This window comes from Mustela nivalis, assembly GCF_964662115.1.
Source record: "Mustela nivalis genome assembly, chromosome: 9".
NCBI lineage: Eukaryota > Metazoa > Chordata > Mammalia > Carnivora > Mustelidae > Mustela > Mustela nivalis.
Window position 1 is genome coordinate 27,712,942 of NC_139028.1, and position 70,308 is coordinate 27,783,249.

Below are 70,308 nucleotides of genomic sequence, written 5' to 3' on the forward strand. Positions count from 1 at the left end.
AGGCTTAACCGACTGAGCCACCCAGGCGCCCCAACACAGTATCTTATTTCTATAGGTGGAAACACCCTGGAAATCTTCGGGCTGGAGGCTAGAATTCTGGGCTCCTTCCCTGCTACCTGGCTGCTGGCCCCCAGAAGGGACAGCAGGAACGGCTGCAAGATTGTCCCCAGTCTCGATGCGAGGAGGGAGTGGTGGGGTCCTGTCTGGCTCAAGGCACAGTCTGGATTGGGAGTGGGACAGGAAGGCCCTGTGGGGCCTGAGAGAGATGTTTGGGCCAACACCGTGACTCCCTGAAAAACTTCCTGTGCTCCGAGGGTGCCCCCGCGCTCAGATCAGTGTCATGGGGGACCACCAGGTATCGCGTCGGTATTGGTCCCCCACGCGCCTCAGTTTCCCGGTGGGTGTCAGGAGCCACTCCTCAGGACAGAAGGGCGCTGCAGGGCTGCAGGGACAGCGGCGCGCAGACGGAAGGTCGCGGAGAGCGGACTAGCCTGGCTCGCGGCTTTCGGTACCCAGGCGGGAAGTGAGCAGAAAGTGCAAAGCGGGAGGAGCCCCGAGAAGCTCCGAGGGCCGCCAGCTGGGAGGCCGAGCGCGAGAAAATGCAGGTGCCGGAGGTTGGCGGTCGGCTCGCGCCGGGCGGACCCCGAGGGCCTTCAGGTGCAAGGGGGCGGGGGCTCCGGGCGTCTGGCCGCCGAGCCGGGGCGGGCCGGGCCGCGGGGCATTTAAACCCGGCCGACTGCCAGCGAGGGCCACGCGCCTGGCCCCGCGCCCTCCTTCGGCCACATTCTCCGCCTCGGATCCCGGACCGGCACGATGCGGTCTTCCTTGGCTCCGGGTGTCTGGTTCCTGCGCACCTTCTCCAGGGACAGCTGGTGAGCCGGGCTCGGGGAGGGAGGCGCACCGGGTCCCGGAGCAGCTCCCCGCCGGCCCCGGAGCGCCGGAGGGCAGGAAGCGGCCCCGGCCGTGCGGGGACCGGCGGGGGACAGCCGGGGAACAGCTCGCCTCGCACACCCCACCGAACCTGGGCTTGCGTGCGGGGCCACAGAGGCCAGGGGCTGATGGAACTGCTGATCCAGGGGCCGAAGGAGTTGCTGAGTGGCCCTTTTGCTCTCTCCTACTCCTTGGATAATACAGAGGCCAGAACTCAGTGTCCTGAAACCTCACCCTGGGCGGGGTGGGGTGGCGAGGGACAGACCTCTGAGATCAGAGCCACAGCTGCTCCTCCGCTGAACCATCACCCCCGCCCAAGGAGTGCCCGGGCTTCTGCAGTAGCCTCCTTCCTGACCTCGCGGGGCTGTGCGGTGGGGTGGGGGGCTTCCAGCTCCCTCCCCATCAGAGCCCACACACTGGAGCAGTCTGCTTGGTCTGCACAGTGTTTTGGGGGCATTGTGTTAGCTGCCATCATTGACAAATTGTAAAATTTAACGTAAATAGCCAGACCCCTGGCTTCTCTTGAGAAACCGTGTAACAACACTAGGCCTATATTCCCAAATTATATGACTAGGGGTTGAGGATCTCTTTTGGATAGGGTGGGTGCTCTTAAGACGACCAACTTACTGGTTTTAAGACAGAAAATCCTACATACCCAACCCTCTCCCCTGAGGGAGGCTGGGATGGTTGATCACAGCGCTTGCCAAGTGGTGACAATCCTCACTGGTGACAGCCCTCAGTCACTTCCATCCGTCTTCGCTCGTTTCCATTACTTCTTTGATCCTTCTGGAGCTTAGGACTGTTAAAATATTTTTTCATAAAAAGTTGAAATCATGGCTCTGATAGGTTACAAAAATGAACATGTGCTAAAGATTTTATTTGACTTATAATGAGAGAGGCAGAACATGTCCAGGAAGGGGGGAAGAGGGAACTGTTGTTTAATGGGTACAGAGTTTCAGCTTGGGAAGACGGAAAGTTCTGGGGACGGATGGCGGGGATGGTTGCAGGGCAATGGAAAGGCACTTCAGGCCCCTGACCTGTACCCTTGACAATGGTAGAATTTATGTGATGTGTATCTTACCGCAATTTAAAAAGAGTCTGAAGAAGTTGGCCATTTGTAAATCAGGAATTTTGAGACCAAACTGACTTTTCCGCAGGTTGGGAGAAAAAACTATGAATTGGAGACTGTCCTTTCGTTCACACAGTTTGTACGACTTAACAGTCACCTGCTGCTTCAAAGCATTATAAAATAGCCCAAAGTCAAGGAAAGGCTAGAATCTGATAACTGGAGGGGTGTCCAGTTTTTTTTTCTTCCCAAAAGTCTCCCCTACTTTGATCAAAAATACTTACAAAGATGATTCTTGATCACAAAATAAGGCCGGTCTCATTAGATTTGATCTGATATTATATATATATATATGTATATATACATATATATATATGAACAGCAAGAGTGTTCATCTACAATATGAGCCTTGTTAAGTTGCTTTGCTGGAAGTTTTCATAAGAAATCTTAGACTGGACTTTTAAAAGCCTTTATTTATTTATTATTATTTATTATTTACTTAGCGTTTAGGAAGACATGACACTGCTTTTCACACTAGGTTTTACCTGCTGTACCTATAAATTGGGCAAATTCTTCTCTTCTTAAAGTCCCTCAAATACCCTGCATGTCCTGGGCCTGCCAGGGAATGACCTTCCTTATTTGCCTGTAAGGGAACACAGTAAGCCAGGTTTCTTGGGAGGGTTTTATTAGTATTGGCTCCACATAGTCAATATTAGTTCCTTAAAAGGGGCTGGCTATATCTGATTAAATGATCATCACTGTCAAATAGGACATTCCACGTAAGGCCTTGGTTATATAATCAATTTTTTGAATTACATCCGTGTTTAAAAAAAAAAAAAAAAAAAAGGGCAGGGCGCCCGGGTGGCTTAGTGGGGTTAGCATCTGACATTTGATCTCCGCTCAGGTCTTGGTCTCCCATCCTCTGAGTTGGAGCTCCACACTGGGCATGTAGCCTTCTTAAAAAACACCAACAAAAGGTCAATTTCTTATTGAATGCTTGCTAATAACCATATTGCTATGAAAAGCAGGAATCCTCAACAAAAGTTTCTGAATTTGGGGGTGGGGGGCGGTCTGGTAGGGAGAATAAGAAATGTGCAAGTGTTTTGTTGTAGTTTACAAAAACAGAGTCTATTGAATTGTTTTGGGTTATACACTGCTGAGGAAGAACTAGAAGTGCTTCCTCGTATTTCCAGAAAATCGAACATTGTAACATCAACAATATTCTAAACATAACGACAGCTGTCCCTCATCAGTTCACTTGGGCTTCTGTGATTCTTATTCCATTGAATCTTGGGTTAGCAATCACCTAAGCCTGTCTGCTTCTTCCCTGGAGTTCTGGAAGTCCTGCCTCAATCTGCCTATATGTTCTTTCCAGACATGTAAGCAATGCCGTGAGAGACCTATACCCCAAGACTGAGTGTCTGGGACAGTGCTTTTCTGAGATAGTTCTCGATTGGTAAAGATGCAACTTTTGGCCTACAGCGGATTGCAGAGCCTTTAGGAAGTATCAGAATGAAACAACGGCCTATAGGTGACAGAAACCTAAAGGGGTGTGAATTAACGTACTATGATAGTTTTCAGAAGTGAACAACCTGATGAGAATTTGTGACCAGAAAATGTGGCTAACCAGGAAATGTTCCTGAGATACGCAAAACAAAATCCAGCCAATTAAAAATCTAGTGTCTAAAAACACAGTAAGGTAAATTCAAAGAAGATGGTGAACATTACATTTTTACTTATAAAAATGAATGAATACAATTTGTATGGAGGAAAAAGATCTTGAGATATTTAAAAATCCTGAGATTGAATTTATATAATATCCCAAGGACATACCAAGAATATCAACTCAGGAGACTCTGTCAGTCTGGAGTAAGGCCTACACATCTGTATTTTATTTATATAAGTAAGCTCTACACCTGGTGTGGGGCTCAAACTCACAACCCCCAGATCAGAAGTCCCACTATCTTCCTACTGAGGCAGCCAAGTGCCCCTATGCCTCTATTTTCATAGAACTCCATAGGAAATTCTGATGTCCATCCCGAGTTGAAAACCACTGACCTAGAAGATGTTCAATTCAAATTAAAGAAGTAAGGTTGCAACCCAGGTAGCATTTTAAATCAGAACCAAAAATCGTGACTGGTCGCCTGTAATATTACTGTTAGACAGGGCTGCCAGGCCACGGATACATGGTGGTAGATCTTGGACCCGGAGGGCACTGAGAAATCTGGACAAACTGCTCATGTAGCCTACCATTTGTGAGCTGTTAATATAAATAATAACATTTTGCCCTTAGAAATGTAACCTAGTCGAGGCTGAGTGTCTCTTCTGATTTCACAGCTATTTCCATGCAGTTGGTTGATAGCAACATATCAAATAAAACTAATTATTTGCAGCCCTTCTCTTTTTATTTTTTTAAAGAGTATTTATTTGACAGACAGAGATCACAAGTAGGCAGAGACGAAGGCAGAGAGGGGCGGGGTGGGGGGGTTGGCAAGCAGGCCCCCTGCTGAGCAGAGAGCTCGAAACGGGGCTCAATCCCAGGACCTTGGGATCATGACCTGAGCGGAAGGCAGAGGCTTTAACCCACTGAGTCACCCAGGTGCCCCATCCCCTCTCTTTTTATAAAAAGTGAAAAAGTAAACTTTCCAGAGGCTCTCTTGGGGGTCTCATTCATAGTTTTAAGTATGAAAGGTGTCCAGAAAGTTTAATTTTATTTTGCATTTAGGACTTGATTTTGGAAAAGCAAAACATCAAAATTTGTTAGGACATTTGAGTGCTCATCGTGAGTGCCTAAGAAACTTCTTGTCTGCCCATTTCAAAGTGATGATAATACAATAAAAAATAAACTTAGAAGGTAACATTGTAAAGAAACTGAACTGTTTCCTAAAAATCTTTGTTTTACAAAGTATAGAAAATTATTCTGTAGGACACTGGATGTTTGCCATCTAGGCAGGTTCCCCAGGAGGTTAAAAAAATTTTTTTTTTTACATCCTCTCTTTAAAAGCAGACCAATAGCCAACATTCAAGGAAATTTTGGCACTTTAGCAGAGAAAATCAGATTCTACTTTTGTACTCTTTTTTAAAATAATACAAATAAAACAAAAACTGAGCCAGATTTGGACAAAACTTTACCATAATTATTTATTTTCAGACTCCTTATTTGCATGTACTATCATCCGAAGGAAATCCAATCCTCTTTTCACAAACTTCTACAAATGTATCCCTTCAGGTTTTGTCCTTTATTGTCCTCTTTCTTATTTTGGAATGACCGGTCATTTTACTTTAGGATAAAACTTTTCTTTTTCTCTTCTTAAAAAACAAAACAAAAACAGAAAACCCCACCATATCTTATCACCGTGTGTGCCAGTTGTACATGTCTGCCGCTATTATTCCTAATGGAGTTTCATCCATATGTATTAATTATACCATTTAGCCAGAGTAACTTCTGTTTTAGAGGAAATAGGGTTGGGGAGGGTAGATAATTATCAACAGCCTGTCCCACACCAGCGTTTTAGAAGAACTCATGAATACACCTAACACAGCTTTCTACAACCACACGTCATTCAAAGTATGATTCCAGCTATGTACTGTGTTGGCCAACATCTCCCAGAGTTAAGCCAGATCTGGACTGAAATCCTTTCACCACGGTATGCTTCGTGCAATTGCCTTCTCTAAGCCTCAGTTTCTACAGGATAAACCTGATACGAGAACATTCTTAACTTCCCGTGGCCGGTGAAGGGCCCTGAGTAAGTGTCCTTGTCCTTTCCTGCTGGGTGTAGGGCTGGACTCCTATCACACACTAAGCATTAACGTGGTGCCTACTGTAGGCACATTATTATTTTTATTACTTTATTATTTTTATTATCTTGAGCTCTGGGGCTTGTAGTAATGATTAAGACCTGGGCCTACCTTCCTGAAACTAAGGATCAAAGTCTTCTCAGACTTACTGCCTCCCCATGTCCCCAAAGAGGGCGTTGAAGCAGAAGCGAAGAAAGCAGGTCTAGCTAGACCTTCCTCTACTAGGACACCGGAGGCTGGAGTCACTGTGAGCTTTGGATCCCCCGCGTGTCGAGCGGGCAGGAGCAAAGCCCGCCTCACAGGACTGTGTGAGCGTTACGTGAGGCCCCGTGTGTGAAGAACTTAGACCAGGCCGAGGCTCGTGCGAACCACTGACGGACCCTTAATTACTGACTCTCCTTTTCCTCGCCTTTTCGACTACTCTGTGCCAGACAGTGTTGATTTGTAGCTCACTGCAAGGCAATGAGTTGTTTCCCCACCTCACCTATGGGTGTCACAAGGCCCAGAGAAGCTCTGCAGCTTGTCCGACCCCTGTAGTTAGTACGTGACCCAGCCGGAATTTGCACCCAGGTTAGTCCTTCTCCCTGGCCCGGGGTCCTTCTGATCTCCTCCTGCTGAGATTGTGTCAGGGGACATGTCCCAGGGCCGGCTGGCCTCACACAGATCACTCCATCCCTTTGAGGTTGTAGGGCCTCGTCTATAACGTGGAAATGACCATGTAACTACACCACAGGGTTCGGGTGAAAGTGAAAAGATGAGGAAATCACACGGCCCAGGGCCTGGGGCGTGGGGGCCCGGGTCCTGGCTCACGGTCCGTCCTTGGTCAGCGCTAAGTGCTCGTGCATGTCTGTGTTTGGAGGGAAGGATCCAGCTTCAGCAGGAGGAGAAGGTGGCCTTGACCCAGGGGATCTGGAGGTGTCCTGAGCAGAGGCCACGGAGCCGGCAACGGCATGGAAGGGAAGACTGACCCATGTAGCTACTACTGGATGGGAGCAGAGGAGCACGGAGGGAGTGGCCCCCAGAGGGAGACAGGCAGCTCGAACTGTGGGAGCAAAAGTCGGAGCCACAGAGGTTTCCTTCCAGGGAGATGTTACTCCTGCCCCTCCTCCTCTGTGTCAGGCTGGGGCCGGTAGAGTCCTCCCAGCCCTGGGCCTGGCCGGTGCCCCGCCTTCAGGCCCCGCGTCTGCGTGGGCATGTCTGGGGGCAGCTGGGAACATGGGCCTCTGGCCAGAGATGACTGCAGCCGGCGCTCATGGGGCTGGGCCCATTTCCTGGGGCCCCATGAGGGAGAAGCACTCAGGACAAGGAGAAGAGGAGCCCGTGGGAGGCGGGACTGGCTGGATGAGCAGGAATTGGGGGGAGGAAGGCTTTGGGCAGGCAGGAAGGCAGGAGCTGTGAACTCCCACATCACTGTTTGTTCCCCACACCCTGATCTTCCCCGGTGAGCTGGAAAGGCCAAGGCTGCCAGCTGGCCTCCGCTGGAACAGACGGCTCCCCTTCTAGAGTTTACGGAGGGCTCTCGTGGCCAGATCCTAGCGCCCACCCCCAGGGGACACAGAAGCCCTTCGAATACATCCCCAGACCCTGCTGTATGCCGGAGGCTTCCTCACCCCCCACATCTCAATCCTCTGACACTCTTGCGTGCGGGACTTGATCACCTTACGTTAGTTCAACTCACTCAAGGCCACAGTCAGCAGCGGGACACAGTCTCTTTTGGTCTAAGTCTGGTGATCTTTTCCCTGTTCTGCTGGGACCCCGATCAGGGCCCCCATTGCTGCCTGAGTAGCATTGTCTTGTCTCACTTTTCTGGTAGCTGCGAAGAAGGCCTTGGTAAGGGCCACAGAAAGGGGGCCTCAAAATGAGCTGTGGCCGTGAGGGGCTGCTCTGGAAAGGACTGGAGATCCAGATGGAGAAACTGGGGGACACACTATTATCCCTGCCCCCACCGCGCGGTCAGAGCTGGTCACACAGCATGGCCCTGTGGTCTCCCCTGCCCTGTCACTCGTCCCTGTGGTCTCCCCTCCCCTGTCACTCGTGATGGCTGCCCTCTCCCCAGCTGCCTTCTGCTTCCTCTTCCCCTCTGCCGTTTCCTCTTTCCCGTCTTGCAGAGCAGACTCCTACCTCCCTTGGCTTTGGGAAGAGGATCTGACTTAGGGCCTGTGGACGGGTCTGGCATGATGGACGTGGGTGGTCAAGGCCTTATTTCTTCCATTCAAATTGTGCCAACTGAGTGCTGAGGTCGGACTGGAGCCATCCAAACGTAACGACAAGATGAAGGACAGACATCGGGGCAGAGTCTCGGAGGGTTCCTGAGTCGGTGTGTATGTAGGGGGCCAAGCAGCTGCTCTCCTCTTGGCCCCGGGCTCACGCCTCGGACCCCTGACACTTCACGCTCTAGGCGGCCAGAGACTCTCCAGGGGAAGTCCATCATCTTGCCTTGCTAGGCGGGACCCTGACTCTGCCATCCCCAGGACATTTCCATCTGTGCTATTTGCATAATGTCAACCACCTCTTCCAAACCCTTCCAACTCTCACGCCCTTCCAGACGTTTCCAGCTGCCTAGACAACACATCATGCTGGAGCTGAAGCCATGGCTGTCTGTTGACGGTCTCGGGCTTCCCTCACCGAGTCTCCTTGTGCAAGCTTTCTGCTTTCCTAAAAGTGATCATGAACTTATCTGCTCATTTATCCTGCGAAGTCCTGGGCTTCTTATGGCCACCTGCCAGTCTTTCCCTTTGCTGGAAAGGATCTCGGGACCAAGCTCTGAATCAAGCTGATGTCTCCGAGCAAGCTCTTGAGTCCCAGCTGGAGGAAGGGTGACAAGGAGTGGATTCCTTTGGCTGACTTTCTGCCCCCAGAGGGCTTTGGGCCCGTCTAGCCATGACCTGCCCCTGTCCCACCCTGTATGCTGAAGGCCTGGCTCTGGGCTCAGCCTCTATCCTTTTCAGATCTGTGGAGTCCCAGAACAGGGACCTCCAAAGACAGGCCACCAAGTCCCATTTCCTCAGGGCAAGTGCCAAGCTCACCAGCAACCACAAGCAGCCTGTCACCTGGCTACCTGAGCAGCCCTAGCCGTCCACTAGCAGCCCCTGGTTGAGGCACGGGGGCGTAGAGGGTGGCTGTTGAGGGAGCTGAAGTCCTCACTGGCCTTACGGGGTAGGGGGTTGTGATTGGAATGTGATTGGAAAGCAAGGAAGCAGGTACTAGGGTTGACCGGGTGGCTACTGGGGAAAGGGTGCTTTTTTCCATCACCTCCTAAGACCAACGTCCCTCTCTTCTGCTGTTTCTTGTTGTTCCGGGTTGTTGTACTAGTGGTGGTAACAGGTCCTGTGGGGGTTTTATTTGTTTTTAATCCATTGCTGCTTTGGGACACATCGATCCTTGTCCTCACCTCAGAAGTCCCCGTGCCGAGTCTGGACTGTCCACTAACAGTTAAGAGATAGCTAGTTCGTCTCACTATCTAATTTGGTTACTGAGTAACCAGTGCTGGGTTGGGGGAGGCTAGGACTCTAAGAAGTGCCACTTCCTGCTAACAAAGATTTAGGGGGTCGGTCACGGAGCAGGTGGCCTCATTTGGAACCGTCTGGGGGCCTCGCTGTGCCTGGCCTGTCAGCCCAGCCTGGCCCAGGACCTGGGCTGCCATCCCTCCCCTCACTGCCCCCCAGGGCCCACTGCTCCCTTCCGGGGGCCTCTTGGTTCCGAAGAAAGGGCTGGTAAGAAGGGAAGTGAAACCTGTGGTTCTGCACACCCCGGAGCCTCTCAGCTATCTTTCCTGTGAGAGGCTCTGAATCTGGCAGCTTTTGGTTGGCTTAGCTCAGCCCTCCACCTGATCAGTGACCCCAGTCCCCTTTGAACGGTGGCACCTTGGCCTTTTTCTCGGAATAGCAGCCAAAGTGGAATGGAATGGAAAAAGGACTGTGGAATGGGAAGTGGACTGATCGGACAGGAGGCCTGGCTCCAAGGGCGCTCTGCCCAGCTAGCCGCGGGCCTCTGCGCTCCTCCCCGCACCTCTCTGCAGTCCAGGGAGGAAGTCCCAGAGGGCACTGATGCCAGGCCTGACATCACGGCACGCCTGAGGGCCTCCTGCCCCACCCCCCACAACCCCCTAGATTCATGACTCTTCTGCTTTCTTGGGTGTCAGCTTTTCTCCTGGAGGTTGAGGTCAGAGCAGAGGGAAAGGGCAGGCCGGGCTCCTGGAGGAGGGCAGGGCTGGAATCTCCCAGGTCTGGATACTCGTGTGGGCCCCTCCCGACCCTCCTTATCTGCTCTCCAGGGAGCATCTGGGCAGGCCGCAGCAGGCCAGAGTCTCCACGCCATCCCACTGCGGGCTCAGAGGTGAAGCCGGGTGGGGGAGGGGAGTGTGTGTGGGAAGAGCAGGGGGAGCTGGGAACTGTGCTAGGCCTCCGGGCGGCTCTGACCAGCTCCCGGGAGGGCTTCCCAGGCAACACCAGGGTCTGTGGCTGACAAGGGTCTTCCTCACTGCTGGGCCTGTCATGGGAGAACAGTCAGAGCTGGGAGCTTCAGTGGGGCCTCAGGGATCTGTCAGACGCAGAGGAAATCTGATTTGTCTCCACAGTCAGTATAGCTAGCAGCCATGCTAGGCTCAGCTGAGCCCTGGGAGGGGTGGGAGTGGGGGCTTAAAGATGGTCCAACAGGGACCTGGGAACTCGGGGGAGGGTCCCATTGTGTTCACTTGTCTTTGAGATAGACAGGCTTGGTGCTCTCATCCACATGCCACTGCTGAGGAAACCAGAGGGGAAAAGATGGAGGGACTTGTGTTCGGCTCCCCAGTACACCAGAGGCAGCCCAAAAGTGCTTAGTTTCTCCCGCCCCAGTGCTTCCCAGACAGGGCACTGGACCGGCTGTCTGCGGGGCCATTGCTTCCTCCCAGCCATTCCTCTTTGAGGAAGGCCAGCTGGACACCTTCCCTCTTCAAATCCCCTCAGAGAATGTCCCCAAATTCTACAAGCCTCTGAACTAGGAGGCATAGGCCATATGCCTGTGGCTGGGACCTAGAAAACATGGCTGCCGCAAAGCTTTCTGATGTTGGTCACTGTGACAGTCCCTCAGAGTGACCCCACATTCCCTGGAGAACTCAAGGGAGTTCTCCTCTGTGACCCACCCATGTGTCCCTGGGAACTGGTGGCCAGGGGGCCCTGTTTGTTGTAGAGGAGCATACAATCCAGACCAAATAGTTGGAACTTCGTTCTCAACAGCATGGAGGGTGGCTGGAAAATGTTAAGCCTGGTAATGGGTGGGTGTGTGAGTGTGTGTGACTTAGTTCTCTTGAGAAAATGCACCATGAGGTTGTGGAGAGAGGGGAGTCAGAGAACCCGGGTAGGAAGCTCAAGTCCAGGGTAAAGGAAGAAGGGGCCTGAGAGCCCAACCTAAATCCAGGCTCTTCTGAAATTGGGGGGAAGTGAGTTCGGGGTTTGAAGGCAGTTCCCTAAAGAGGGCAAAGTATCCTACCCCTTAGGTTCATAAGAGGGCAAAGTATCCTACTCCTTAGGTTCATGGAGCTGAGGATGGAAAGTTCTCCAGGGCCTCTCCTCCCCTTGTCCATTCTTCTCCATGAGATCTTGAAAAACCCAAGGCTCTGGATCTTTCCTAACGCCTGCCCCTTCCTCCTGGCTTGTGGGCCCTTCTCAAGGTCTGTTTTCCATGTACGTTTTGGCTGCTGGCTGCTGACTCGGCTCAGCTGATGCTCTCCTGGGGAAGCAAACATTGACTCAGGAGGATGTTGAGGCCCTTCCCCCAGCCCACCCAAAGAAGGGCAGGGCCTGGACATGGGGTGCACGCTTGAGAGGTGCCTGACTGAACTGTTCTTTCCATCCCAGACTGGTCCTTGGGATGAGAAGTGGGGGAAGGAGAGGGCGCATGTGATGTGTGAGCCACAGATGGAAAAAATGAGCCCAAGAATGAGCCTTCTGTCCCATGGGACTGACCAGACTGGGCCTGGGAAGAGGATGTGGATTCTGGCCCCGGCTTCTCCACTGTTGCTACATTTCCAGAGGTGTCTGGCTCTGCTCTTCCTGGGCTGCAGCCACTGCTAGGCCTGCTGTGTTCAAGGTTTAAGAGGAGTCGTGAGCTCACTTTAGAGACAAGCCATGGCGACCTCCCGCCTGCTCCCACCATTAAAACCATTGCTGGTATTTTTTAAAAACAATTCTACTTGGTTGCTCCCCTGTCTCAGCAGTGCACACACAGGGGCTTCCTGACCTTAGTGAGGTCACAGGACAAGAGAGGTGATGGGAGATGACAGAAGCGGTCTGGGGGAGAGGGGTGCATAATTTGTGTGGTCTAGGGGGCTGGGCCAGCTCTGCTGGAAGGCCACAGGAGTTGGGACCAGAGAGATTGGGCTCTCTGAGTGCGCCAGCCTCTGGGCATCTGTTCCCACCCTCCCCTTGGCCTCTGTCCCAAGGAACTTGTGTCCGGTTGGACCCTGAATTAGAGCGTTGGCCGTGTGGAGGCCCTGGGGTTGCCAGAGTGGGTCACGTGGGACACTGCTCCTGAGCCGAGACCGACCTCCCACTAACCCAGGCACCCGCCTCTCCCTGCAGGTTCCGAGGCTTCATCCTGGTGCTGACCTTCTTCATCTACACCTGTTATCACATGTCCAGGAAGCCCATCAGTGTTGTCAAGGTGAGGCTGGCCTGGCGGTGAGGAAGAATGCAGGAGATGCTGGGCTCCCGCAGAAATCAACTCTAGTAGAATGGTCTGAATCTTATTCCCTAACTGGAGCCACGGAGATGAACGGCCTTCACATGGCCAACCCTCACTTTTAGTAGTTGTTCTTCTTAGGGAACTTTCCCTAGGTGCTCCTTTGGACAGCAGTGTCAATGGGCTATGGCGGGAACGGGAGGGCAGGGACCGCAGGCTGTATGGGCTCTGCTCAGACTCACCTTGCCCTTCGTGGAGGGTCTGACGCACGGCCCCTTGCCCCTGTGGCGGGTTCCTGCAGGAGGAGCTGCCACAGGAAGGCTCACGGAGTCCACGGTGCCGGCCGCGGTGCTGGTGTGGTTGGGGAGGGAGATGGTTTGCTCGGCTCAGGGCCGAGTGGGCTCTGATGTCAGGAGGTGAGCCCCGACCTGTGCACCCTCTCGCCTCTTCAGAGCCGTCTGCACCAGAACTGCTCGGAGCTGATCAATCCCATCAACGACAGCCACAGTATCAATGACACAACGTGGTGTGACTGGGCTCCATTCGGTAGGAACGGGGCACATTGCTCTTGCCGCAGGAAGAGGTTGTCTGGGGCCAGAAAGGGTTTCCTGCAGGGGCCGCCAAGCACCAGCTCTCTGCCTCTCCCCTCTGTTTCCAGATAAGAACAACTACAAAGAGTTACTGGGGGCCGTGGACAATGCCTTCCTTGTGGCTTACGCCATCGGCATGTTCATCAGGTAGGAGATGGGCCAAGCCTGTGACTGTCTCACAGTGGGGGGCCCCAGAGCTGAGGGCTCCCCCAGGTCGACGAGAGGCAAAGACATGGGCCCACACCACCAGCGCCTGGCCATTCTCCTTTCCTTCCCACGGTCACCCGGCCGACTCCTTCACCTGGCAGGCTTCTGTAGCTGCTTCTTCCTAGAAAGTGTTTCCTCTGAGGTTACTCTCACAGATGACAGTGGTGGTGGGATGGTTGGAATATGGGTTTTTTTTTTTCCTGAACTGGGATCCTTTGTGGGTGGCCGTGGACATGGACATGGCTAGGAAAACCGTCAGCCTCTCCTAGGCCTAAATTAGCCCAGCAAGCATGGCTTTGACGTAGTGAGCCTGCTGTCTGTTGCCAAGAACCAAATGGGAAGAACGCCAGGTACTGCCTTCCAGTGGCTCACAGCCTAACAGAGGGGCCTGCTTCACAGCTGGTTCCAAACCAGTGTGGTGGTTTGGTGACCAAGGATGGGGGTGCCACACTCACTTGGAGGAGGGGCACAGGCCACGGGACTGAGAGGAGGAGGAGGAGGGAGAGTTCAGTCGTAGAGTGCAGAGCTGCATATGTTTGGGGGCAACCAAGTGAAGATGTCCGGAAGGCATCTGGGTGTGACCCCTCAGTGGGAGAGGTCAGGATGGAGGCTACCCAGTTGGAGCCATAAAGCTGATACAAGGGACTGCGCCCTGGGGCAAGTCTGTGAGAAGGAGTGGTCAGCAAAGGCAAAGGGGTGAGCAGGCCAAGGGGACAACAAACGTTTCAAGGAGCATGTTTAGCAATGGCAACTGAGGCAGCAAAGTCCAGTGAGTGGAGACTCAGGGGCCTCCCTGGCAGGTGGCAGGCTGCACAGAGGTGGTCGGTGGCCACCTGGGCCAGAGGCAGCTCAGGGGTGCCGGGAGGAGGCAGCTGGTGATTAACCACAGATCCAACTCTCTTCTCCAGCGGAATTTTTGGGGAGCGGCTCCCCCTCCGTTACTACCTTTCAGCTGGAATGTTGCTCAGCGGCCTTTTTACCTCGCTCTTTGGCCTTGGATATTTCTGGAACATCCATGTGCTCTGGTACTTTGTGCTTATCCAGGTACGAGCCCCTGTCTTGCACTCAGACCTCTGCTCCATCGTGGGGAGGGTTGTAGAGGCTGCTAGTGTGGTTGGTTGGGGTTGGTGAGGGCTGGGGAGGGCCCCGCAGCCCGGGAGGGGGCAGAAGGAGTCTGCACCATGGCCCAGGCCTGTCCCACTCATCTCCAGTCTCCCTGCAGATCTGCAACGGACTTGTCCAGACCACAGGCTGGCCCTCTGTGGTGACCTGCGTTGGCAACTGGTTCGGAAAAGGAAAGTGAGTGTGCGGAGGGAGGAGGAACGGGAGGTAGGCAGGGAGGGCTGTGGGGAGTGAGGAGGTCTCTCATGGCCCTTAGTATAATTTCAGGGTGAAAGGTTAGAAACTTGGGTCTGTCTTGCTGACTTTCACATTTAGTTCAATGTTTTAGTGGCTGAAAAGCATTACTGATTTTTCTCATGGATAAGGTTTTAGTCCACAGGACAGGCCACCCTTGTTACACTTTTTCCTCATAATTGACTAATTTCCATTTTGCATGAAGACAAAAATGAAACCTATAAAGCATTATTATTATTATTATTATTATTATTATGTACTTGAACTGGTTTCTGTGGGGGCGGGGGGGGGGGAGAAGTTGGTTTTGAGCAGGGTTTCTCCAGCTCAGCCCTACAAGACATTTGGGGCTGGTCGCTCTTTGCTGTGGGGCAACCTTACACATGGCAGGATGTTTAGCAGCATCTACCCACTAGATGCCAGAAGCATACGTGGAGCTGGGACAGTTAAAAACGCCCAGACACTGCCTGTGTCCCCTGGAGGTGGGGTGGCCTTGGTTGAGGACCCAGATTTGGAGTAACAGCCCCAGGACAAGAGGGAAGAGAGGAGTGGGGGCCAGAAGTGCTCGGGGTGGGGGGAGCTCCATCTGGAAGGCCTGTGTGAGCTGGCTCCAGTCGCTGGATGAGGGGAGCAGGACCCCCGGCCTTGGCTGTCCCTTGCTTGGCACCTGGCAAGCCCTCCCCACCTCCCCCCATGCTGTCTTTGGGCCTGGAGGCTGGAGGCTGGAGGCAGCCAGCTATTTGCACTTGGCCAGGGCGGGGGTGATGAACCCTGTGCTTCTGTTTTGACTTTCTTTTACTCTTCTCCCCTGTCTTTCCTGGTCCTGCCTCCCTCCCCTCCAGGCGGGGGCTCATCATGGGCATCTGGAACTCACACACATCCGTGGGCAACATCCTGGGCTCCCTGATCGCTGGCGTCTGGGTGAATGAGCACTGGGGCCTGTCCTTCGTGGTGCCGGGCATCATCACCGCTGCCATGGGTGTCCTCACCTTCCTCTTTCTCATCGAATGTGAGTGGCCCCCGCCCTCCCTACGGGGCTCAGAACTGAGCCTCCTCCTTCTCTTCCTGGGGCCCGGGGGAAGGCAGCTGGCCCTGGGGGAGGACTACTGGTGTGTGTGTGGCCAGGGACTAGCTGCCTCTCTGGGCTTCAGCCTTTTTTCCTTTTTCACTTGTAAAAGAAGACGAAGAGGGAGACGAACAGCCTTTACTTGCTATTGGTTCAGGGCTGGGGGACTAAGCAGTTGGCCTGTGGTTGCCTGGCAAGTGCTGGCTCTGACGTGTGAGCGGGGGGGAGTGGGAGGTGATGGGACCCTTGTCACTTGCTGTCCTCTTCCCCATTCTCTGACGGCCTTGGGAGATAGCTCAGCCCGCCCTTGTAGCCACTTGGTAGCCACAGAATGGGGGCCCACAAGGCCCTTAGTGACACCGGTGGCGTTAGGGGAGCCAGGCCTGGAGGTGCCTCCCGAGCCCGGGTTCCAGGCTCCCTCTTGCTGGGAAGTAGACTGGCCATTAACTTGGCGGCTGGGGGCAGGGCCTGCTGGGAAGCTTCTTAGAAGGTTGGGTTTTTCTTTCAGACCCAGAAGATGTGGACTGCGCAGCTCCCCAGCACCACACTAGTGTGAGCCTCTCCGCCCGTGACTCCATCCATGGGGGCAGGTCCCAGAGAGGACTGGGGGCAGTAGGGGCATTGTGCGCCCACAGTTAGCTCACAGGCTCAGTGGCAGGACCTTAGGGTGGCTCCATGACAGACTGATGGGGCCTGGTGGGACATTTGTTCAGTCGCAAAGGGGGGCGCGGACCTCCTCCAGCTTGGGAGACTCGGCCTGCCGCTTGGGTTGCCCCCCCAGCTGGCGGGCAGTGGCCTCTGGCTGTGCTCCCAGCCGGGGCTCTTCTCTGTTCAGGATGGGCTGGAAGAGAACCCAGACAGCCCTGAGGACCTGGGGAACGGTCCTCGCACCAACAAGGAGAGCAGCCTGGAGAGCGCGGGCAGGTGCTCCAAGGAGCCAAGGGCGCAGCCTTCGGCCATCAGCTTCCTAGGGGCGCTCCGCATCCCGGTGAGAAGTTCGTGGCCTGGAGCTCTCTGGATGTCCCCAGTGGCGGTCGGGAGATGGGGGCGGTTCAGGGGGCTCTAGGCTCTGTGTGAGGTGTGAGGGTGCGGAGCCAGCTTGGGGAGGGTAACACAGGAGGGTGGCCCTCACACAACAAGACTGGAGATGTGCTTTGTGCAGTAGTTCAGAAGGAGGGGGGCGGCTGCTGAGTTCCTCCTGGGGCTACCCCTGGCTCAGGGCGCCTGGCATGCCTTTCCGACAACCTCTGTCATGCTCCGCAGGGTGTGGTGGAGTTCTCCTTGTGTCTGCTCTTTGCCAAGCTGGTCAGCTACACCTTCCTCTACTGGCTGCCTCTCTACATCTTCAACGTGGGTGAGGACAAGGGGCAGAGGGGCGGAAGGGCTCTCTGAGGAGGCACACGTGATGCACGGGATTCCAGAACACCATTGGGATGTCCGTGCACCCTCTCCTAGGGCAAAGGGAGACTTTTAAAATTTATTTTTCCTTTGGAAGTTAGACCTCATGTACATTACCTCAGAGACCCTGATTCCAGACACCTTTCTTCCCTCAGACCAGAGTTGGGGGTTCGGAACTCAGAGATGTGTTCTGTCATCCTTCCTGACTTCCTCTCCAGCCTATGTATAGGAGAACCCACCTCCATCCAGCTGGCTTGGCTCACAGATGAGAGGGGCTGGATGGTTCAGGGACAGGTCTGCCTTTGAATGCCCCCCCCCCACACACACACATAGGAAGAGGGCCTGGTGAGCTACCCCTCTGCCTAAAGCCTGAAGTGAGCACCGCTCTCCTCTCCCCAAGGGCTGCCGGGAACCTCCCAGGACTGACATCTGGTGCCTGGGTCAGCGGCACTGCCCTCCTTCAGGGCCCACTCTAGCCTGTCCCTGCCCTCGGAGCTCTGCCATGGCCCAGGCCCTCTGCCCCTCAGCTATGCTGCTCCCTCCAAGCCCTGTGGGAGGACCCCAAAGGCTGCTTTGCAAGTGCTGTACTTGCTTTGAATAGGATGCCCTGGGGATTATGCAAGGCCAAATCCCAGCCCCTGAGTTATAGGGCCTTCTCTCAAAGATAAGAGGGAGCGGTGCGCCAGGGCAGCTCTTGGTTTTGTAGCCTTGATGCCAGCTTCAGAGTAGGAGTCAACCTTGAGGCTTAGGCTACAATTCCAGCTTCAGGATCTTGCTCTTTCTAATCCAAGGACAAGACCTGGGACCTGAGGTCGCCATTTGCCTGTGAGTCTCCTTCCTGGCTCTGTGTATTAGCAGAGACCTCCCATGGATAGGGAGCCTCCTGGTAGAGGCTGGCCAGGAGCTCAGGAGCAGAGCACAACTAGAGCTGGTGAGACCAGCGGTGTCCCCCTCCTCCCCCCGAGCCAAGGTGGCCTAGTCTGACAGGGCTCTCCTGGGCCAGACCCCAGTGCTTTCAAGGGAAGTCTTTTCTGAGAGGTCAGAGCCAGCCTGCAAGGGGAGAAAAAGTACAGGCTGAGGTGTAGGGGAGGCTGCTGCAAATTTACTTGTGACTCTGGCTAACCAGTTCCCATGGGTCCTCACTCCTTCCTCTGAAACCGTAGACAATGGGACTGGGTCAGGTGCTCTGTAGGGCTTTTTCTGGCCATGGCACTCCAGGACGCCTGTTCCGAGCCCGGCTCTGACCATATATTTGTGTTTTCCACAGCTCACTTTAGCGCCAAACAGGCTGGGGACCTGTCGACCCTCTTCGATGTTGGTGGCATCATGGGTGAGGCCCTGCCCTATTCTGCCCTGGGCAGTATTCCCCTATTCCCCCTTTGTCTTGTGGGGGTGCAGAAGGATGGGACAGGTCCAATGTGATGTGAACTAGGCAGGTGGCATCAGAGAAAAAAGGGCTCCTACCCAGCTGGGGAGACCTCAGAAAGTTGACCCTTGTGTTTGATCTTCCCATAAAAGCAGTGGGTGTGGGGAGGGCTTCAGAGGGAGAAGTTCTACTGGTTCTGGACGCCCACACCCAGGCTAGCATTGGGTGGAGCAATGGGACGAAACGATGGGGCAAGGCTTGGGGTGCCACGTTAGTGGGCGGCTGTGGTCCCACTGGGAGCAGCTGGGTGCCAGTTGGTCTGTATTCTAGGCGGCATCATGGCGGGGCTCATCTCCGACCACACCAACGGCAGAGCCACCACCTGCTGTGTCATGCTGATCTTGGCTGCCCCCATGGTGCGTATAACCTCAAGAGAAGAACGCACGTACTCACATGTACCTATGCGGGCTATTGCAATGTGTGTGCACCTGGGCGTGGATGCACACGCCTGTCTTTCTGCATGTATGCACGTCCGTGTGCACGCTGGGGGAGGAGAAGTTGGGGGCGGCACAGACTTCAAGATTCAGACTGAGGACTTTGGAAAGGGGTTAGCAAGGATTTGGCCTTGGTGGAGAAGAGGGAGGCCAGCAGCTGAACTTCCTAACTCAGGAAAGAATAGGAAATTCAGGTTGGGTGTGAAAGAAGCCTTTTTGAGAAACAGGAAACAACAGATTTCTACATCTTAGACCCTCCACCCCAGGAACCATTAAAGACCAAGAGTTCTGGAGTAAGGTGGACCTCTGGGGTTCCCTGGGAGGAGAGGGTGTGTCAGACTCCCAGTCTAACCTACACAGCCCATGGGGAGGCCTGGGTGTGACTCAGCCTCTCCCTTTTCCTCTCTCAGATGTTCCTGTATAACAACATTGGTCAGAACGGGATTACCAACTCTATAGGTGAGGGGGTGGCCGCAAGTCGAGCCAGCGCAGAGGAAGAGCATTGCCTTGGGGGCCCCAGGAAGCCACTTGGGGGCATTGGTGGGAGGCACAGGGAAGTGGAGGCTCTTGGCCGGACGCCTGGGGGTTTCACCTGCTTTAGGGCTGGGGCTGGAGGTGGCCGCTAATCCCTAATGAGCTGTCTCTGTTACTGCCTCAGTAATGCTGATCATTTGTGGGGCCCTGGTCAATGGTCCTTATGCACTCATCACCACCGCGGTTTCTGCTGACCTGGTAAGCAGGCTGCCTCCCTGGGGCGGGGGAGGACTCTGGGAGCTTGGTCAGGGCCTGGGCACATCTCCAGGTCCAATATCCCATATTCCCACTCCCTCCCTGGTGCACAGAGATCCTGGTGTAGGAGGGCCTTGAAGTCCTTCAGAGTCTGCCATCACTAGCCCCCTTCCTCTCAACTCCAAGCCCCAGTTGCTGCCTTGCCCCAAGTTAGCCCTATCCTGGTCCTGGTGCTGCCTGGTGCTGCGTCTCTGGTTGGCCTCTCCATGCTTTTCTCTCTCCCCAGGGAACTCACGAGAGCCTGAAGGGCAATGCAAAGGCACTCTCCACTGTCACGGCCATCATCGACGGCACTGGGTCCATAGGTCTGTGACTCTAGTTTTTGGCCCTTGGCAGCTGAGCCCTGAGGCTTGTGTTGAGCATACTTCTTGGAATGCCGCTCTCGGGTGGGCGGGCTGCTTAGGGCCCCTTGTTGGGTGCCCCTCTCTGATGTTGTGTTCTGCGCAGGTGCGGCTCTGGGGCCTCTGCTGGCAGGACTGATTTCCCCCACAGGCTGGAACAACGTCTTCTACATGCTCATCTCTGCTGATGTTCTGGCCTGCTTGGTACGAGATCTTGGGGGTACAAAGATAGGTATTGGTGGGGTTGACTCTCCTGTCTTGCCAGGCTGGAATCCTGGAGGTCCAAAGCGTTGACCATGAGGGGTTCTGAAAGCAGCTGCTCGACACTCAGAACCCCTTTGTGGTCAAGGCTAATGTCGCCCTCCCCCTCCCTCTGTGCCTCTGACCCCCCCTCCCACAGCTCCTCTGCCGGTTGGTGTACAAAGAAATCCTTGCCTGGAAGTCATCTTTGAACAGAGACAGAGGGTGAGTCCCCAGATAGCTGTAGACTTCTTAGGGGAGTGAAAGCCCGTGTTCACTTCTCCGCACCCAGCCTGAGCCTACCTGTGGCCCGGACTGGGGCTGGACCCTGGAGGTGCTCCATGCCCCGCCCCTCTATCGTGCTAATGTGTCCTCTGTTGTCCCCATGTGTCTCCGTAGCTCTAATTTGGCCCTAACCCACCCGCGGTAGTATTTTCCTCAAGTCCCATGACTTTTGTGAGTATTGTCTTCAAGTCGGTGGCTGACGTGCCCTTCGTGTGGGGCCTGCATGCAAATCCTTTCTCCTCCAGTGTGATTTTTTTCCCAGCTTTCTCTTGTTTCTTGGGGGCCAGCTCTGGAGACTCTCCACCCGAGCTGAGCATGGTGCTTGGAAGTGTTTCCTGAGCAGCCCAAACTGCCACAGGGGTTGGCAGACTCTTCTCCTCCGGGCGAGTGGTAGGGCTTTTTGCTGTACCCCTAGGACAGAGACGAGATCCAGGGCAATTGTTTTTGCTCTGAACTAAGACTCTGAGCCCTACATGCCTCTTAGAATTCAGAAGCCAGGATATCTGGCCCCTCGGCCTGGGGTGTACAGAAAAAAGCAATAACCAATCAAAGTCTCTGGGATAAAATTCCAATCAAGCCTCGGTGGCTGGCCTGGTGTGCTCTCTGTCCATTGCCCTGTGGTGGTGGGTGTGGAGGCCGCATGGACAGGGCAGTGCCAGGGCAGAGCCAGCAAAAGGCTAGGCCGTGTGCTGGTGCTGAGGGGAATGTTCCCTCTGGCCTTTCTGGCTCTGCGTCTGAGCAGGAGGTTCTGGCTAATGCGGAGCCGGCCAGAGTGTGGACCTAGTCCTGGATGGTAAACGTGTGTCAACAACCCCCGGGGGGTCAATGGTGACCAGCACAGTAGCCGGGGAAACTCTTCCCCTGGAGGATGGCATCTTTCAGGTTCAAGGGTAGAAGAACCGAGAGCAGGAGGCATAGCAGAGTATCTATCCCGCCTGCCCTAGAGGAGGGAACAGGGCAACTTGTCCCCTCCCCTCGCCTGCCTTCTTGGGCCTGGCCTGAGGGGAGACTCGAAGGTTAAGTAGCAGGAAGGCGGGGGGGGGGGGGGGGGGGGGGGGGGATATATTTAGTCAGCATCTGCTCCCTGCCTGGAGTTGAGTCTGCCTTCAGACGCAGCTGCTTACCTGTTAGGCACTGTGAGACATCGGTTCTGTCATTTAGAGAAGAGAGAACAGAGGCTCAGGACAGGGAATGTGACTGAGGCCTTCAACTGAGCCTCAATTTGAACCCAGGTGTGTGGGGGCTTGCTTTCCTCTGTCCTCTTGCCACCCGGAGCTGGGCGGGCTCTGAGGAAGGCTGGTGCAGGGGGAGTAGAGGAGCTTGCTAGGGCAGGGGGACCACTGGGCCTGGAACCGGGAATCCCTGGATGGTCCCGACTTCTCAGCTCACTCGCATTGATAAGACCATGGGCATGGCCTTTGTGCCCCCACATCCTTCTGTGTATAACTGGGTGTGCTCAAACCTAAGCCACAACCACTTGATCCGAGGCTGAGACAGGATGGATCTGGGATCCCGCTTTGTCAAACTGTCAGGTGTGGCACCAACATTGCAAGGCTTTCATTATCAAGCTTACTTGCTAATTTGCCACTGAAGGGGAGTAAGGGAGCCCTAATGACAGAACAGCGATGAGAGGCAATTATTAAGGGACCCTACAGACCTGCCTTCCCTGTACTCCTCACTGGGGCAGGAGCTTACAAACCTGTCTGTGTCTTACTTTCTCTTCCCTTGCCTCTCACCCCTCCTGTAGGTATAAAGAGATATGAAGCCCTGATTTGAAGAGAAGCACGGAGGGCCCCAGCTGATTCCCAAAGTGCTCTCCCCCAACTCCCACATGGGAGCAAGACAATGGAACCCACCACAGACGGGCTGACTGAGGGGCTGGGAGATTCTCCGAGGGAAGGGGCCTGCCAGTAGGAGGACTCACAGCCCTAAGCTCCAGAAGCTGCAAAGCAGAAGGGTTGGGGATCAGAGCTGAGTGGTGTCTCCAGCTTGGTAAGGGAAGGATCTGCTCTGACTCTTGCTTGTTCAGATTCCAAGGCAGGAGGCAGGGGGTGGACATGGGCCCAAGGCCTGGCAATGGTGTGTCTTTCCTTCCTGTGTGGAAAGTGAGCCTCGGTGCTCAGCCTATACCTGTCCGTGGATTTCTGACCCTATTTGAGAGCCACCGAGCCTCGCTTCCTTCCTTTGTCCATAAGCCAACTTTCTCGTGTATTCCCCATGTTGGAACCCCTTCTACCCTGCATTTGATCCTGACTCCTGACCCGAGTCGATTAAAGTGTTATCACTGTATTCTGTGGGACCAGGACCAGGACCAGGAGGTGCCGAGGGGACAGACGTTAGGGAGGCATCACTCTTGAGCCTGGGGCTGGGCTTCCCTGGCCCCAGTCTCATCCCAGCCCTCCGTGTCCCCAGGGGAAGAGCATGTCAGAACAGTGCGGGGGGGCGGGGGCAGGCCTGACTAAAGCCACAGGGGCCAGTGACCACCAAGTGCTCACTGCAGATGAGCCCTGCTCTGGGAACAGAGTAGATGGTGGGCACGGAAGACGGACTTCCGCCCGAGCACAGGCCCCAGGATGACGAGACTAGCAAGAAGTGCCTGGCTCATTCAGGCCACTGTCCCATGTTCAGTGGCCTGAACTCTTTGCGGCCTGCCTCCCCTTCCCCCGTGTTCCTGCCTTACTTCTCCTGCCCACCCCACCCCAGAGTGCTGCCTGCCAAGCTAGACCTTGGCATTGCTCCCTGACCTCCGAAGCCACCCATCAGCACAATACAGATCCCTTTTGCCAGCCGGGCCTGTGCTCATCCTTGTCAGGGCCTGGCACGGCCGTGTGGGCAGCCACGTTCCCAGACTGGGGCTGGCCACATCTCCCTGAGGAGATGCTCGTGACCACACGGTGGGGGGTGGGGGCCTGTGGGGCTCAGCAGGAGCTAGAACCCCACACAAGGTGCAGCTGTAGAGCCCTACACAAGGTGCAGCTGTGGCATTAACGGGGACGCTGGGGCCAGGGCAACACTGACACAGCTTGTACACATTGCCCTGGTGACAAACTGACACTCACTCGGGTTTGAAAGCAGGTGATGGTCTGGGATATCTGGGTCGGGTGCCCCCCGGGGCGGTATGGCCAGCTTTCTTGGAGGCTTCTTTCCGAGCAGAGGCATCTGAGCGGCTCGCTGAGGGAAGCCACTAGATGGTGCCATCCTCCGCCGGCAGAGCCCGGCGTGGGCCGCACACTCTTCCTGCTTCCAGGTGGGGAGCAGAGGGTGCTCTGTTCACCACCTGTCAGCCTTCTCTCCATTGCATCGGGTCAGGGTAGGAAGGCTGGGAGACTTCCTCCTGGGGTGGGAGGCTTCCTCTGCCCTTGCCTCGCCCCTGACTCCTGTGAAGCCTGTGTCCTCACCTAGAAGGCAGTCCCGGCACGACCTGCCTCAGAGGATGGGCATGAAGGGAGCCGACTGAGTCAGTGTTAAGCGCATGCTGCCCGGCCCCTGAGGAGCTTGACTGGGAAAGGGAGAAGATAGAAATAAGGAAACATTTCTGAACAAGACGGGGGGGATCGCTGGAGATGGTGCCCGGAGCTGAGAGGCTGCACCATCCCCCAGTCCAGCCTGAAGGGACAGGGGAAGGGGTGTGATCCGTGGAGGAAGGGATGTGAAAGGCATCAGAAGAAGAAGGAGTGGGACTTGGGCACGCGGCTAGTTTGATAAGGTAGGGAGGGGACCTGGAAGAGGGAGGACGTGGACAGGAACACTGAGCACACCGCTCAGAGCACAGCAGGGGGACCGGGAGAGCAGCAGAATGTGCCGCTTGTGCCTGGCCAGCCAAGGGATCAGCGGGGTGCTGGCAATGAGCAGAAGGCCCGTGGAGCTCAGCCCCTGGCCTCAGCGATGAGGACGGGGGATGTGGGTGGGAGTTAGGGGGAGACGGCAAAGGTGGAGGAACCCAGGCCCTGGTCTGTGTCCCTGTGCACAGGTCTCCCAGGCCCCGGGTTCCCTGCCCCACCTCCGCTCTGGGCGCCGACTGTTCCCAGGAAGCCTGCTACCTGCCTTCTCTCTGGGCCTCAGCACTCACTTGGGGCTAATGCAGGAGCATTACGTTAATTAGTTATTCATTTAATTTAACTTCACATTTGGTCTCAATTAAGCTTAAAGTGTTCTTCCTTATAGATGTTACAATAGCACTTGTAATTAAAAAGCAATAACTCTTTGCATTTCTCCTTTAGAGAGCCATTGGGAGGCTGGGGTGGTGTGCGGTTGCGGTGGAGGGGCGGAGAGGAGAGAAGTAATGAAAAGAGAGGGAACCCTTGGTACTCGGAGGCTTTTAGCAAGGCTGAAGTTGGGGCAAAGGAGACTCAGCACATCATAGGGACTGGAGATTGCTCTTGGGGATAAAGCCATGAGGTGGGGAGAGGATGGAAACTGGAGGGTGAAACGAAGCAAGACTTAGACTCGGAGGGTGGGGCCGTAGATCCTATGGTGGGCAGGATAACACCCTCTCCCCCAAAGATGTCTACATCCTAAACCTAGGGCCCGTGAATATGTTAACCACAGATGTGATTAAGCACCATGAGATGGGGAGACTATCCTGGGTGGTCAGTGTGGGCCCAGAGTAATCACAAGGCTCCTTACAAATCAAAGAGGGAGGCAAGACTGTCAGTGGTCAAATTAGAAGATGGGGCTCTGAAGACAGATGAAGGGTATACTAGCTCAGAATCCACAGGGACAGCCTCTAGAAACAAGAAAAAGAAAGGAAATGGGATTCTCCCCTAGAGCCTCCAGAACCTTTATATGAGCCTCGTGAAACCTAGTGCAGATTTCTGACCTCCCAAACTGTAAGATAAGAAATCTGTATCATTCCAAACCACTAATTCGGTCGTACTTCGTTACTACAACAATAGGAAGTTATTACCTGTTCCTCAGTGTAGACCTGGGGAAACATCATTTGGAAGACTGAAAAACCAAAGAGATCCCCAAAGATTAAAAGGAAACATGTAGGGAATGGCTATGTAACTCTGAGGTCCGGGGAAATGCTGCCTCTGTGACTTCCCCAAGTTCTCTGAGGGCAACACCTGACACATTCTTTACAATACCCAACATGGTGATGGAAGCCAGAAAAAAGTAACTTTCTCATTCTGTTCATGGTGTTGGGTCCTGATTTTGATCCCTACTGTCCTTTCTTAGGTCCCAGGAACCTGAGACAAGAAGATGTGTGCTGGGGTGGGGTGGAGGGCTGGAAGCATTTTTTCCTGGAGTAAACAGCGACTGCTGATAATGATCTGTTAGAAACAGAGACCAAGAAACAAATACATTCTTGGTTTGTGGCTTTGGTTCTCCCACTGGCACCTCTGAAAACCAACCCAAGTATCAAACATTCCAGGTGGACAGCGCTTAAGAGAGAGACAGCTGGGTATGTCCTGGAAAATAGCCTCTGGGCGGCCCCACTCTGTCTCTCAGCCAGGGAGGAGCCAAAGTCCACCAGGCAAAGACCCACCAAAAACACACGGTGGATGAGTGCCGGTGTCTCTGAGGTCCCACGTGGCTTTTAACTGCTTTGTCTTGGACTCTTGCCCAATCCCCATTCTGGGTTTTCCGTTCGACTTAGCTGCGGCTTTTTGCTATTTCTATCAACTGGATTTATATTGCTTGACCTTGGTCCCTTGTTTTTCATTCTTTTTTTTTTTTTTAATGGAGCAACACAGTAAAATACTAAATAATATAAATAATAATAAAAGTACATAGAAGCTTAGGCTGGAGCCAAACTACCTGACTTCAAACCCTGACTCCTGTTTAACCCTGAGCTGAATGACCGCAAGTAAATCACCCCTTCCTGATCGGTGAAACGGGGATATTAAGAGCACCGACTTCATATGGTTGCTTATGAGGATTATTTAATATTTACAAAGCATTTAGAAAAATGCTTAGAACATGTTTGGTAAATATAATAAGAACTGATTTCAGCCTCTGAGGAATAGAATATTTCCAGGTATTAGGATGGAAATAGAGATTAAAGATCGAATCCTATGAGCTACAAAAACTCCTTCCAACCCTGAGTTCCTGTGCTCCTGTGAGGATGAATCCCACATCTGGAAACTTGTTCCTACATACCAACAGCCAGATACTTAAAGGTTTAAGACAAGAAGTTATGACAAAATATTTATTATTTGTACTCTAGGTGCTAATTAAAAATTCTGTAATGGAAATTCTTACCTTTTTAAAGATATTGGTTAGAAAGGACGGGGGACCAATAGCTACAAAAAATATTAGCCAATACAGAAATCAGGAGTTGCTTGCAATCCAAAAACGATCCTTAAACTGTCTGAGGAGTGAGATGTTAGGAATCCTGATGTCAGGTTTGAACCCCATTATTAACTTGGGAAACTCTGAAAATCTCTTCTGCTCTCTGCCTCTTTCTCTTCCATAAAATAATTGCGGCAGGTTTCTTTACACTTTGAAAAAAAATCAAAGTTTGAAAATAAAGTAAAATAAAAATGCTTCAACTGAAGCGGCAGTGAGATAGAGTTGATGGAAGAGTTGTCTTAGAGAACAGAAGGAGAAATGGATCGCCGTGCGTTAGGATGAAGTGACCAGATGCATACACAGTACAAAGCATGAACTAATAGCTATGCATTTCCTAGGACCTGAACGATGGTACAATAATTTTGATGAATTTTTAGATTAAATAGCTAATGCAGCATGTCACTAAAGAATGTCAGCTTTACTTCCATTTTTATATATGAGAAATTTAAGGAACTTGTCTAAAAACTACCTAATATGTGTGTGTTTTGCTGGTTTGAGGGACCGTCTAAACTATAACACGCAGCGCCACCTAGCGGACCGAGCCAACGTCTCCGTTGTGGGGTAGTGCCTGCTAATGGAGCTTGTCAGGTTTTACCAGGCTCTGAAACCACCTGTTTTTCATGGCGCACTCTTGATTTACTCTCCCTATCCGCCTTGTAAAGAGTGTGGATCACCACAGTCTCTCTGCTACAGGATCCCCTCTGGGTAAGGCACAGTAGAGCACTGCGTGCTTGAAAGCCACTGACCAAAGAATGATGAATGGGGCACTCAGATGACCTCTAGGCCCCGCCTCCAGGAAGGCAGTGAGCCCAAGGGGCGCCATATTAAACACCGTAGGCGTGCCCTGTGTAGAGCTCTCAGTAAATTCATTTTTTAAGCCTTCTGCTTCTTATCCCACCCCTGTGGGGGTGTTTTGGGGCTTGGCCATGACTGCTTGGAGTATGAAGGTAGAGGGTAATCTATCAGTCATTTCCCCACAGCTGGTCGATATGCACTGGGAATCTACAGAAGGCAGGCCACGCTAAAATACTTCATAGAAAGTGTATTTTTTGCCCTTAACACACAGACCAGCCATTTATGTATCTGTGTAAAACACACACGTGCACGCACATGCTTTAGAAAGCTGTGGTGTTTTAGTTTCCAACCTTAACACATTTTTTTTCATGTAAGTAGTCCCCCAAAACTTCATAGCTATTATCCATTGATCTCATAGTCGGACACCTTTGTTGGTGAATAAAAAAGATGGATTCAAGGTCAGAACCTACAAGTCTTCCCAGACTTGCTCTGTCAGCAACTCTCTCAGGAGGAGAAAAATGGCTGCCTGTGCTTGTTAGAGGAGTCCAGGCTCCACTTGGCTGGCTCAACATCTCCACACAGCTTCAGTGCACCTGGAAGCTTCAGTGCAAATGTCTAGAGAAGAGCACCTAGCCTGACCGCCTGCTTGCTCCGCTTTCCCCACGTGTCTGCTTTCTCCTCTCTCCCCTCCAATCTGCTCAGAGGTATGTTTCTTCTTTCTGTTCTCACCTGTGGGCCCTAGGCCAGATGAAGAGACTAGTCCTTTGAAGTGTTCTGTGACAAAGCCTTATCTGCAAAGGTTTTCCAAACCGAATAGGATAGAGACAGTTCAAGTGTAAAAATAAATACACCTAGCCCTCACCAGTCCATGACTCCCCAGAGTCACCCATTCTCTCCTCTTTTAATTTAGAGCTTAGCCCCCACTGCGGTATCATCTCTACACTGAAAACAGGCTCCAGGACAGAAAGGGAAGGAGACGTGGCCCTGACTTCCTTGAGCTCTCAGTCAAAGCTCCACAAAGCTCAGTGTGTTTTCTTCCTAGTCAGAGACAGACCTCAGGGTCTGCCACACCTGGTCGCACACGCTAGCTGTTGCGTGACACCTGGGCAAGTCAGCTCATCTCTTTAAGCCTTACTTTTTTCTACTTTAAAACCAGATTACAATAAATATATTGTAAAATTTAAAGACATTGAATTTCAAGGGAACTAGTCTACTGTTGGCCTATAACACATGTTCAAAGTTCTCTTTCCATCCTGTTTTCTGGTTCTTCATTTTAAGCCAGAATATCCTTCTTCATTTAGTTCTAGGGAGTTAGGAAGAGACTTCTGAAGTGGAACCAGCCCAGGGGCTCTCCATTTAATAATAAATTTCGGTTGGCAGGGGATCTCACACAGGTATAAAGTTCTTTCTAATCCTAGGAATGTACATTTCTCACCAGCTTTGGAGAAAAGGCTACACAGCTAAAAAGAAATTATCATAACCCAAAATGGACTCTTATCACAATTAAATAAGGCACACGAAGGCTACCAAATTCAGAAAGAGAAAGAATCCAGAGATCTATAGCAACAAGACAAACAACCAACACTTCCGTATCCTTCCTTTAATCCCCAAATAAATTTGAAATATAGAATATAGATTGAGAAAGCTGTAGCCAAGAGTCTGAAGTGAAAGCCAGTCCTTTGGTTGGTTATTGCTTTACTAGAGCAGAGGGAAGGTATACCTGTTGCCTGTACAGGTTCTGTGGTGCCATATGCACACGGTCAACAACCAACACCTGGTTAAGTCTTCCAACTCATCACATTAAAATAAGCTTTTGAACTTCGAGTGCCTTTCCTTTCCCAATGATCCCACCCTTTTAACTAAGAATCTTGGGTATTATCAAAAAGATGAAATTCTTCCGTCTCTTGGACAGTAGAAGCCAAAGTGCTCATTTTCCCCAAATCCACTTACTGATGTCTTGATTGAAACTCTACTGGAAGTAGATCCCTGTTACTTCTTCCCTTTCAAAACAGACAGAAAACCCGAGGAACGAGTGTGAAGAAGACCGCAACATCCCTCTGAAGATGGTGGGAATCGTCTCCACAGGGCCAATTTTGCAACCCCGTTTCTGGAAGCCAGGATTCAAGGGATTTGTCCTAGTTGTACATGGATATTTCTCTGACCTTAAGGCATGACGGCTGTCCAAACAAGGCTCTGAACAGTACCTTTCCGCTCACCGGTGACATCAAACGTGAAGGACAAAACAGGGTCCTGGTTTTCCAGAACAGTGCTCAGTAGGACCGCAGTGGTTTGGCGTAGATTGGCTCTAGGACATGATGAATGAGAACCAAAAAGAGGCCTCCAAGGAAGACAGCAGTGAGGAAAGCCAGCAGGACATAGCGGCCAATGAAAAAGGAATCCACAATCTGTGGAGAAAAACATCAAAAATGAAATTACGGTCACTCCAGCCCCCTGCTTGTGCTCATCTGAAACCTTTGATGAGTGAGCCCAGAGTCTGTTTGCATTTGTGACTTCCAGTAACATTCTGCTCTGAGTCTCCTCTGTAAACCATTAGGAAAGAACCTTAACTCTGTGCCAGAAACACAAGAAAAAGACAAGATTAATGAAGTACAGGGAAAAATATGGCTCAATTTAAGAGGAGGTTCACGAACACTGTGAAGACCTTGGATGAGCTCTTTTATGTTCTGAAATCAGTTATCTGAAAGAGTTCATGAGAAGCTTGCTTACTTGGTCTTAGAAAAGCTCATTTTTGTTGTTAAATTTTTTGTTATGGAGAATTTTAAATGCATATAAAAAGATGATGGTATAATAACCCCCATATATCCAAGATCAAGCCCCCAAATCGTCAACCCACTGCCGATTCCAGAGGGTTCCTTTTTAAAATGGAAAGGTGATTCTTTAGAACTGTCATCACAAGAGTCCTGGACCCTAACATTCATAATCCAGCACTCCAAGGCTTAGGCTAAATGGCCATTTGCCTGAGATATTAAAATGTTGAGAGGACAGATAACGAGCCCCAAACCATCCAGCTGGCTGCCTGGCAACCGATCATACTTGAAGCCCCAAAGCTGCTGGTTTTTGCTGACAAAACCTACACTTAGAATTGGCTCTGCCCACTTGTCTACTGTCTGCTGCCAGAGCTCTACTCTCCCCAGATCCAAATGGTGGTGCTTAAATCAGGGCAGGAAAAAGCAAATTAATCTAATGGACCTAATGGAGCAAGAACACGAACCAAGTAATGGGGTGACTTCACAGCTTCCCAAAGGGAAAAGAACCGAAAATATCTGAGAAGCGATTGTGGGAGACAGAATAATGGCCCCCAAATGTCCACATCCTAACCTCCAGAAATGGTGAATATGTTAGGTTACATGGCAAAAAAGAAATAGGGTTGTCAGTGGAATTGAGGTTGCTAATGGGTGACCTTTAAAATAGGGAGATTAGCCTGGATTCTCTAATCCAGGTGGGCCCAGAGCAATCACAAGGGTCCTTAAACCTGGAAGAGGGAGGCAGAAGAGAAGGTCAAAGAAAGGGAGGGAAAGATGCAAGTAGAGTCGGCGAGAGGTCACCTTGCTGGCTCTGAGGACGGAGCATAGGGGCCGCTAGCCAAAGGCAGCCTCTAGAAGCTGGGAGGACAAAGAAACAAATTCTTCCCCAGAACCTCCAGGAAGGAAGACAGCCCTGCCAACCCCTGACTCTATCCCAGGGCGACTGTGTTTGGACTCCTAACTCACAGAACTGTAAGATAATCTGTCTGTGTTGTAAGCCACGAAGTCAGTGGTGATTTGTTACAGCGGCAACAGGAAGCTAATACAATGGTGTGACACGGAGGACCTGCCAAGTCCTCGCACTGCTCTGATCACCGAGATCCCAAGATACCAAGAAGAAAAGGGCTGCTCCAGAGATTACCCCAACAGCCAACTTACAACAAAGGTCAGTTTGATAAAACAGCTTTAACATAACTTTGACCTTGGCTCCAGTACCGAACAAGTCTCTCGCGGGCTACATGTTTGCTCGTTTGACACGTTTCACTTTTTAATTAGCCAATTAGCAGGCCTTGGGTGCCGAAGGCCCAGGTCATGTATTATTGATACAGTATCGAGCCAGGCTGCTGCAGGGGCCAGTGCTCAAACCCTGAAAATGAAAACACCAATTCTGTTGGCCTCGCTGACGGACATATTCTGCTCAAACCTCCTTCTTGTCTCCTGGGTCTGCAACTCGTAGGACAGAGGATAGAGGGACTGAATTCAAAACAGTGTGTTCTCTGTGCCCTTCTTCCAATATTCACATCCACAGCCATCCAGAGATATGGCCCTTCCTCACCCGTCCCCTCTCCGACAGGGAAACGGAGGCAGGAGTCTATTCCTGGCCCCAACACTTGGTATTTGCACCAATAGAGTGGTTTTCAAATGCTGACCAAAATCCCTGACACGTATGGAAACGATTCCTTACGTGCGTGGTATTATGTCCCATGGACTTTTCAGAACGAAATTCCTTCCTTTTGCCATGATTAGTTGTAGATAGAGTTATAAAGGTGTGCCAGTTGTAGTCAGGAAGTTGTATAATTCTGTGTACTGTGGTCTACTGTCGATGCTCACCCATGAACTCTCTGTGATGGCCCCCAAAATTCTGATCAGTCCCCAACAGTGAAGGTTTTGCAGACAGACCTCAGCTTGAATCCCTGCTCTGACTCTTCCCATACGTATATGACCCTGGGCAAGTTACTTAACCTCTTATAGCCTCGGTGTCCTAACCTATAAATTGGGGATAATAATAGTACCTACTTCATACAATTTATGGTTATCTTAGGTTTAAGTGAGATAATGCAAACAAGGTGCTTAGCAAACAACCTCACACAGAGAAATCCCTTGAAAATGTTAGATGGGGCACCTGGGTGGCTTGGTCAGTTGAGCATCCAACTCTTGATTTCTGCTCAGGTCATCTCAGAGTTGTGGGACTGAGCTCTGTAGCAGGCTCTGAGCTCAGTGGGGAGTCTGCTTCAGATTCCTTCTCTCTCCCTCTCCCTCTTCCCCTTCCCCATCTCCTTCTCCCCCAACAAAAAAAAAGTGAGTTAATGTCATCATTACCACTTTAAAAAATGCAAATGGGAAGTTGAGAGGAAAGAAACTGCTAGAAGGAGTAATGGGAGATAAGAAGTGTCCCAGGAAGGAGTGAAGCCGACAGGTGAGGTCTCCAGAAGGACTCTGAGGGAGATGGTAATTATCCCTCTAGAGAGGTGGGCGCAGGTTGATGGGGTTCCAGGAACGCAGGCCAGCTGATCCCCCAGATGGTAGTCAGTACCGCATTCAGCTGTCTCCACAACCTCTGCTTTCCACAGAAATGCTCTCTCCCCACCTACCTTCTCTATGGAGAGTTGTCCCTTCAGAGCACAGGTGGAGGAATCAAACACACGGAGTCGGGCGAGCACGCCACTCAGCAGGCCGCTCAGCACGCCCAAGGCACCGCATACACTTTGGCCAGGATTTGGGTTTCTGCGCCCAGACTACCGGGATGGGGACACCTGCACTTCAGGGCCAGACCCTGTTCCTACTCTGAACTCATTTTCTCATCTCCGGCCCCCACAGTGTCAGGTGGCTCTCGAACACACTGCTTGTGCAGCTTAATGACCAGCGGGCATCGAATCAGGCAAATAACTGTCCCATGGTTTGCACGTGTGAATCACAGTGAGATTTTTGTCCCGGGTGAAAGGACAGGGGAATGTAAAACTCCCTCCAAGCTATCCCCCTCTCATGTTAACTTTACTCTTCTATCACATTTCAGCTGGCCTGTCACAGGGGGAGCAGCTCAGGGCAAGATGAAGGTGTAGATCAAGGGAGACAAGAGTTATGACTCAGGAGGCGAAATAAAGCCAGTAGTTGTACCTTCGTTTCTACCTCAGGGGCTGGGACTTCACCAGCTCGGGGGAAGAGCAGCAGAACCGACGTGACGATCAGAGCACCGAAGAACACGAAAACGACAGAGAACCTGGGGTCCAAAGACAGAATGTTACGAGCATGGTTTACAGATTCCTCTCTCTTCAGTTAGGTCTGGAGCAGCTTTTCCCTGGAGCCAATATTCTAAGTTTCAGTCTCTTAACAAGGCCCAGAGCCCTGCTGCCCACGCTGTCCGGAGAATTTAGAAATCTCTCCCCTTCAGCCCAGAGCCCTTCTTTTTGGACAGGCCCCCAACTGGATGCATTCCTGTTGATGCCTGGTAATCCCAAATTCCCAAGAATGAGAATGGGTATTTTTTATTTTGCCTCTGTGTGCTCATAATCATGAACAATCAAAGCAGCCCTTCTCTCTTCTCAACTTCTCTGTCTTTAGCTGGAAGACTTTGGCAAATTACATTGCTCGCCGCTTCATCCGGACACGGTCTGGCCACAGCACAGCTCTGAAGTGTGGGCGTGGTCTGTGTACTGAGGCCAGTGTCCTAAAGAGAGCCAGCCTAAGCCATCAGCATGTCTGCAGTGTCCCCATGACCAAGTCAGAGCCTCAGAGACTGGACCAAGCAAGTGCCCTAAGTCGGAACAATTCAGAAACACACATACATACACCCTCCCAAGAAGTTCAACAGGCAGCGAATGCGGATTCCCTTTTTGTCTCTTCTGTCCCCCCCCCCCATCGCCTCCACAGTGAGAGCTAGAAAACACCATTTCCTTTCTTCTCTCACCTCTGCGTCAGAGCATAAATAACGCAGTCAGTGCTTATAATAACAGGTTAAAATGCAACTCATTCAAACTGCCAGTAATTACAAAAATGATCTTCTGGATTCTAACAGTTTCACGAACATCAGCGATTTCAGTTCTAATTGCTTTTACCTTGGACTCCCAGCTGGAGAGAAGGCCTTACCTGGCTATCCCGGAGGCTCTGGATAACAGCACACACAGCAGCAGCACCAGTACCCAGAGGAGGGCCAAGAGGAACACGCCGGCCCCCACCCCTAGCACAGTGCCAGCCATCTGTGGGGGAGAAGAAGTGTGAGCGCTGCACCCCGCACACCCCCTGCGCCAGTTCTGCCTGTCTTCCTCCCACTCCCGGTATGCGTGAGGGTGTTCAGACAAATGCAAATACAGAAAGTCTGAACTCAGTCTGACAAACTTCTGATGACTGATGTGATGGCAGGATTAACTGGTACAGATCTTTGGGGGAAGTCCAGTCCCTTCAGAGGATTTAGAAAACTGAAATCCTGGGATGCCTGGGTGGCTCAGTCGGTTAAGCATCTGTCTTCAGCTCAGGTTGTGATCCCAGGGTCCTGGGATCAAGCCCCACATTGGGCTCCTTGCTCAGCAAGAAGCTTGCTTCTCCCTCTGCCTGCTGCTCCCCCTACTTGTGCTCCCTTGCTATCTCTCTGACAGATAAATGAATAAAATCTTAGGAAGGGAGAGAGAAAGGGAGGGAGGGAAAGAAAAGAAAAGAGAGACCCAGACAATCATAACACAGAAATGTCCCCCTATGTCGTTGAGATTTTCTTCACCAAAGGAAGCAAACTCCTAAGCCCTTGAAGAAGACAAAGACGATGAAGAAGAAAGGAGCCTCACTGTATTTGAGCATTCACGGAGTGCTAAGTATCTTACAAATACATTTCATTTACTCATGGCCGCAGGTGTCTGAAGTAGGTCTTACTATAGCCGTGTCACAGAACACGTAAGTGAGGCGTCATGCAAAGGGCTATGTATTCACAAACCAGTGGCTTACAATAGAACGGTATCCTGTCACGGTACTGGAGGCCAGAAATCTGAAATCAAGGGGCCTGCCAGCTTGGGCTGCCTCTAGAGGCTCTACAGGACAATGCTTCCAGGATCTTCCAGCATCTGGAGGGCCAGGCATTGCTTGGCTTGCAGCTGCATAGTTCCAATCTCTGTTTCCATCTTTCCATGGCCTTCTCCTTTGTGTCTCTGTCACTTCCTCCTCTGTCTTTTATGAGGACACTTGTAGTGGACTTAGTGTCCACCCAAAGAATCTGGTTTGTTCTCCTCTCAAGATCCTCAGTTACGTCTGCAAAGACCCTCCTTCTCCATCAGGTCATGCTCCCAGGTTCCAGGGATTAGGATGTGGGCACGATCTTTTGAGGGGCCATCACTCAGTGGGCCACCCACTCCACTGAGTCTAGAGCATGCCTGATTTTCCACTTCAGTATCAGAGACAAATCTTAAGCAAATAAATTCCTCCTCAGTTCATGGTTTTCTTTACCATGATGGTTTAAATACCACAAAAATTATTATCTATGAGAAGTTCTGTCATAAAGGCATTGGAAAGTTTGGAAAGGAAGCCCTGGGCATAAACTGCCAAACAAACAAACATTTATTCAGTCAACATCTATACTGTGCCACGGTCTGGGGATCACAAGGGCAGATAAGATTTATCTTCTGACAGAAGCTGCAGGCCCACTGGGGAACACTGTCATGTAAACAGCTATCCATGCCGCACTCTGATAAGGAGACAGCATACAAAGTGGGACAAAGTGGGAGCTGAGGCAGCGCAAAAGGAGAAGGGCCTCAATGAGGAGATGACTTCCCATAGGCCCATTTGGGAAAGAATCCATGTGGTAAGACGACAGGTACGGGGAGGGGTAGGCCGAGAGAGGAGTGGCAGCAGGTGGACTGGGCTCTCACTTGCTTCTCTAATCTATCTGGGGCACCCCCCTCATTAGAGCGCACGGTATTACCCCAATAACTCTAAAGTGCCAAGAGTTTCCCTACTGCTGGGTCCCTATACTTGCTGTTTCCACTGTCTGGAATTAATCCACAAGCCCCACGAACCTTCCACTATTTGTGGGACTGACTTCTCCTCATCTGTCTGATCTCAGCTTTATTTTTTTTTAATATAATTTTTATTTTTTATAAACATATATTTTTATCCCCAGGGGTACAGGTCTGTGAATCACCAGGTTTACATACTTCACAGCACTCACCAAAGCACATACCCTCCCCAATGTCCATAATCCCAGTTTTAAATGTGCCTTCCTCATAAAGGTCTTCCCTCATGGCTCTGGTTTAAGGAACACCCCGAACAATTACCCTCCATCACTCCTTATTTCCTTCAGGGTCCATTTCACAAACTGTAGTTCACTTTTTAACTTACTATTTACCGGTTTACTTTCTATGTCTCCAACCAGGACAGCAAACTCCAAGAGGGCAGAGATTTTATATCTTGCTTCCCACAGTATCCCCAGTTCTTACCACAGGTATAATAAACAAGAAATATTTGTTGGATGAATAAATGAATCCACAGAAATCAAGTGAAGGGCTGATATTTAACGTTAGCAAGAGGATTGCAACTTCTGGCCAATATGCTGGACAGCCCTAACACGGGAAGCACCTCGCACAACAGTGGACACATAGAAATGCTTCGTAAAATTACGCAAAAAGAACTCAATACACAGCAGAGCTCGGAAGCAATAATGGAAAATCCTTAAGTATCATAAATGAAAGCACATATCAGAATCTGAGTGGTGAGCAGGAGCTGAGCCCAAAGGTCTACAGAGTTACTAAAACCAGCTGCAGACCCATGGAGTGGTCCCTCCTGAACAGATGAGGTCTCAGACCTATGACACAGAGAACTGAATGAAGAACAAGGCATAAAGATAAACCCAGAAAGGGCTTAGTTGTCTTTGAAACAGGGACTAGAACATTTGCTACTGACTCTGTTGGAAGAAAGTTGGCCAAGTACCTCAGGCCGTGAGTGAAAAACAGACTAACCCAAGAGAAATCTGAATCCCAAGCCAACACCACATGCCAGTGCGGGGTTCAAATCATACTACCAAAGTGGTATGGGAATCTTGAGAAGGAAGATTTACATAAAACCAGCCTCAAAGTGAGAAACTCGTGGGATCCCGGCAGAGACAACTGAAACCTCTTGGTAGGGATGCCACACAAGTCAGCGGGCAAGGCTCCCACTAGAGTGGGTATAAAATAAATTTGGGTTGGACATAAAAGGAGTGAAATGGCTCTCATAGCTATACTTGAGCAAGAATGAAAATGAACCAAGAAAGTAGGCATGAAATGTAAGGAGGGACGGTAAGAAAAATACTGGGTAATACTGATAGTAAAGACTTCTGTAATGAAAAGAAGGGCTAATTGTTTGAGGAGTTAAAAACAAAGAAGAACAATAGCAACACAATATGGATATGTCTCCTCAGGCAAGGGAACCAAAAGCAAAAATAAACTATTAGGACTCCACCAAAATAAAAAGCTTTTGCACGACCCAGGAAACAATCAACAAAACAAGAAGGCAACCTAGTGAATGGGAAAAGATATTTGCAAATGGTATTTTCCATAAGGAGTTAATACCCAAAATACATAAAGAACTTCTACAACTCAACACCAAAAACCAATCTGATGAAAAAATGGGTAGAGGTTCTGAAGAAACATTTTTCCAAAGATATTCAGATGACCAACAGACACGTGAAAAGATGCTCAACATCATTCATCATCAGGGAAATGCAAATCAAAATCACAATGAGGTATTACACTAGTCAGAATGGCTAGACAAGAAAGAGACAAGAAAGAACAAGTGTTGGTGAGGATGTGGAGAAAAGAAACCTTCATACATTACTGGTGGAACATAAATTGGTACAACCACTTGAAAAACAGTATGGAGGTTCCTCAAAAAATTAAAAATAGAAATATGATATGATTCAGTGATTCCATTACTGGGAATTTACCCAAAGAAAATGGGAACACTAATCTAAGCCTATGTTTATTGCAGCATTATTTACACTAGCCAAGATATGGAAGCAACCTAAGTGTCCATGGATGGAGGAATGGATATAGATAAGGTAGCTAAAGAGGATTAAAAGGTACAAACTTCCAGTTACACAATAAGTCACAGAGATTCAATGTGTTGTACACCTGAAACTAATATAACACTGTATGCCAATTATACTTTAATAATAAAGAAAATAAAAACAAGGAAGAGCTGAAATATTTGTCAGCAGTTACGTGGAAGATGAGAAAGGCAGTTCCAAGTGAAATTATTGGTAATTATTTTGCTCTGGAAGAGATGCCAGTTAATGATCACCTGTAGGCTTTGTTAAACTAAATCTGCATGTTAAAAAACATATAGGTGAACACCAAATAACAGAAACAGGGTAAATAACTTCCACACTAATAGAGTGAAAAAAATAAAGAGGGCAAAAGGCAAGAGGGGAGAGAAACAAAGAAAAAGCAAGGAATTTAGAAAATACAACACAAGATTGTCAAATAAACCCAAATATAACAGTCATCAAAGTAAACACACATCATTATTCTTGAATATTAAAGGAGATTTTCATACTGGATGTTGTTTAAACCAGCTCTTTGCATGGAAAGAATAATGAGAGAGATACTAAAAAAAGGCAACTGATAAAGAAACTGAAAGAGCAAATACAAATAAAACAAAAACAAGGGGGAAAAGGGGAAGATGGGAGGATGTTGTCCAACAGATACAGAGTTTCAGTTTTGTAAAATGAAAAAGTTCCAGAGATCCCTTGCACAACAATGTGAATATCCTTAAGACTACTTAACCAAACATTTAACGTGGTTAAGATGGTGAATTCAAGATATGTGTGTTTTACCACAATTTTAAAAAAGCCAAACCAAACAAAATAAAATCTGGTGAAGCAATATTAGTATCAAACAAAATAGAACGGAAAGCTTTCAAAGGTATTAAGAGCAACAGTCCCCAACAGGAAAACTGAACCAAAAAAAACCAAAAAAACAAACAAACAGAAAACCAACTCAGGACAAATATAAACCCCAAGACAAAATTTTAAAATATGTAAAGTCAAAAGGAATCACTGCAATAAATGGACAAACCCACAAATTTAGCGGAGATTTTAATATACCTCTTTCAGAAACTTAAAGTGAATATATGAACGGCCCATAAAGATGTGAAAGGTGCTCAACTCCATTACTCATCAGGAAACTGAAATGAAAACCACCCTGCAGTACCCACCAGATACCCACCAGAATGGCCACGAAGGTATAAACTTCCAGTTATAAAATAAGTATGTCAGAGAGATTCGATATGTTGTACACCTGAAACTGTATGTCAATTACACTTCAACAATTAAAACAAAATAAGGAAGAGCGAAAACATTTATCAACAGTTACATGGAAGATGCGAAAGGGCAGTTCAAAGTTAAATTCTTGGTTATTATTTTGCTCTGGGGAAGGTAACACCACCAAGTGTTGACAAAGATATGGGGTAAATGGAACCCTGATTCCAAGAAACCAAACATCAAAAACCTTTCATGAGGCAACTGGGGAACTCTGAACAGTATTTCATTTTGGATGGTATTAGGGAATTATTATTTTGTTTTATATGTGATGATATTGGGGTGTCTGGATGGCTCAGTGGGTTAAGTGGCTGACTCTTGGTTTCGGCTCTGGTCATGATCTCAGGATTATGAGATCGAGCCCCTCTAAGCTCCACTTAGAGTCTTGCCTGTCCTTTTCCCAATGTTCCTCCCCTCACTCATGCTCATCCACATGCATTTTCTCTCTCCCCCCCCCAAATGAGTAAAATCTTAAAAAAAAAAATGTGATGACACTGTGGCTACACTGCTAAAAGATTACAACATACATATAGACATGCACAGACATACCACCAATAATATATGTCCAGGAACTTTAGGATTATCCAGGGAAAGGTGAAGGGGCTTAACGTGAAATAGGACGGGTCACGCAATAACTGTTGAAGCTGGATCATGAGTACATGAGTGTTTGCTATACTATTTTTTACACTTTTGAATGTATTTGAAACTTTCATAGTAGAAAGATGTGTATATTTCTGGTATAAGTAGGAATAAATACAAAGAAAGGTATGTTAAGATTTTTACAGCAAAAATTGCTAAACTTTATTCAAACGTATTAAAAATATTTTATTTATTTATCTATTTATCTATCTGTCTATGAGAGAGAGAGAGAACTCACAAGGGGGTAGGGAGATGGACAACAGACCTTGTGCTGAGTGAGGAGGTCAAGGCAGGGCTTGATCTCATGACCCTGAGATCATGACCTGAACCAAAACTGTGAGTCGGACACTCAACTGACTGAGCCTCCGAGGCACCCCCAAAGCTATTTTTCTTTAAAGGCCTGAATAGAATAACCAGAATAGAGAAATCACCAACATTCTTGGACAGGACGGTTCAATAATAAAAGATCTCAACATCAATTCAATGCAATTCTAACCAAAATCTCAAAATAATTTTTTGTGGAGCTCATGGAACTTGAAAACGTATCCCAAATTCATATGCAAGAGCAAAAGCCCAAGAATAGCGAAAACAATTTTGAGAACTAGGATGGAAACTTGCCTTTCTTGTTACCAACTGCCGCAAGACACATTATAAAACCAAGGTAATTAAAACAGTGTGATATGGCATAAAGACACATGGATCAGTGGAATAAAACAGAGAGCCCAGGAACAGATCCATGCATTTATGAAAACTTGGTATAGGACAGAGTTGGTTCTGATTCAGCAGGTAAAGGATTTCCTGGATGGTGTTGGGACAAATGATTATCCAATCAGAAAGCAGTCATCCTCGACCTCTACTTTATGTCATATACAAGCCAATTTTAAATGGAAAGTAATTCATAATAAAACAGCATATGTTTAAATATACAAATGTTCAGGCTGACTACACCAGAATATATAATGAAGTACAGCAGTCAGATGCTTGCACCTAAACTTAGAATCCTCATGAGCGCAAAGCTACAAATGCGGGCCCATGCAGGTGTGCTGTGTGGCAACTCAAATACCACGAGCTGGGCTGCCTTCAGCTCTGTGATTTTCTCAAGTGATGAACAACTCTTGTGAAAGTTCCAAAACACAAGTAAGTATAATTTCCCCTTGATTTACATTTGAGTTGCATTCCTGGAAATTCTACTATGTCACACTGTGCCAAAGAATACATTATGTTTATATGAAAAATGGAGTTAGGTTCTAGGCTGAGATTGGAAATGAGGATCCTGTGGGACACTTGAAAATGATGCAGGACAATTCTTTGCGGCAACCTAGCATCCCCAGCCCTGCTCTGTAAACCCCAGTAGTGTCTCTAAATCACAACAATAACCAAATGTGCTCTCACAAATTCCAAAATGACCTACAGGGCGGTACCATCCCCTTGGAGAACCAACACTCCAGAAAAACTCTTGCATAAAGAGACATGTACAAGGATGTTCACTGCAGTATTTTTTTTTTCAAAAGAGCAAAACATCTGGAAAAAACCAAAAGGTCTATCAATAAGGGAATGGACACAATATTATATACTCATCATGAACACTTAAAATGAACTTGGCTATCTGTATTGATATGAATGTTATCTCCAAAACAATGTTGAGTGATAAAAGCAAATTACAAAATGAAGCCCACAGTGTGATACCACTTGTATTTTCAAAATTAAGAAAGTAATAAAAGTAACCGATTGTGCCACTCAGTGGCGCAAATAAGCATCTGATTCTTGGTTTCAGCTCACATTGTCATCTCGGTCCTGAGATCGAGTTCTTCGTAGGGCTCTTGCTCAGTAGTCTCTGCTCAGTGTGGAGTCTGCCTAAGTTTCTCTTTCTCCCTCCCTCTGCCTCCCTCCCCGCCCTGTACTCTCTCACACAAGCTCTCTCTCTCTCTCAAAAAAATAAATAAATCTTTAAAAAGTGACGTATTGTTTACAAAATGCATATATATTGTACAAATATAAACACATGGGCATGGGGCGCCTAGGTGGCTCAGTGGGTTAAAGCCTCTGCCTTCAGCTCAGGTCATGGTCTCAGGGTTGCGGGATCGAGCCCTGCATAGGGCTCTCTGCTCAACAGGGAGCCTGCTTCCTCCTCTCTGCCTGCCTCTCTGCTTACTTGTGATCTCTGTCTGTCAAATAAAATCTTTAAAAAAAAAAAATACATAGGCATGAATGATGCACAACAATTTCCAAAGGAAAGCAAATGGGGCCAGAAAAGAGAACAGAAGGATCTTAATTCAATCAGTGATGTTTTGTTTCTTTAAAAGAAAAAACTTGAGCAGATGTGCCAAAATGTTCATGTTTGTTTAAGCTAGTTAGTAGGGCATAGGTATCTGTTATACTAGCCAGTATAATAGTCTCGATTTATGAAATTCTTCAGAGAATTCTTAATTTTTAAAGAGGTAGCTGGAGGCTCAGTGCATATGAATTGAGATCAGAGACCAGATTGGGGACCAATAGGGGACTCTCTGGATAAGGGATGATGAGGGTCTGGCCTTCAGTCTTAGCTGTGGAAATGGAAAGGAGTCAAGGGAAAAGGTATTAGAGATGACTCAGGTTTCCTGCTTGGTTGACTGTGCTGATGGCACTATCCTAACAAGATAACTAGTCAAGTTTAATTGCGGATGCTTGGGATAAACTATAGAAATAACTTGTAAAACTTGGACCAACTCTAACGCCTAGAATACAAGGCAAGTGGTGGTCGAAGTTGGTACCATTAGAAACAAGGCCCTTAAATCCCCCATGGAATATTAAAGGTTTATGAGACACTGGGAATCCATATGTGGCATGGCTTTAAAGTAATGAGACAACTATCCCCAAGCTCTTCTAAGAATGTGGTTCATCACTTTATAAACAAACTGTGTACATTTTCTGGCTAAGCATGGAAAGGGAAGCCTGGATATAGTATAGAGTGCTGCTGTGGGAAAGATGTGAATATCTGGTCATTTTATCTTGTTAATTCTGTGTGGGAATAATACTAATGATTATTTCTCATAGTGGAATAGCTAAATTATTGAGTAAATATGATTAAAAAATTAAAACAATGGTGTTTTGGATACATGTCCGGGACTTTTCCAAACCTTCTTTGAGAACAGATGGTTTAGCCAACTTGCTTTCCAGAGTAAGTCCACTTAAGTCTGTGGCATTTAAAGCAGGTGGACTAGAGTCAGAATAAAGAAATGTCTCCATTTGAACACCCTGTTTACTAGCTGACAACCAGAGCAACCCCAGGGCCAATTTCCCCCCTTTGTGCTCCTACTGTGAGGTCTTTTTTTGGGAAGAGATCGTCCCAAACTTTTAGAGGTCTGTATAGTGCACTGCTCACTCATTTATTGTTAGTTCTACATACCGTTTCTCACAGCTCTCAGAGAAAACTGAGAGAGGCATACATTCATGCATACAGCCCAGTCGATTAAAAAATACACGGCTCGCCATGGCTGTCCATCATGCGTGAGTATACTAATGGCCATTAGGAGATGACTTACAGTCGGGTACAAATGTGGATTCCGTGGAGGGTAAGTTGGTCCTAGTGGGGCTGGTGGTGGGAGCTAGATATCTAACCCATTCCTACATTTTCAGACTCAAGACCTTGAAGACAGCAGAAAACAGAGATTACAGGAAGGAATGGCCCTTCTTCAGGATTTCTTTCCACTTTCCTTTATAACCATTCCAAACCTTCAAATATAATGGGGAGGGGGGGGGATATCGCACATACATTTTTCTACAGTGAACATTTCACTACGGTTTGAATTTTAATGTACTAGGATAATGCTTCTACCTTTGTAATTAAGTAAAATGCAAGCCTGGGAGAAATCAATTGTGGGGCTACGTAAATGCCATCGATGTGGCCTCAGGTCCTAACGCACTGCGAAAAAACGGGATCCAGTGGATCCAGACCCGTCCTTCCACCCACTTCCCTGGGCCGCGTGCGGGCCGTCTGGAAGCTACCTCCCCAGGCGCTCCCCGGACCGCAGCGCTCCAGCGCTGGAGTCAGCACCCCGGAACGCGGGCTCTAGCGTCTCTCCCCAGCCCTGCGGCTCGTTCAAACTGGCGGCAGGAAAACGTCGCCCCCGGGTCTCATCAGAATGTTCGCCGGGCTACTTCGCAGTAACTGGAGAGACTACGGTCTCGGTCATCGGTATTTGAATCAGACACGGACATTCACTTTCTTAGGAGCACGACGAAGAAAGCACCCCTTCTTTCTCAGCCCCAATTAAGTGTTTATTAGCCGCCGGGCCTTGGGAGCAGGTCGGCGGTAAGGGTGGTCTGAGAGTCTGCGCAGAGCCATCCGCCCGCGGCATCTTCTAGCCTCCTCAGCCCCAGCCTCCGCCATTCTCGCTTCGCGGCAGCACCCCACGCCCCCACAACTTTCCTCGTCTCCCCCTCACCTGGCCCTCCCTCTCCCGGGTCCCCTACTCACACCTCACTGTCCGGCCCGTTCCAGCCCACAGGGGCTTCGGTCTACTTGTGACGAATCACAAGTGGGCTTTCATCCAGGTGATTCCAGATTCGCTAATCAGCGCCGCTCTTTCAATGCCTAGCTTCCTTCTCATTTGCTTACAACAGCAGCGCCTCCAGGCAACGCTAACCGTGGTGGGTGGGCACGTCGCACTCCATTACGCCTTCCGATTGGTGGGTGCTATTGGACCCGAGACCGGCCTCAAGTTCGATTGGATCGAGGCAGTCCTGGCTCCGCCTCCCGTCCCACCCTGTTGTCAATCACACCATCTCTTAGGTAACCCACGGAACCATTGGTCAGTCTAGCGTGGGGGCGGGTTGTTAGGCGTTCTCCCGGCCTCCCTCGCTGTTACTATGGAGACTACAGCGAGGTTGTGAAGCGGAGGAAGGCAACACCTTCGCGTAGTCTAGAAGTCCGAGATTTGTACAGCGGTTTAGACGTTAATGTCTGTTTCGGAGTCTGATGGACATCTCAGTCCCCGACCCACTGGTTTGGGTGGGTGGTGGGACTCCAGGGGCAAGTCAGGTTAGGCCTCGGAGAGGTGAGGTCAGGCCCTGACATTGAGGGTTCCTAAAACCTCCCACCCCATCCCACCCCTGGACGGAACCGAGTCCGAAGCACAAGTTGTATGTACCAGCGTCAGATTTTCGTTTATCCCTGCCTCGCCTTATTTTATTTGGAGCTGTTCGTCCGTTAGCCTTAGGAAGTAGACTGTGGCAAGAATGATTCTTCTCATGGGACAGACTGAAGAAGCGAGGCCAGGGTCCGTCAAATAAATCAGTAGCCACACCTCCAGGCAGCTGGAACTGGTCCATGCCTTAGCCGACTGCTCTTACCTAATTGCAAACTAAAGCTCGCCGTGATTTTGTTCCAAAGCTTTGTATGGCCCGTTAGACCAAAATATCCATAAATCAGGCCAACCAATGGAAATAGGACAGAGGATGCACGCTCCACGGCTGAATCAGGAAGGGAAAACAGTCAACACTCAAAATAATACCAAATTTGAGAACTGCAGTACTTGCATCTTTGACCTTAGACAACATTCTGAAACATCATGAAGCAAACTATTCAGTCCTGAAACACTGAAACTCTGATTTAGGGAATTCAGCTCCTGCGTCATAGCTTTATGGGTAAAATGGAAGAAGATGGTTGAATTCCATTAAATGTAAGTCTCAAATTTACTTTTAAGGTTTCATTTTCAGTCATATGTCCTAACAAACTACTTCTTAAGTGTTTAACAACTGAACCACTTGGGCCAATGCAGAGCTCTGATGTTAAGAAAGCCATTATTTTGATTAATCCATTTCATTGGAATCGAGTGTTAACTGTGACTAAGCACTGGTAGAGACTATAAGGATACAGAAAATACTGTGTGATTCCTGTGAATACTTAGTAAGCTGTGGTTTGTTACTGCCAACAGCATATGAAACCATTAGGAAATACGTTAAGGCAAGATATAATATGAGCCAAACTTAATTGCCCTCCATAATAATAATAATAAAACTTCATATTTCCAGAGCATTTTGTAGTTTTCAGGGCACTTCTTCACCCATATTCTTTGGGGAAAATAGTGTTTTGGCTGGATTTAATTGGGGGTCTTTGTGGTATAGTTAGCATGAATGCTGGGACCTGGCATGTGGGTAGGAATGGAAAAGGTAGAACAGAGGTAGAAGGGAATCCAGGGTGAGAAAACAGTTTGAACAAAGAGAATGAGACACGAATGAGCATTGAGTATCTGGGGAATAATGTGGAGACTGGTCTAAGCCAGAGTGGAGACAAATAATGGAAAATAACACCATTTAGACCAACTGGTTAGAACCAGTTCTGATTTTTTAATGTTTTGGGGAGAAAGTGTTCAGAAGTTCAAGACTGGGAAAGTTAACCTTCTTATACTTCAAATGATCAATCTGACTTCAGTTAAATTATAAATTAAGAATAAGGCATGACTGAGAAGGCACTCTAAACCTCTTACATCTTTCCAGATGGATATAATATTTTAGGTTTCCTCTCACATCAAGGGACCCTCCCCTGGAGCCCCACCTCTATCTTACCCCTTAACTGGGAGGAGGTATTAGTTTTCTGATTAAATAATGATATTCTACCCTCTCACTGAAATTGAGAGAAGTGCTGTCACCATAGTGCTCCATCTTTTGCCATCTCTTAATCAGAGTTCACTCTAGAGAAGATTGATTACTTGACTATCCAACCTTTCTCCTTTTAAAAATTGTCTACTCTGTCAAGTGTAATACAGTGCCTCTCCACGTTGCTCCACATCTCTGCTGTATATGTACTGTTAATTTTGTACTTGTAGAATGTATTAGGCACCATATGTATACGCATATCATTTGTTTAATTACAATTTCCTTTTCTCCTAAACAAACCAGAAAGTTCAAGCAATAACAACACAAACCAGGGCCTAATTGACTCTTTCTTCAATGTGTAAAATGATTTTTAATGCTGTCTGAGGTAGCAAAAAGACTATGGCAGGTAAGGAGTGATTTAGCAGAAGGCATAAAATTTTCATGTTCACTTTATAGTCAAAACTTTTCTGCCAGAGAGTCCTGAATTTTTTTATATACATTTTCTCATGTGCAGTTATTTGAGCATTTCTGTATGTCTGGAAGTGTACCCCAAATCTAAGTAATTGTTGGTTATTAGCTGAGACTCAAAAGCTACCATTGTTCTATTCTGCTAATTGGGAAACTGGGTAAACAAAAATTTCCCCCAGTACAATTGTCACTTGTTAAACCCAAGTTACTGGATTTCCAAGGTCATCCAGAATTAACAGCATGATGTTCCAGGTCATAATGTTTATTTACCTGATGCTATAGACCTGGGGTCAGCAAACTATGGTGTGGGGACCTCATCTGGCCTGCCATCTATTTTGTGTATGACCTATAAGCTAAGAATGAATTTTGCATTTTTAAATGGTTTGGGGAAAAAACAAAAGGTGAAAACCATATGAAAATCAAGTCTTTCAGTGTCAAGTCTAAGTGTTTTACTGGAACACAGGTATGCTCACAGGTTGTCTGTGGCTGCTTCGACTTTACAACACCCACAGCTGAGTAGTTAATATAGAGACTGTATGGCCCCTAAGCCTGAAATATTTACTGCTGGGCCCTTAAGAAAAAGTTCTGAGCCTAACTATCTTAGAGGTCGCTAATGATGGATGCCTGGATGGCTCGTCAGTTAAACGTCTGCCTTCAGCTCAGGTCATGATCCCAGTGTCCTGCATCGGGTTCCCTCCTCAAGGAGCAATCTTCTTACCCCTCTCCTTCTGCCTGCTGTTCATAATCGCTCTCTCTCATGCATGCTCTCTCTCTCTCAAATAAATAAATAAAATCTTTTTTTTTTTAAGAGGTCTCTAATGAATCAGGTCCCATGAAATCTTGGAGCTGAAATAGACTTTGGAAATCATGTTAATAGAAAACAAAATGAAAACTAACATTGATAGAGACAAATTATTTTTTGCCTAAAACCACATAGTTTGTGGACAGTGCTGGTATTAGAATCCTGGTTCCATTGGTCCAAAATTTCTTTCATCCATGCTGTGTCTTTTCTCATGTAGAGCCTATCTATCTTAGGATGGGATAGGTGTTGTATAATCTGGTGGAAGGAGACTTCATCATATCTTTCCTAATTCTGATCCCATGTCCCATCTAGACAAATACAGTGTACCATAATCGGCTGATGGATCCTTGCACTTGCGTTCCTTCAGCCAATATGAGTTCTCTTCTGTTTTTCCTTTTTTTCCTCATTTCTCAAAATGTATTTGACCATAATGAGAAACTGTCTCACTTCTATGCTCTTTTTCTCTTTTAAAAAAAATCTCTTTTTCTCCTTCAGTAAAGGAATTCCGAGGTGGCTGAGTTTCTATTCCAGTCTAAGTTTCTTCAGGGAGATGAGGATGATTAGGAAGCCACAGGATGCACTGTTATCAGTGTGGAGTCCATGGATGGGCCATATGTGCAGGGAGAGAAGGGTATGTGTCCACAGACCCCTTTGAATGGAAGGCTTAGTGGTTATGTGTGTATGTAGGCTTTTCTGGGGAGAGTATACATAGCTTTCTTCATATTTTTAAGAGCTCATGACCCCAAGAAGATTCAGAATTATACACACACACACACACACACACACACACACATAAAGAGATGTGTCTGTGGGAGAAAGCTGCTCAGATATTTGACAGGGGAGACTGTTTTGGGTTCTGTGAGACCTCAGAGGATATGAGGGGAGAACTTGCTGCCCACTTACCTCAGCCCACCCAAGTTTTTTACCTTCTCTGCCACTCATAGAGGTGATAAAAATTCATCAGATTCACATAACAGTTGAACTCCAATGGTGATGAAATCCCAGAATAATTCTCTCCAAAGAATGTTCTGATTAATAGAAACTGCAGAGGAATTAATTTTATGAAAATAGCGAACGGGATTGTTTTAGCCAAAGCAAGCCAAGAGAGCGGGTGCTGAGGCCGAGGGAAAGATGCAAACAGCCCCATTGTGCAGAGCTGACAGCTCCAATCTGGCCGTTTATTTATTAAACGTCTTTCTGCTGTAAATTATTGAGCCTGGATTCTGGGAGATGAGGGAGCTGACAGGATAAGACAATAGGATGGAAAGCAAACCTGCATAGCTTCTGCCAGCATTAATGAAGCATTGTGTCTTATGAGGGCCTCTGCTTCCTTGGGTTTGGGGAAGGGGGTGAGTTCCCTCTTTGGTGGGACTCCAAAACAGAGGAGACAAGTAACAGGGTTTTTATTTCTGAATTATTTGTCTATTCTTAGCAAGTTGGATTATCCTTCAGAGAAAATTCAACCTGTTGGCTCAACAACTGTGAGGCAGGTGTTTGTTTTCTAAAAGGACTGCTTCGCTCACACAAGGAAGAACCAAATTAAATGTTTTAGTCTACTCAGTGGCCAAAAGATTGAGGCCATTTGGCTTATTTGAGAGCTGGGAAGGTTTTTTCATGCTGGAAGGAGTTCTGATGTCTATTCCTTAAGCTGAAGAACAGGAAAAGGCTGGTTGGCAGAGAAACAGTTGAATTCGGATTATGCTAGTAATCATTTGAAAAGCTGGAGTTCTGGAAAATAGGAGAGGAGCTGGGCCAGAGGGCAAGAAGCTCCATGATCTGCTCAGGCACTGCCTACTCATTGGCTCCAGGCAAGTGATCATATGTCATTAATATGGATGCCTAAGGGTAGGGCCATTCATGCATGAGTATCACTGGATGCCTTGCCGTGTTCCAGACCATGGGGGTGAAGAATGAACCAAAAAAAGTCCCTGCTCTCATGAAACTTACACTCTAGTGAAAGAAGCCAGATAATCAACAAATAAATATGTGAAACACCTACGGGTATCACATGCTAGAAAGAAGAAAATAAGATAAAGGAATAGAGAATCACAAGGGGCATGCAGGTTGAGGGGTGTTTACACAGGGTCATGAAGGAAGACCTCTCATTGAGGTGACAGCTTAGCAGTGGCCTGAAGGAAGTGAGAGAGTGAAGAACCAAGGGCTCAGCAGGCAAAAGGCCCTTGGAGGGGAGGTCTACAGGCATCGTCCAAGAAGAGCAAAGGAGGCCAGTGTGGTTGGAGCTGGGGGAGACGCACAGAGGGCGTGGTAAGCCTTGAGCTTTCCTCTGAGTGACATGGGAAGCCATTTGGAAGATTTCTGAGCAGAGGAGGGACCTGATTTGACTGGCCAAAATCAACCACAGAATGGGTATGCCAACTAAGAGTTCATATAGCCTGTGGTCAGAATGCAGCCTGATTCCCATAATGCCAAGCCCTTAACTAGCTTTTGGTGATTCTTCCCCAGAATGTGGAGTATGAAGGCTAATTTCATTTCTCCTCATCTCTAGTGGGGATGAGATTTTTTTTGTTGTTGTTCTTTGTAGAATGGCATCCTCTCCTGGGGGGTGATGATAAGGTGGAGTTTAATGTCCCTTTGTTCTCCTACAGACTGGGAGAAGGATCTGTTACCACTGTTGCCACTGGCCCTAGCCTCTGGGTTCACGGTCCAGGCATTCTCTTCCGCAGAGCTGACATAAAGCGACCAACCGGCAAGAGGATTCCATGAGATGTGATTTCCCCAACTCTTGTGAAGGAGAGGCCAGCAGCCTGAGAGGCACACACCAGGCAGCTGCGGGGAGGATATATATGGCAAAACTCAGCTGGAGCCTATACAGGAACATTTGGTGGGTGGGGGAAGGAAGCTCACCATGCTTTATGGGAAAGTGTGAGAGTATTAGAAGAACCATGGGGTTTCTGGATTAGCAGATGTCTTGAGGCATTGTTACAGCCCATGACAGGCCTTAGCCCCATGCTTCCTTACAAGATGTGAAGTTCACTTCGCCCGAGAAGCAGCTGAAAAATGCTCCCGTTCGACGGAGGTCACACCGGTGGGCACTCAGTCGGTTCCATCAGGGCATTTCGAAGGAGAATCGAGCAGAGCTCAATCAGTGCAGCCACCGTTCTTGGGCTCTGAGAGAGAGAAGATGGCCAGAATGGAGGGATTTTAAAATGTGGTCACAAATCTTATTTGAGCTCACAGCTACTCAAATTGAAAGGCTTTTTATAGGTTGGTGCTTTGTATTGTATTGGGATTGAAAAACCTAATACTTAGGAAGGAGATCTAAGAGGTAAATCAGGGTTAGGAATAACTCCTTTGGAAGCATACTGATACCTAGGTATGGCCCAGGTTAAGAGGGTGGTCTCATAAATATTCCACATTTTTTAATGGCAAGAAGCCCTGTCCATAAGGAGGAAAAGAAGCCTTGAGGAATCCAGTTCTGGGACTTTGCCCCTGAATGGTGTTTTGCTAACCTTTGGGGCACTTGCCAAACTATCCTTGATAGAAAATGTTAACATGAGTTTGTTTCACAAACTTGGAGGCCCTGAAGGCAGTATATATGATTTAAGTTAATCTAATAAAGAAATTATGATAGGGGCGTCTGGGTGGCTCAGTGGGTTAAGCCTCTGCCTTCGGCTCAGGTCTCAGCATCTCATGATCTCAGCATACTGGGATGGAACCCCGCATCTGGCTCTCTGCTCTGCAGGGAGCCTTCTTCCCTTCTCTCTGCCTCTCTGCCTACTTGTAATCTCTCTCTGTGTCAAATAAATAAATAAAATCTTTTTTTTAAAAAAAGATGATAAATAGAATTGGTTCTTTCATTACTTTGCCAACATATTTCCCAGGATGAGATAGGAGAGTAAGGTAGCATGTAAGTGGGAACAAGGAGAAGAAAGGAGGGAAGTGCAGAGGGCAGGGGGCTTGAGGAATTAAGACATGGAAGACAGATCCCTTAAAAAAAAAAAAAAAAAAGTACTGTGTAATTATCCACAGTTTAGAAGGATGGCCATTCTCTGAATTGGTCATTTCTCTAAACTCTTGCTTCTGGAGATGATTGCACATTTAGTAAAGTCTAGATTCTGCCTGACCCCTTAGTCATGTTTTGACCTAAGGAATAAAGGCTTGATTCAATTCACTTCAAAAACTGAACATCTGGGGGGGTGCCTGGGTGGCTCAGTGGGTTAAGCCGCTGCCTTCGGCTTAGGTCATGATCTCAGAGTCCTGGGATGGAGTCCCGCGTCGGGCTCTCTGCTCGGCGGAGAGCCTGCTTCCCTCTCTCTCTCTGCCTGCCTCTCCATCTACTTGTGATTTCTCTCTGTCAAATAAATAAATAAAATCTTTAAAAAAAAAAAAACTGAACATCTGCCATCCATCAGGCAGTGTTCTAGAGACGGGAGGTACGGAGATGAGACATAATTTGTTTGTTCGTTTGTTTGTTTTTCCAAATTGTTCACATTCTACTGTTTGAGACAAACAAGAAGAAACACCCTGCAATAAAGGCTGCATCAGAGGGCAATCTGGGGTGCTTCCTGAGTACAGGGCAGGAAATAGAGGAGTCAGGGAAGGTTGACTCTTGAACAATTTCTTTTTTTTTTTTAATATTTTATTTATTTATTTGACAGAAATCACAAGTAGGCAGAGAGGCAGGCAGAGAGAGAGGAGAAAGCAGGCTCCCTGCGGAGCAGAGAGCCCGATGTGGGGCTCGATCCCAGGACCCTGAGATCATGACCTGAGCCGAAGGCAGAGGCTTTAACCCGCTGAGCCACCCAGGCGCCCCCTTGAACAATTTCTTTATGGATGACTGGAAACTAGTCACAGAGGGTAAGAGAGAGAGGGTTCTACGCTCAAGGACTAGCACATGCAAATATTTAGTGGTATGAGAGAGAATAACAAATAGAGAACAGGTGAGGAGGTTAGAGTGTCTGTTGTATGGAATGTGCTGGGGCTGAAGGCATGGGAGGTGGGTAAGGGCAGAAGATGAAGAGAGGGGTTCATTGGAATCTGAGTCAGGAAGGGCTTGTATGACATGATGAGGGATTTAAAGATTTTTGTTTATTTATTTGAGAGAGAGAGACAGAGAGATTGAGCAGGGCTTGGGGCAGAGGGAGAGGGACAAGCAGACTTCCTGCTGAGCAGGGAGCCCGATGAGGGGCTAGATCCCAGGACCCTGAGATCATAACCTGAGCCAAAGGCAAGCACTTAACTGACTGAGCCCCCCAGGGACCCTGACATGATGAAGAACTTAAACATTATCCCACCGATTCTGATGAGCCACTGAGAGATTTCATAAGGGAAGGTATTTATATTTTTTATATATAAACAATATCTTTTGTAAGTCTCTTACAGATATCTACCTAGTTATCTGGCCTCTGGTGGAATCTCTTCAGGATTGGAGAGCTCGCAACTTCCCATAGCTACCCACTTGGCTGTTGGATGGCTATAAATCTTACAGAGGTCTTTCTTACACTGAGCCAAACTCCGCCTCCTCATAATTCATACTCACTGTGTCTAGCTTTGCCAGTTGTAGCAACATATAAGAGGCCACTTTTAAAATATTTGAAGATACCAATGAAGCCTTCCCTTAGTTTTTAGCTTTCCAAGTTAAGTACACACGGAGTTCCCTTGTTCTTGATTTATTTCATTTCTAGACTCCTTTACCATCTGGTCACAGCAGTCTGGATGAACTGTGGTTTGTTTGTCTATTTGTTTTTAGGCTGGACTTGAACTGTGGCTTATTAAAGCATCTGTAGAATCTGGTGCTCAAAGTCCTCATAATACATCACATAAGCTTGGAGAACAGTGACACTCTTCCTGCTTCTTTTGAGCAGGACACTCCACAACCATCAGGGACTTGTGTCCTTAGATTGTCACTGGTCACATCTCACTGTCTGCTTTCAAAGTTTATGATTAACTGAAGCTTCTAACTCTTCGACACATTTATCACTGCCAAGTGAAATCTCCACCCTACACGGTGTATGCAATTTATTTTTGAAATCTAAATATAAGACTTTATATTTACTTCAATTTTATCTTGTTACTTTTCCAGACTACCAGATTCCAGCCTATTAGATTTATTGTTAAAGTCTTGATTCTTTTCCCTATAATATTAGTGGGTCTCTTTGCACATTTAGTAAACACTCTTTGTTAATCTGGATGATTATTAAAAATGTTGGCTAGCATAAAACTTGGCAGCATTGGAAACATCCTTCTTATCTGGGTATGTGTTCAGACAACTTCAGTTTTGCCTAATGACCCATTTTACAGCATAATTCATAATGATAACTTCAAAAATATATGTGTTTGGCATTGACTCCCATTCAAATTAATGAATGTTCATTGCTGACCCCCTATCTGCTAGGTTCTGTGTTAGGTTCTAAGGGCATAAAAATGATCAAGACATCAATCTTGTTTTATTTATTTATTTATTTATTTATTTTAAAAGATTTTATTTATTTACTTGAGAGAGAGACAGTGAGAGAGAGCATGAACGAGGAGAAGGTCAGAGAGAGAAGCAGACTCCCCATGGAGCTGGGAGTCTGATCCGGGACTCGATCCCGGGACTCCAGGATCATGACCTGAGCCGAAGGCAGTCATCCAACCAACTGAGCCACCCAGGCGTCCCTCAATCTTGTTTTAAAGAGCTCACAATTTAGCAGAGTTGATAACCATATGTACACCAGCTCCAAATTAATATGTGTATAATTAAATATACATTACCTCTAACTCATTAGAGGTATATATGTTTTTCAATGTAAAATATAATAGGTATTGTATATATTATATCTTATTCCTCATTAGCAGTATAAGCAAAGTTTACAGAGGACCTGGAGCAAGAGGAGATTACTTCTTCATGGGGGAAAAACAAAGGAAGTCTTCACCAAGGAAGTGACATTAACTGGGCCTTGAAAAATATGCAGGATTTTTGTGAAATGAGTAGAGCATGGAGATGGGAGATATTCCAAGTGAAGAAATGGGATAAGCCAACCATGGAGGAATGCCTGTCCTTGGAATGGTTCAGGAAGAGCAAATATCTTAACGTGGGTGGAGTGCCAGGTTCAAGGACAGGAGTGACGTAACAGGAAATGAGCTGGGGGAGGGTGAAAGGTCTCAAATGCCATGTGAAAGAAGTCGGTTTCATTCTGTAGCCAACTCATAAGTCTTTAGCAAGAGAATCAGTGGCATGATTTGATTTATCAACTTTATAACTCTACAGGGAAATGAATTCATTTGAACAAAACTTACTCTTAGTGACCCTGTGCAGGCCCTAGTAGTAACTGACTGGAAGCTTCTGTTTAATAAGCACCTCAATCTTTCTGTATATGTTTTGCTCCTACTTTTTGTAGCTTCTACGTATTTCCTGACTGCTGCTTTGACCTTTGGCCTCTTGCCTTTCTTTCTCCTTAGACATTTGTGTTCTGTATTCTGTCGGTCTATTTGTTCACCCATAGCCTGCTCTGACCTTTACTACTTAACGTGTCCTCTGGCTGTGGCTTCCGAGCCTCAGCCATTCCCTGTCACTCAGAGCTCGCCCTGCCTTCATTCGGTATTGCTCCCCTGCTTTCATTTCCCCAGGCTCCAGTGGCCTCTGTTCTGTTCCATCTTGGTCTAACCTGGTCTCATCCTTTGCACTACCATCTTTATCTCAGTTCTTCTATTCTAGCTCTCTGACCTGCAGGTTGTACCTGTTTGCTCACTGTGGTTTCCATTCTAATGATAAAATGTAATCTTTCCTTTCTAGAAGCTATATGGTACCATTGAAGAGACAGGACTAACACATAGGAAACTATATAAATTACAATTAGTTGACTAATTAGATATACGAACTAGAGGTGTATGAGCTTAGAAAAAAGATTGAACTGGGAAATTCAAGAACTTTGGGAGGAATGGTCCTTTTTAAAAGTTTGGATATTTGAGACACAAACCTTTCTTTGGAAGGAGGAGGAAATCTAGGGCGGAACTTCCTCTGTACTTCCCTATGATTGGTTCCAAAGCTGCCTGTGTTAGAGGAGCTACCTTGTCTGTGCCATCTAGTGGTGGTTGCCACCAGAAGCCTTACCCGCCTCAAGGAGAGAGCAATTTAACGCCATTTCCAACTTAAGCACCATATCTACAGGGCGTGAAATTAGTTCCAGCAAGCAGCAAATTTGCTGCTAATAAAAATATTTAGCGATTCACTTGTCTTTAAATCAGCAGCAGAATATTCTTTTACTTGCATCAATGCTTGTTTCTTCCAATTCTAATATTTGATAATCAAGCTCATGTTGTTTAGCTAAAGCTGTGATATAGCAAGTTCTTCAGCTCTGCAAAAATTTGGGTTTCCCGAGAAGGAATTTCTCTTTCTCTTTTGGTCAGAAATAGGCCTAGATGTTCTTTGGATCATGGAGATGGAACACTCTCACTGGGCTGAGGGTCTGGGAAATAAGTTTTCATTTTCTTCTCTGTGCCAATATCAGCCCCCGAGTCGTTGCACGTGGAGAATCTGGGACGCTAAGAGACGATGCGATTTCCATCTCATGTTTAGACACAGCTTTACTCTGTCTTCGTGCCAAATGCATTTTAATTTCTTTTCTGTCTCTTTTAGCCTCTATCTACTTCAGAGTGAGGGTTATCTCAATAGTGAAGAAATACTAAATAAGATATTATTTATCTTACTATAAGATAATAAGTAAGTGAGATATTAAAACTTTCTTTTTCATTAAATCTTACTAAGTAAGATATTAAAATTTCTTTTTCATTTATTCAACAAATATTGGCTGGGTACCTACTATATCCATTCCTTGCTCTAGGTCCTTCTTTGGATTGGAAGTGTTCCAAGAAGCCTCTGTGACAGCTAGGTGAGAGGCTGATGTGACAGGTGACACCTCTTCTCCAGCCAGGTCACTGGGATGGTGGGTCTTATGGACTCCTCTATTTTTCTTCTCTTTATGGAGCTCCTAGAAGAAACAAAGAGCAGCAGACATTCTATCTCTCAGCACTCAGTTGGCGTAGGGTCTAAACAGATCCCTTCAAAGTCCAAATAATTTAAAGAGCATAGAAGCACCCTGGGGACTCTGTCTTCTGCCCCAGAGGAGCCCTGGCTGGATCATCTTTCTTTAGCTCCCGGTGGAAAGAAGGGTTTTTGTTGTTGTTGTTGTTGTTGTTTTAAGATTTTATCTATTTATTTGACAGAGATCACAAGCAGACAGAGAAGCAGGCAGAGAGAGAGAGAGAAGGAAGCAGGCTCCCTGCTGAGCAGAGCGCCCGATGCGGGGCTCGATCCCAGGACCCTGAGACCATGACCTGAGCCAAAGGCAGAGGCTTCAACCCACTGAGCCCCCCAGGCGCCCCTGGAAAGAAGTTTTGATCATCCTGACAGCAAATCCGGATGTGAACACTTCAGGACATGCACAACTATATCCTTCTCAGAAATCAGCCAACACAACATGTTGATGAAAGTAGGCCTGTTGGTTAATAGAGGGATCTGAGCAGGCCTGGTAATGGAGAGTTAGAATCAAAGATGAAGTTAACTGGCTAGCTACCCCTAACTTCCGTGTTGGAGCTACTGAAGGGGATAGATCAGAGAAAGGAAATGACAGCAGGGAATGACACATGGCAATGGCCAAGGGACTAACATGGAGGCTCGGGAAGGGGAGAAGCCCGCCATGTAAAGCTGGTTGGAGGTGCAGAGGTTTGGGGATAAGTGCTTTGGGGGTTCTATCCTTGGCCTTTTCTATCAGGATCTTGACTCATGTTGGGTGGTGGGGTGGGGCAGGGAAGAGCAGATGAACATTTACTCCCTGTCCCAGATCCTCTTACTCCAGCATGAGAAGTTTGGGCTGGTGACTCGTGTTAAGGGCTGAGAGACACTTACCAGAGGGATACTATGATGAAAGCTGGATTTCTGGAGAGCACAACAGCACAATGCATTTAAGACAGACCAAAGCAAGACAGAGGTATAAGGATATAAGACCAGGATAAGTGGAGCCGCTTGCCCTGAATGAGACTTGTAACCCCCATCATGCTCAAATCTCAAAATGCCAAATATTTGTTACTCAGTGAGGGTCAGCTGAAGGTCCTAGAGTTTGAAATCTTGATGATTTTATCTTAGCTACAGAGTGAACAGGAATCATCCGATGTGAATTGTTGCTGAAATATAAAAATTGATTTGAAGAATAGCTCTATCTAGGAAGTACTTAAGCTACAAGCAGAATCACGATCAAGAGGGAAAAACCCTGAATAAGTTAGTAATGAAATTAGAAATAAAAACATTCTCCAGTCCTGGACCTGCCTCTCTCCTGTGTCAATATGTAATCAAGAGACTTTCTGGGAGGGAATATACAGGGAAAACAGTGGTTGTGGATTGAATGTTGATAAGGGCAGCAAGGATGGGGAACGGAAACATGAGCCAGATGATGGAGCCATGAGAAGAACTGGAGAGAAGAGAGGGCAATGGAAGATGGGAGGCCTGGAGTCTCCTGGGAGCCCCTTGACCTAGAGGCAGAGCTGACAGAGGCTGGGGAGAGGAATGATGAGGTCAGAGCAGGCATGCAGTCTTTCTCTGCCTGGTATCATGGTCCCTTGGCCCCCTCCTAGCTGCTTTTCATCTCAGCGTGCTTCAGGTAAGCTGTTTGCTCCCCCATTTCCCATTGCAGCAGCATCGCCCCTCCCAGCTACCACAGACAGGAGGCCCCAAGCCTACAGCTCTCTTGCTTTCAGGAGCCAGAACTGGGTCAAAGGTCAAACTGGTTCTGAGGATGGATTAATGATGCTTGAAAGTGTCTAATCCCCCATCAGTTTCTTGGACTTTTTTTTTTTTGACATTTTTCATAACAGCATCAATCATAGGCCAGTCATTAGGTTTCCAAGAGTCCTCCTTGAATTAATGCACATACAAGGTAGAAACTTAGCAATGCTTCTGCCAAGTTCTGAGGAACACAACCTTAGGAGGTTGGTAATTCCAAATCCAGGCTGAGCAGAGCATATGTTCAGGGTTTAATAGTCAAAAAGGCCTTGATAGATAGAATGAATAATGCTAGAGGCACTTAATCACACTGTAATCTCAGAAACAGGGGCATGGCTAACATGCCGGTTCACAAAACAGAGTGGCCATCTACAGAATTTCCAAGGGGTGAGGTTACTGATCTCATTCAAAGTAGTTATTTCAGAGGTCGTATATCAAATATGTGACTTCTCTCTAAGGATGTCTTACCCACCTTCCTAGCCATTAGCACTAGGATTTCAATTGTTGAACTCAAGACTGAGGCCTGCATACTATAGGGAGGAGATACATATGGTGCAAATCTGTCAAAGGAAACACCTTTGCTTGGACACCTACATTTCAGAATTGAAAGGTCATTGGAAGAGGGTCAAATGAGAAACGGAATTGATTTTAGAAGCCCCTAAGGCTTGGAATCCTGATAAGAATAGATACTTGTGTTAAATCGCTGGGGTTTAAAACCTTTCTCTAACTGTACCAGCTGTGTGGCTTTGGGTAAGTTACTTAACAATACTGTGTTTTGTTTCCTCAGTGGAAAGCCATAAAAAGGGTATTTACCTTAAAGATTTGTTTAAGGCTATAAATAGTAGATATTTATACCTTTAGCAATGGATTCATGACAAATGTTTGTAAAGCCCTTCAAAATGAGACATTCTACTTATATGAGCTCTCGCTGCTTAATGTAACTAGAAAACTCCAAAAAACTATACCAGTTGGATTCAGATTTATGTTATTTAAGCTGGGGTTGGCCTGTGCAGCTGTTGAGCACTCCTCCTACACATTTCTTGTTGACCGCTTAGTGAAGTCACCTCAACAAGTTGTTCTAAAGCAAGGTTTCTCGATCTTGGTACAGTTAACATTTGGGACAGCATCATTCTTTGTTGTGGGGCTGGCCTGTGGTTAGCAGCATCCTGACCTCCACAAAAGGCCACTAGATGCCTCCCTCACTGTGACAGAAAAAAAAAAGTCTTTAGACATTACCCAAGGTCTTCTAGGAGTAGAGGTGGGAGCAAAGGTAGCAGGCAAAATTACTCCTGGATTAGAACCACTGTTTCCAAAGAAAATCTGTTCCAAAGCTTTTCCAGGTTCTTCCAACTTCTTCCAGCTTGCAGCCTTCCTGCAGATACCTCCTTTCGTTTGATGGTTATGTCTCCTGGTTTCCTTCAAAAGAGATCACCCAATCTAGGGTTTTTCAATGTCCCTTTAAAAATTCATCTGGATATTCTCCCCCTCCCCTACCATCCTTTTCTCTTCTCCTTTAGTGTGGACTTGTCTTCTTTTTCACAACTAATTGTTGCACTCATTTTTTTTTTTAAGTCCATCCAGATACTCTAGTGCTCACTTCCATCAGCCATTGCCCTTCTCAGCTCTGTTAGCCATTGTCACTGCCTGACCTTCTCCTCTGTCTAGACGCCAGCTCTAGACTCCGTTTTTCCTTCAAACATCTTTAAGGACTTAGTTGTCCTTAAAAAGCTACCAGCCTTTTTTTTTTCCCCCATTTAAGTCATCATGTTTCTCTGAAACACACACACACACACACACACCCCTAATATTTGTGGAGCCCTTACTAAGTGCGAGGTGCTAGCAAGTAGAATCTGCTCCTCCAGCCCCCACGTTGCTTCTCACACCCTGCATTGTGGTTCTTCCCCCTCCACACCGGGGCGCTGATTTTCCTGGTAATCATCTAATCACCCCATTCAATGGCCTCTTCTTGGTCTTCAGTTCTTTACTTCTGTAAGTCCCTTAACATGTTGTTGACTATCCCTTGGTTAACTGTTTCCTCCCTTGGATTAATTTCTCTGGGCTTAGATTTGATTAGCTGAACATCAGCGGAATTAATTTAAGTGATTTCTGAGACCCAGAATCTCATACGTTTGAGATGCTCTCAGCTTCTATTTGCCACACAGCTGCAATCAGAACGTTGTGTCCCCAGAAGCCACAGAGGCGTACCAAAGGGGGTGTGGCCAAAGGGACCCCACTACCCAGAACAGAGCAGAGGCCACCTTTATCTTCCTTCCAAGCAGCTAACTCTCTTCAGCTTTGCTTTTTCCCCTGGCACCGCCATTATGGTAACCCAGGCTTAAAACCATGGGCTGATGTTGTTTGCTTCTTGTTGGTTTTAGGCTCCCCTTCCCCTCGCTCTCCACATTTACTAGGTCCTCAGCTCAGCTTCCAAATTCTCCAGTCCATCCCACCACTACTCTAACTCAAGGCCTGATGACCTTTATGAAACGAAATTTCTCTTCCTTTATTTAGTCTGTATTTTCTAAATTGCTTTATGCTTCTAATGCTTCTACTCCCCCAACTTCTCAACATCATTGTCGTCTTCCTCTGACAGATGTTAGTTTAACTCTCTAACACATTCCAACACAAAAATACCCACTTCTCCCTCGAGCCTCCTAATTTAGTTACTAGATCATTTTGGGTTAAATTGGCATTCAGTATTTATAGTATTGTAACTGTGGGAACATTGCAGCTAAGTCCTGTCATGTGCCATGACTGCATTTTCTTTCTCATATGTATTATTATTATTATTATTATTATTATTAGTTAATATTGGTCATTTAAAAATTTGCCTAGCTGGGTATGTGCCTGTCACACTCTGCCCCCAAATTTTCTAGAACTATAAATTCCCTCCAATTGGCCATAGCTATCAGATAGTTTATCAGTCCCATAGCTGTTCCTTTTCATTTTATTTTTCCTGAGATTTGCCACCCAGATCATCTCTCTTCCTGCTCCAGTCTGGACAGGACAGACTTAAGGCCTGTGGCACTTTGCGTCAACATTTTGAGAATTTCTTTCGTTCCTTGCCCGTGTGAGCTTCTGAATTCCCAGGTCTCGTGTTTTCCTCTTTCCTAGTTTACTGCCTGTTTTGATGATACTCATATCTTCCCTGAGCCTTCATAGAAAGGATTTGCGAAAAAATTTTTTAGTACTTGAATTTTTGAAAATGTTTTTGTCGATTCTGATTCATAATTTGTCAAGATATGGAAATATTAGTTCAAAGTCACTTTTCCTCCATAATTTGTTTATTATTTTTTTAAGTAGGGTCCACATCCAACATGGGGCTTGAACTCAAGACACTGAGACCCTGAGAACAAGAGTTGCATGATCTAATGACTCAGCCAGCCAGGCGCCTCTGAAAAATGTAAAGACTGTGTGCTCCCACCTCTTTTATATCTAGGCCTGTTTTTAAACAGTCCAATGCCTTTCTGATTTTAGAACATTTGATTATCCCCAGAAAAAACTGACCTTGTACCCATTAGCAGTCCAAACTCACTTCCCCTCAAACCACCTCTACTCTAGCCCTAGGCCACCTCCAATCTATTTCTGTCTCTGTGTAGATGCCTCTTCTGGACATTTCATAGAAATGGAAGCACATACTCTGTGGTCTTTTGTGACCAGCTTCTTGTACTTATCACAACCTTGGCAAGGCTCCTCCATGTCGTAGCGTGTCGTAGTACTCATTCCTTTGGATTGCCAAATTGTGTTCTGCTGCATGACTATACCACAGGGATGTTTATGGATTATTTACCCTTTTTGGCTATTACAAATAGTGCTTCCAAGAATAGGGTTTAATTTTTACCCGTGACCTTCTGCCATTTCGCAGTGACAGTCCTCGGTGCCACTTTATCATTTGTAGTGCTGGGCACCCATAGATCCTATCAACCTGGACAGCTGTGGGCTCTACTCCTGGGAGATGCTCTAATATTATTACTTCCCTCTTTCTATTTTCCGTTTTGTTTTCTTTCTCTCTCTCTGTTCTCTTCCATGGCATCCTCTTGTTTTATGAAGACAGTGTCATCCCTTGATTCTCTTAAGTTTTAGTTATTCTATTTTTGAAGTTTCCTTTTCTTCCTGCATTGCCTGTTTCCTTAAAATTCCTTTATTTTGATTGCTCAATATTTTCTGTTAGAGATTTCACTAAAATCATCAGTAATTATTGCCTGGCATTAGTATTTAAAAATGATGCCCTAAGGCTCAGGTAGAGATTCTGTGTGTGTGTTTGGGGAGGGGGAGTGAGAAGTACTTAGTCTTGGGAACTAGTGGGCCTTATAGCAGAGTGATCAGCCAGAGATCTGGCCATTTATTTGGGGGCCCCCAAATCTCGGTGTTGATTACTCTTCTCTCTTGAGTTGGTAAGTTCCCCAAGAAACAAATTCTCTAGTTTTCTGCCTGAGGAGGTGAGAATGAGCCTGGCTGTTGGCATTCCAGGACCCTAGCCAGGGAAGGGGACCATGGGATCTCACCATTCAGTCTTATCTTTCCCATAACTCCTCTGGTTTGAGAATGGTACCTCATTATTTAGCTGTGACTATTGTCCTTCATGTGGACCTCCTCCAATTCAGTCTCTCCCAGGATGTCCGGTCATCTGCTGGGGATTTGGGGTAGGGAGTAGGGGGTGTTGGGTAGCTACCTGCATGCCCATTTCCAGCCTCAGCCTGGTCCTTGGTCTAAACAGGCACCTGATGCTTCCACTTCCAAGTTGGATTTTGTCAACACCTCCTGTCTGCTGTTGTCTCCTCTTCCATAGTCTTCGTCTTTGTGGATTCACGCCCCTTTTATTCATGAGTCATTTTGGTTGCATTTTATGAGGGAGTACGGATGACAGGCATGCCTAATCCACCATGTTTAACTAGAGTCCTAATTGCTTTTGATTGAGCTCTTCTACCAGCCTCATGCTCATCTGTTTTAAGTCCGCTTCTACGTTGACCCAAACTATATGTTTCTGCCAGATTAATCTTTCTAAAGCGTGGCTCTAATTATATAACTCCTCAGTTAAAAATCTTTCACTGCCTCCTCATTTTACTGTAGAATCTTAATGCTAGAAAAGACTGTACAAGTTCCCTGCTCAATGCACGAATCTTCTGTCCACAGTGATTGGTCACTGGGCGTCTGCCAGAGCTTCTCCAACAAAGAGGTACTCACTCTTCCCTAGGTCATCTGTTCTCTTATGGCAGAGGTCCGTTTGCTAGAAGGTCCTTTCCTGTCTATAGAGAACTGAAATACCTCTCCTGAAACCTCAAGTTATTGACCCAAAACTCTGACCTGTGGATCCTCAAATTGGAAGCCTAATCTCTCCTGCACATGATAGAACTTTATATAATTGAATTATTACTGCCTGTGCCTCCGGATTTTCTCTTACTCTAGTTAAAAATCCCTAACTCTTTTGACCATTTGTTTTAAGATTTTATTTATTTATCTGTCAGAGAGAGAGAGAGAGAGCAAAAGCAGAGGGAGTGGCAGACAGAGAGAGAACTAGGCTCCCTGCTGAACTAGGAACCTGAAAGGGGACCTGATTCCAGGACACTGAGAGCATGACCTGAGCTGAAGGAAGCCTCTTAATGAGCTGAGCCACCCAGGCGCCCCTCCTTCCACCATTTCTTGTCCCAAGAAATGTCCCATAATGTCCCAAATGCCCAAGTTCTGTACTGAAGACCTTTTGTGACATGACTCTGACCCCCTGTTGTGATGTCCTCTCTCATCTCCTACTTTGGCCACACACACCGGGCACAATACTTGCCTTTTCTCATCTCACCTCCAGGTCTTTACCTGGGATACTCTTCTTCTCTTTTTGTTAAAGTCATTTCCATCCAAAGATGAGGGCCGATTCACACCAAACTGTTAAAGTAGTTAGTTTTGGGGTTAGTTTGGGGGGTAGAATTAGTTGGGTAAAAGGGGAATCTTGATTTCTTATTTCATGTAGCTTTTTTTAAAAAGCAGTAGGAATATTGATCATCTTTAAAATATATTATTTGGTGTATTAAATGCCTTATGTTGTTTTCAAGTATATCAAATACATTAAAATTAGTTGTTACAGTATAGTAACAAATTCTACCCATTTATTGCAAGCTGTTTCAAAAGTTTTGGGGCTTGGAAACCTTTGATTCTTCCTTCTAATGTGACTTTCTCTACTCTGAACAATCTGAGCATTTGGGGGTAACTTTTTTATTGCCCTTACCATGTTACACTCTGCACGGATATTGGTGTGCAAGTTTTACCTTTTTACCAGATCGTCAGTTCTTAGACACCAGTGATTGCATCTTACTCATTTTGGAAGTCCCTGCCTTCTGAACATACTTACATGCTACGTAATAGGAGCTCAGTACATTAAGGTTGGTGAATTCCATTATGATTTACTTATACTCGTTTAAACATAGTTCTCTATTTTTTTTTGAATGGGAAGAGAGAACTCTGGGCACTTCAGAGTGCCCACTGGTCAGCCTCTGAGTGGCCCTCCTGAACAGTCTCTTCCCAGGGCACGCACTTTCCAAAATGAGCACAATTGCATCAGTTTTGCTATCTTTGGAGCTTCGTCTGCTTCAGCGTCTGCATGTGTGAAGCTAGCCCAGAGACCCCGAAGGGGTGAAGGACTCTGGAGTTGGGGGAGAGAGATATGGAGAGGAGATGGGCTGGGTCAAGGCCCAAGGAAGGGAAAAAAATTTTGTTACAGAAAAATATCAAGCAGGAGAGTTGGAGGAGGGGAGCGGCAGGCAAGCAGGGGAGTAGAAGGCAGAACAAGATGCCCAAGGCATTGCAACATCTGGCTCAGAGGCAGACGAAGCTGCTACCCCCAGATGTAAGTACTGCCCCCCGCCGCCCCTCCTCAAAAAGTGCCATAAAGATCTCTTGCTCCATCTGGTGCTGGAGTGAATGGAGAGAATAGAATCTATGTCTCTGGCAGATTTTGAGCTGTTCCATGCGTGAGATGGAAATACAGTCTCTGTCTCTCTCCCCATCCCACCCCTACCCCTCACCCCCCACACTCCTTTAGTTCTACCTTCCCTTGCTGGGTGGGATGTATCTCTCATAGCCCCTTGCAGCAAGGATAGACCTGGGCCAACGGGGTTCCTGGCTTCTGAATTCTCAGGTCGCCCCTAGTTACAAGGGTAAGAAAACTAAGTCTTGTCCATTGACTTCCCTTGCTCTTTCTGAGTCCATTCCTTGCTCGCAACTGGCCTGCACTAGAAGAAGAATTGGGATTTAATTACAGAGAAATGTGAACAAGGGAAGGGGCAGCTGGCATACTGTCCACAGACAGATGGTGTGTCTTCAGTTTTTGGTCTTACATTGTGGACTTTGGGTGCATGTGATTGAGTTACGAGGTATGCTATCGTCACTAGTCCTGGGAGATCACACCTTGACTGAATTCTTATTTTCACCTTCTGTTCCCCATCCCTATTTCTCTTCCCTTTTCCACAGTAACTGCTCCCAGTCTTGATTTTTTCACATATTCCTTAGATAGGGCTCTTTAGAAGGAAGCACATTCTGAAAGGGAGGCTAGTGCGCAGCTTCTTTGAGGAGTGCTTTCTGGAGACACACACAGAAGGAAATGAGGACCATGGGATAGGATCGAAGGTGAAGCTGGTCCCCACTGTGCTTGCCACCAGGGACTCAGCTGGGACTATGGAAGCTCTGGACCTGGCAAGATCCTTTAGAGTTTTCCTAAACAAAGCAGGACAGACCAAGTCTTTAACACTTTTTTTTTTTAATTTAATTTTTAAAATTTATTTAAGTGGGCTCCATGCTGGGCATGCATGGAGCCCAACACAGGGCTTGAACTCACAACCCTGAGATCAAGACCTAGATGCTTAACTGACTTAGCCACCCAGGGGCCTCTGGGGAGTCAAGCCTTTTACTGTCCTCGTATCAGCCAGTCACTGGCCGCTTTCCCTAGAAGGGGCATAGACTTAGGGGAGGCAGTTTCCTGAGGGATGCAGCCTTGAGCCTCAGCACTAAGACTCCCAGCAGTTGGGGGATGGGTGCATTGGCTCTAAAGAGACACCCCAACACTGTAGTATATATTCTTCTAACTCACTTTCCATAAGCTTATCCACCTGCATATATATCATTGAGACATATGTGGTATTGCTTTGTGTATTTTTAAAGCATACACAAATTGAAAAAATTAAAAATTTTTTAAAAACCTACATGAATTATATTGTGCTATAAATCTATCCTTCCCCAACACCTCCCCCCCATGCCAGCCCTGTTTTGGAGACCTATCTGTGTTGCGTTAAGTGGGTCTATTTCATTCCTTCTTATCACTTCACAGTGGTTACCATCATCTACCCTTCTATTCCCTTGGTGGTGGGTACCCAGATTACCACCAGTGCTTTGCTTCTGTCTCTAGCAAGATGGTGGACATTCTGTGCTTCTGCATGAGTTTTTTTTTTTTCCTGAGTGTGTGTACCCACAGTGCCAGTGCTGGGTCATAGGCTCTGTGCATTCTTTACTTCGATAAGTTCTATCAAATTGCTCTCTAAGACAGGTGGACCAATTTTTACATTTATCAGCCTTCCTATTTCTCCACATTCTTATCAGCACTTGGTATTATCAGACTTCCTAATTTTTGCTAATTTATAATATGTGAAGTGGTATCTTATCTTTCTTTTGTGTTTTTCATATTATTTGTGAAATTAAGTCTTACCTCAAAGACTTGTTAGCCCTTGGGATTTCCACCCACTTACTTTGTTTAATTTTCTATTATTTCTTCTTTGTTTTTACTAATCTCTTTGGATTCCAGAGCATTTGTTAGTACAAATGTCTTCTTCCATGCATTACCCATCTATGTGTTAACTCAGTGAATGGTCTACTTCACCTAACAGAAATCTTAAATTTTGATATAAAATCCATCCATCTTTCTCCTTATGGTATGGCTTTTAAATCTTGCTTACAAAATATTTTCCTACCTCAAGGTCACACTATATGATCATGTATTTTCTTCTATTATTTACTATTTTACCTTTCACATTTAGGGATTGAATCTGTATACAGTTTATTTTCTTATTCAGTAATGAGATAGAGATTCAGATTTATTTTACCATGCATGCAATAAGTCATCTTTTTACCCTTTGATTTATGATGGCAGATTTATCACCTGTCAAGTGTTCATGCACACGCAAGCCTGCTTCTGGATCCGCTCTTCCAACCCACCAGCCTGTTTCTCTCTTTCTTGGCCGGTACCACACTGTTTTAATAATGCTGGCTTTGTGATATTTTTCAGTTTTTGGTGTCAAGTGTTTCTCCTTTTTGCTTTTTCAAAAAAGCTACCTTAGGGGCACCTGGGTGGCTCAGTGGGTTAAGCCTCTGCCTTCTACTGAGGTCATGGTCTCAGGGTCCTGGGATCAAGCCCCACATGGGGCTCTCTGCTCATCAGGGAGCCTGCTTCCCTCCACCCCCTGCCTGCCTCTCTGCCTACTTGTGATCTCTGTTTGTCAAATAAATAAATAAAATAAAAATAAAAAATAAAAAAGCCACCTTAGCATTAGTGGACCTTTATTCTTCCTTACAAATTTTAAATGTTTGACAGATGTTCTTCTACCCTGTCTCACAGCCAAATCTCTTGAGATTTTGACTGGGAGGGATTCAGTTCACAGGTTAATTTAGGGAGCACTGACATTATATAGAGTTCACTCATCCTACCAGAGTATGATAGATTCCTGCATTTATTTTGGTCTTTTATGTTCTTCAAAAAGGTTTACAAAGTTTTCTCCAAGTCTCTGTATTACTTCTTAAACTAGTTCTCAGGTACTTAATTTTTTGTAATTGGTATCCTATTGTACATTGAATTTTTTATTTGTTTTTGCTTATTAAAAGGAATTGTGTTTTATTCTCTATTGATAAGACAATTGATAATTCACATGCCAGGGAGGGTAAAATACCAACCCCCTCCCCCGCAAAAAAACCCACCAAACAGTATTTGAGCAGCCTTCTACATTTTGGTATCAGAGCCTGATTCTGAGAATGCTGCTGCTGTCCAGGAACTGCTAGTCTCTCAGTTTTCTGCTAAGATGTCACTAATCTGTATCTGCATCTACCTTCCCAAAAATGTACATGCTGAGTTGGTGCCAACAGGCCCCTGGCCCCCACTACCTCTGTTTCCTCTCCTTCAGAGATCAGTACCTGGAACTTCCGATTGATCTGATGTGCCTAGACTTTCCTTCGGTGTGTCCAACCTTGATCACAATATTGCTGATTGGAAAGTTGGGTGAAGGCCAGTGTAGGAAAAATTGACAACTCTCTTCCCCAGACACCATTAAGTCATATCATTTCTGTCTCATTTCCCAGACGAAGTCAGAAGGGGATCCTGGAAGGCAGGAGGACAAAGAAAGGGGAGCAGGGCATGGGTAGAGTGGCCAGGCCTGTGAACACCATTATGGAACACAGATGGACAAACAGCCCCGCTGTGTCAATGAGTTAAGCCAGGTCCCTGCAAGCGCCATGCATGCTCCCTCTTCTCTCTCCTTCCTTCTCTTCCATGGAGCCTTCTTAGTTAATCATAATGGAAACAACAACTCTTTTAAGCTCATGGAGTTAAACAGGCAAATCCAAGAACTACCCATCTCATATTAGACTGCTTGCCCTTTCTTAGGATGCTGTGGTAAAACACCTTTCACAGTGCTTTGAGCAATACTTTTTTTTTTTTTTTTTTTAGTTATTCTACATTCATTAGCTCATTTGATTCTCAAGCACCCCTGGGAAAGTGAAAAAGGTGCATAGACAACTCCTGTTACTAAGCTCAAACAATCATACTGGCCTGAGCTGGCCCACGGATTATGTCAGAATCAGGCCCCAGAGCATTCTGACTTTTAAGGCCAGTTTTTCCACTCGATCATTGGTGCTCATGTATGATTAATGTCCCCCCCCCTTTTTTAAAAGATTTTATTTATTTATTTGAAAGACAGAGATCACAAGTAGGCAGAGAGGCAGGCAGGCAGGGAGAGGGGGAAGCAGGCTCCCTGCTGAGCAGAGAGCCCAATGCGGGGGGGGGGGGGGGGGGGGGGGGGGGGGTTGTGCTCTATCCCAGGGCCCGGGGATCATGACCTGAGCTGAAGGCAGATGCTTTATCCCACTGAGCCTCCCAGGCACCCCTGTCCACTTTTTTTCAAAGAAGAAAACTATTCTCTCAGACATCTAATTTGGACTTGAGTTATTTATATCATAATATAACCTCAAAGGCACCAACAAAAAAATAGGCATGACTTTCCTATGTTTATAATTTTTTTACAACTAAGAATGAATTAAATGCTAACAAAATTCTAAAATAAAAAAAAATTTTAAGTCAGTAATATTAGCCCAATTTGAGCCATAATGTCATTTTTTCTGAGGCCAAATTGCTGCTGTAGGGATGAGTGTGTTG

The 70,308-nt window shown here is 47.4% G+C and overlaps 2 protein-coding genes across 5 annotated transcripts; one reads left to right on the plus strand and one right to left on the minus strand.

Moving 5' to 3' along the window:
• Positions 1-215: 215 nt before the first annotated feature.
• On the plus strand, positions 216-24,787 carry SLC37A2 (solute carrier family 37 member 2). 3 transcript variants are annotated; one of them, XM_082683273.1, is made up of 19 exons: positions 414-872; positions 12,355-12,436; positions 12,907-13,000; positions 13,113-13,191; positions 14,160-14,295; positions 14,474-14,550; positions 15,447-15,613; positions 16,179-16,222; positions 16,506-16,658; positions 16,934-17,024; positions 18,336-18,398; positions 18,765-18,850; positions 19,339-19,387; positions 19,587-19,660; positions 19,944-20,022; positions 20,165-20,262; positions 20,459-20,523; positions 20,698-20,754; positions 22,331-22,872. In XM_082683273.1, the coding sequence occupies exons 1-18, from the start codon at positions 814-816 to the stop codon at positions 20,726-20,728; spliced, it is 1,527 nt and encodes a 508-aa protein (XP_082539399.1). In that variant the 5' UTR covers positions 414-813; the 3' UTR covers positions 20,729-20,754; positions 22,331-22,872. The 3 variants fall into 3 exon arrangements, with proteins under 3 accessions (XP_082539400.1, XP_082539399.1, XP_082539398.1); XM_082683274.1 differs by lacking the exon at positions 20,698-20,754 and having other exon boundaries at positions 216-872; positions 22,331-24,787; XM_082683272.1 differs by lacking the exons at positions 414-872; positions 20,698-20,754 and adding an exon at positions 9,893-10,017 and having other exon boundaries at positions 22,331-24,787.
• TMEM218 (transmembrane protein 218) lies at positions 19,124-44,963 on the minus strand. 2 transcript variants are annotated; one of them, XR_014298811.1, is made up of 5 exons: positions 44,804-44,963; positions 34,521-34,630; positions 33,552-33,654; positions 29,877-30,077; positions 19,124-20,994 (listed from the first exon to the last, which is right to left on the minus strand). XR_014298811.1 is itself a non-coding variant. In XM_082683275.1 (4 exons), the coding sequence occupies exons 2-4, from the start codon at positions 34,628-34,630 to the stop codon at positions 29,943-29,945; spliced, it is 348 nt and encodes a 115-aa protein (XP_082539401.1). In that variant the 5' UTR covers positions 44,804-44,960; the 3' UTR covers positions 29,258-29,942. The 2 variants fall into 2 exon arrangements, 1 of the variants encoding a protein (XP_082539401.1); XM_082683275.1 differs by lacking the exon at positions 19,124-20,994 and having other exon boundaries at positions 29,258-30,077; positions 44,804-44,960.
• Between the last annotated feature and the right edge of the window lie 25,345 nt (positions 44,964-70,308).

What these genes read in the sequence shown, in the direction of transcription:
- SLC37A2 (XM_082683272.1), top strand. Translation starts at nt 9,908, where the DNA reads ATGACTCTTCTGCTTTCTTGGGTGTCAGCTTTTCTCCTGGAGGTTGAG. An exon ending in AGCCCATCAGTGTTGTCAAG is followed by an intron (nt 12,437 to 12,906) that starts GTGAGGCTGGCC and finishes TCGCCTCTTCAG; the next exon opens with AGCCGTCTGCACCAGAACTG. An exon ending in GTGTGACTGGGCTCCATTCG is followed by an intron (nt 13,001 to 13,112) that starts GTAGGAACGGGG and finishes CTCTGTTTCCAG; the next exon opens with ATAAGAACAACTACAAAGAG.
- TMEM218 (XM_082683275.1), bottom strand. Translation starts at nt 34,630, where the DNA reads ATGGCTGGCACTGTGCTAGGGGTGGGGGCCGGCGTGTTCCTCTTGGCC. An exon ending in AGAGCCTCCGGGATAGCCAG is followed by an intron (nt 33,655 to 34,520) that starts GTAAGGCCTTCT and finishes TTTGGACCCCAG; the next exon opens with GTTCTCTGTCGTTTTCGTGT. An exon ending in CCCCTGAGGTAGAAACGAAG is followed by an intron (nt 30,078 to 33,551) that starts GTACAACTACTG and finishes TTTTCTCCACAG; the next exon opens with ATTGTGGATTCCTTTTTCAT.